This window comes from Poecilia mexicana, unplaced genomic scaffold (assembly GCF_051168715.1).
Source record: "Poecilia mexicana isolate PSO_F unplaced genomic scaffold, ASM5116871v1 scaffold_7, whole genome shotgun sequence".
Classification (NCBI taxonomy): domain Eukaryota; kingdom Metazoa; phylum Chordata; class Actinopteri; order Cyprinodontiformes; family Poeciliidae; genus Poecilia; species Poecilia mexicana.
In genome coordinates this window covers 100205-172293 of record NW_028263376.1, presented here as the reverse complement: position 1 = coordinate 172293, position 72089 = coordinate 100205, and the positions used below count along the sequence as shown (strand labels likewise).

General features: G+C 38.4%; 4 protein-coding genes and 1 long non-coding RNA gene across 5 annotated transcripts in view; all 5 read left to right on the top strand.

Annotated features, from left to right (window-relative positions):
* LOC148158197 (excitatory amino acid transporter 3-like) overlaps nt 1–1183 on the top strand; it is a 7752-nt gene extending 6569 nt beyond the window's left edge. The window contains exon 12 of the mRNA XM_088006836.1: nt 851–1183. Within this exon, the coding sequence (XP_087862962.1) occupies nt 851–968 (118 nt within the window). The 3' untranslated portion in view covers nt 969–1183. The remainder of the gene's footprint in view (nt 1–850) is intronic.
* A 1968-nt stretch (nt 1184–3151) lies between these two features.
* Nucleotides 3152–13508, top strand: LOC106908700 (excitatory amino acid transporter 3-like). Its single transcript, XM_014974859.2, has 13 exons — nt 3152–3297; nt 5670–5810; nt 6027–6119; nt 6191–6299; nt 6557–6599; nt 6687–6749; nt 8817–9004; nt 9243–9350; nt 10778–10900; nt 10987–11181; nt 11314–11448; nt 11788–11892; nt 12932–13508. Exons 1-13 carry the CDS (start codon nt 3243–3245, stop codon nt 13041–13043), a joined length of 1470 nt encoding a protein of 489 aa, XP_014830345.2. The 5' UTR covers nt 3152–3242; the 3' UTR covers nt 13044–13508.
* A 14281-nt stretch (nt 13509–27789) lies between these two features.
* On the top strand, nt 27790–32641 carry LOC148158196 (excitatory amino acid transporter 3-like). Its single transcript, XM_088007481.1, has 5 exons — nt 27790–27859; nt 27965–28085; nt 28279–28321; nt 30596–30777; nt 32443–32641. The coding sequence occupies exons 1-5, from the start codon at nt 27790–27792 to the stop codon at nt 32639–32641; spliced, it is 615 nt and encodes a 204-aa protein (XP_087863607.1).
* A 1778-nt stretch (nt 32642–34419) lies between these two features.
* On the top strand, nt 34420–36052 carry LOC148158195 (uncharacterized). The gene is made up of 2 exons (XR_015763681.1): nt 34420–34469; nt 35270–36052. It is a non-coding gene; the product is annotated as an uncharacterized LOC148158195 (long non-coding RNA).
* Nucleotides 36053–48938: 12886 nt separating this feature from the next.
* On the top strand, nt 48939–63517 carry LOC106910465 (excitatory amino acid transporter 3-like). Its single transcript, XM_088007480.1, has 13 exons — nt 48939–49384; nt 49530–49622; nt 49728–49757; nt 49829–49839; nt 51216–51400; nt 54912–54954; nt 55845–56089; nt 56222–56410; nt 58129–58168; nt 60818–60963; nt 61055–61249; nt 62376–62510; nt 62877–63517. The coding sequence occupies exons 1-13, from the start codon at nt 49078–49080 to the stop codon at nt 62983–62985; spliced, it is 1728 nt and encodes a 575-aa protein (XP_087863606.1). The 5' UTR covers nt 48939–49077; the 3' UTR covers nt 62986–63517.
* The last annotated feature ends 8572 nt before the right edge of the window (nt 63518–72089 follow it).

The window sequence follows — 72089 nt, the reverse complement described above, 5'->3', positions numbered from 1 at the left end:
TTCTGAGCTGTGTCAGTGGTACTATTCACTCATAGACCCACATCACAATAATCTGAATGCCTCAGGGTGTCTCCTGTTTGTCGTATCTTTCTTTGAAAGGTTTAATAAAATATTGGACCAAATTTTAGTGAAAATAAATCTTGAACAATGATTGTCATAAGTCGTTTTCACTGACATAGGGTACTTTAGTCACAGTTTTTACAAATCATTAGGGTTAGGGTTAGGGAAGTTGTCTGTGTTTTTTTTTTCAACTGAATTAAGAGTATTTTGCACCGCTGGACCCAAAAATTACATCCATTTTTCACAATGAGAATAATTAGGTTTTTATTCTAATTTGATTTAGAGAAATCTGATCCTCTGACTAATTTGATTACATTCTTGTGACATTGTCAGTTCATTTCCGTTAATATTTCTCATCCAAAAAAAAAAAAAAAAACTGTAGGAGAAAGAACAATTGTTTTCTAACAGAGTGTATAAATTAAATGTTACAAACTTGAATTTCTGTAAATTGAATAATAAACACTGATAAAGGTAAGTACATGTGAATTGAACATTAAGTCTTCATTGTGCAAAATTCTCCATCTTTTTTCTGTCCTGATGGAGTCTCTCTCCTCCTGCTCATCAATCATTGATCAGATTCTCAGGAAACCAATAAATATGTGAGAACAAGTCATGCATTTTGATACTCATTGTGCATCCATAGTTCAGAAGGTCGACCTGATTGAGAACAAACAATGTGATTTTTGGATTCAACACATCAAAATGACCCTAAAACGATTGAAAAACCCCAGACAAATTGTTTTGGCTGTTGACCAGTGTCATTGACCATGTTTTCCATTTTACATGTTAGCATTGATAGGGTTCGTCCCACCAGTGAGCTCGAGTTGGACTTAACCTGTTTGGAGCCTGAACAACAGCTGGGCTCCTCTCGCTCTGCCGCCTCCTCAGGACCCATGTCACCTAAGTGAGGGGATTGTCTCAGCACCGTATTAGCTGCCGCAGTTCCTCATCTTCTGTAATTGGTTTTCTCCCACTTCTGAATCCTCACCGTTTTATTACCAATAACTGGTTTTGACCTTTTACTTTATTTGGTTGTACAGATAATTTCATTGTGTGTCTGTTGTAGTTAAATGCTCATCTTTCTGTTTGGAACCTCTGTAACTTTGCATTTCACTTGAGTGTATGACCAGTGCTCAATATACAATATACTGATAACAATACTTTGTGAATATAATCCTTTATGTTGCATGGACATGTTCACTGCTTTCAGACTGAAAACAATTGAATTGAATATGCATTAAATTTTTTTGTATGAATGCATGAACATTGCATAAAATCATTTCTTGAGAAGAATTGATTTTAATAAATTGCGAGTCATTCTGCTGTTGTTGTAGGACAGTCTTTTTTTGTATTACTAATTTATAAAAGCGTCTAGAGTTGGCTGAGAAGCAGACTTTGAGTTTTATAAATGAGCAAAAGACTACGAGGACAGAAACTATCTCTTATTCCTTATTCTATTCTAATTAATTGAATATGAAAGTGTAATGAAAAAGACTGGAGATGAAACAGTCAAGCCATTTGTAAAAAGGGACAGAGCAGACTGGACTTCTTGAGGAAGCTAAGATCCTTCAAGGTTTGCAGCAAGATGCTGCAGATCTTCTATAAGTCTGTTGTTGAGAGCGTCGTCTCTTCTGCCATCATCTGTTGGGGCAGCAGCATCAGAGCCAGAGAACTGCAAAGGCTCAACAGCCTGATAAAAAAGGCTGGTTCTGTTCTGACGATGACTGTGGAACCTCTGGAGATGATGACGCAAAGAAGGACTCTTCATAGGATCAAGAAAATTGTGGACAACCCTGACCATCCTCTTCATCAGGCTGTCTTAGAATGGCAGAGGGTCTTCAGTCAGAGGCTTCTTCAGATTTGCTGTAATACAGACGGCTACAAGAGATATTTCCTGCCAACAGCCGTCACCATCTGCTATAACTCTTGAAGACTTTGAATTAATGACTTACAACAATATTTAATTTCCCTTTTGGGTCAACAACGTATTTTTTAATTGAATTTGAATTTTGAATGAAATAAATTCTCTCAAAACAAAAGAAATGCTATCCTGGTTCCTGCACCACAGTTAACAATCCTGACATTTCTCCAGGAATTTAGACATCGATATAGACAGACTTTATTTTCATTCATTGGCACATTTAAAATATACATATTAAGCAAAAATTCATTGCGAGGTTCCAATAATAAAATAAATACGTAATAGTAGAAAAGTATCAATATAAATATATACAATAAAAGATTAATAGTTTGGTTTCTCATCCGACATAAAAAGTGCAGACGTTGCAGGTCTCTCCTCTCCAGACCAGAGGTTTGGAGGGACCAGGTCAAACTGTCGGTGATCTGTATCTCCAGGAGTTTAATGCTGCTGACCTGTTCCACTGTGGCACCCTTGATGAGGAGGGGTGTGTGACTTGGCGGATTTTTCCTGAAATCAGCAACAATTTATTTTGTTTTGTTGACATTCAGGTTTAGATTGCTTGAATCGCACCAGTCCACCAGATGTTTCCATAGACTAATAAAAAGATCATAGCATCTCAAAACGAAACTGATTGCATTTTACAATTAATATTAATGACACTTCTGCAAAATTCAGTCCAATTTTAAGTATGTTAGAGCCTAAATACACAGTAAGCAATGCTGTTCAGACTGGTCAAATTTAATAAACCACCCCATAAACTAAACAATTCAGTGACTTAGACATATTATTAGAAACACACTGCCTTTTTATTATTGTTCTTAAAATAGTATTTTTTATTGTATTTGAACAAAAATCAAGGTATCCTAGGAGACCAGGCATGGTCTCCTTTTCTTTGCATTTTCCAAGAAATTGAATCTAGGAGCAAAATGAACAATAAGAACAATAAGATCATCTTAAGCCAGAAACTTCTTAAATAAGTTAATCATATTTAACAAATCAATCAAATTGACTCAGTCGAAACATGATTGATTTTTAAAGCACATCAAATCACTGAAAATTATATATTTTTAAATAGTTCTAAAGTATTCAAGTTATGTCATACATTTCACCCAGGTATCCATGGAGACCAAACATGTTTTTCAGGGCATTTTTTATAAAGGGGAACAAATGTCAGCATTGGACACAAAACGGCAACTGATCGTCTTTAACAGGTGTGAGAGACTGACCCATCTGTCTCGGCTCTCTGGACCTCTGTGAAACAATGAAAAGAACAGACGGCATATTTCAGGGGTCCATTCTGTCTATGATTGCCTTGGGTAAGTACAAACATGTTTTTTCTACTGCTGATTATCCTGTGATTTCTTATCGTTTTATTTTTCGGGCAGGTTTGCTGCTGCATGAGCTGGAGGTTAGCTGTTAAACTTACATATAAACAAGTCAGGTTACCATGGCATGTTTAACTCAGTTAAAGCATATTTTAAATGTGAAATCGTTACAGCTAACGAAATGTTTACAATGTTCTTGTATTTTCTTCTGACACTACTGAACTGTAGCTGAAGTTTGAATATGAACTGATTTGTTGGTCATGAAAGGACAGGGGAATGGCAGTGTGGAAATACTCAGTTTATATTGAGCACGTTTCTCTGTCCATAGATATGCAGCATATTGCTTTTTTTTTTTTTTTTTGCTTTATCAAAACTAGCTTATTGATGTTATAACATGGATATAGCAATTGGAAAGACATCAGTGAATCTGCCAGGTCAGTTGGACACATAAGGTACCCAGAAATTGTACACTAGTAAAAGTAACGCTACTTCAACATGTTTTTACTAAAGTAAAAGTAAAACGTATCCATCCAAGATACTCAAGATTAAAAAGTAAACATTAGAAAGAGACGGCTTAAGTACGATTTATCATTCGGGAATTATGTCATCAGACTAAAAGTAGACCGTCATGAAAATTCTGGTATTTTAAAAACTAAAGTTTGAAAAATAATGTAAAATAATATAATTTAAAATTAATTACGTGGCACAGGATTTTCCCAAAACTTCTCTTTGTTGCATTCCAGGACACAGGGATACAATGAATATTTTATTTTTAATTTTTTTTATGGACTTATTGTCCACAAATGTTCTTGTATTTACTTACCCTCCTCCCCGAGCCTTTAATTGTTTCTCCCTTTCTCAACCAGAGGTTCTGAAGCTGTGTCCGAATTGATGGGCTGCGTCCTTCGAAGGCCAGATTTGTAGGCCGATTACTTTATGGCACAGCAACAAGACCTCTATGAATTTAAAGACTCCTCTACATTGTTTTCAACCTCCTGCTAGCTGTCTCCAACAAGGGGAAGTTAAACACAGATGTTTTTTAGTCAGTTAATATCTAGCAGCATATTACTGTTTAATTTATAATTGATTAAAGTTCCAACCATCCATTATTCAACACGGTTATCCCTTATAGGGTCGCCAAGGGTGCAGGTGCCTATCTCTGGCAGTGAACAGGCAAGAGGCGGTCACCAGTCCATTGTAGGGATTAAACATAATAGTTTTACTTAGCTGTAATGTCTTATCTGAGAGCTGGAGAGCGTTTCCTGGCAGAAATGCATTATGCATTGTCAAGTTTCTGGCCTCTTCAAACACCTCGGCTTCTGCCCAAACTTGAAAGAGGCGTGCTCCCATCAAAGAGACGCAGGAACAACTCATCTCAGTGTCATCTTTTTATTTCTCTTTTCTTTTGTCTTTAAATCACTTCACTTTTCAATACAAGACCACCATGATTTGTTTGAGTGGTCAGAGTAGACGCACCAAGCAGGTTGAAAACCTACAAACAAATGAACCAAAATTACTTGCAGATTATAGTGGGCAAAATAAATTTCCAAACAATATTAATTTACCTTTAAGTTATCAGTGAATAAACAAACAAACTACATTCCAAATACATAAACACATTCATTAACAAGACTGATTAGGGTGCCTACCAGGCTAGGACTGGCTCTGAGCCCAAGAATATGATGAGTGCTGAATTGTTATTGTAAAAAATTAATAAGTTTTATATGAACCCACAAAGGAAATATGAGTTTGTATTTGTTTTATATTCAATATCAATATTCAACATATTTGGCAACATGCCGGTTTTCTGGTCTCTGGTGGATGTTGAATTTCACTTTTGCTTCTTCATTAACATGGTACAGTATTAAAGTTTAAACGTGGTGATTTTTGTTTTTGTTTTTATCAAATAAATTTTTTCAGCAGTCCGGCTACGCTAAGCACTCAGGCATCTTTTGCACTCACAATTTGTGGAACATGCTGCAGTCAAAATAATCTGTGGCACCTTGTTGGGCTTTGGACCCAAAGCATCCAGACATAACGCTGTTGGACCACATGTCTTGTTTTATATGGAGAGAGCCTCAAAAACTCAAGTGCTTGTTTTTTTAAAATGTCATATTAAGTTTGTTTTGTGAAGGCATTTTCACACGTTTTCAACCCCAAAGTATCGGCTAATATTGATCAGTACAACAAACTGAAAAAAAAAATAAAAAAACTTTTAAAAACATGTCTACAAAATATATAATTTATCATTTACATTAAAACACTCCCAATTGTTTCTTATGGCTGTTATAAAGTATACCATTGATAAGGTTGATGGGTGTTTTTTACATATCAATTATATTTGTCATGTTTTTCCCCCACAGGGTTAGGCACTGGGTCTTTGCTGAGATTTCGTTTTCATATATCTAAAGAAACAAAACTGTTGATTGAAATGGCAGGAGATGTGCTTCTAAACCTGCTTCAGATGTTCGCTGTGCCCCTCATTGTGACGAGCGTGATTGCAGGCAAGTTAAATATGAATCTAGATACTCACCTCTCCTGGATACTCTGTGTAAATGTTGCTCAAACTCTCACTGCTTATTTCTTGTGACTAAAACGTGTTCAAAGATGAAGATCACTTAGGACATTTGGACTTTCACTTGGACAGTCATAAACTGGTGTGTTGTCTTGCTCTTTGCTCAGGCACCAAGTGAACTTGTGATTCTCATCTCTTTTCTCAGGCGTAACTGCATTAAACACCAGATTGTCTGGGAAAACAGCCGTCTACATATTATTATACGTTTGTGGCACTACCACTCTGGCTGTAGTTCTTGGTAAAGTATCAGTTTTTAAAATAGGTACATTAAGACCGCCAGCGTGTATTGAGTAATTGCTTTTGTTGCAGGACTGTTTCTAGTGCTCACGTTTGAGCCTGGTGCGGAATCAGCAGCTCGATACGCTGAATCACATGTCCCAGAATACTCTATGCATCTGGTTTTCATGGATATTTTCAGGTGAGAGAATAAGTGTTTAGACAAAAGTCCTGCTTATATAGTTTTCAACATAGATAAGTAAGAATTGAGATTTTTATTGTCTCTAACAACTAACAAAACTAGCTTGGTTTATGTGAAATTATAGAAAATTCATAATTTCAAACTCCTAAGGTGAAACTCATAGTGGTGAAAATAATATGCTTGTGTTTTTTTTTTTTTTTTTGTCTTTAACGTTTACAAGTTCTTTCTTTTTTCTGACTCTCCTTTGACTCTCATAGGAACATGATTCCAGAGAGCTTCATTCAGGCTTTCTTCGAGCATGTATGTTTTTATTCCGCACCACAACTCACTGTGTAACGTTCCATGTTGAGTTTGGAAAGTTTCCAAACAGTTTCTATTTTCTCCCAGTACCAGACAGTGGTTACTGAGATCAATCCAAAAGACAATACCATCATCATTAACCCATTAAAAGTGAGTATTTTCTTCTGATCTTTGTTTTTATGCTGGAGCACTTCCCGAAGGTCTTCATAACCCCTGAGATTTTTCACACGTCACATTACAACCACAAACTTGAACATATTTTCTTTCACTTTAACCCCTTAGCTGGCGGTACCAAAATCACCAATTAAATCGACTGCTGTTCTTGAACAATTTTGAGAACATGCAAAAGCTTGGTCTCTTTGTGAAGAAGCTAAATTTTCCATTTTTGCAGTCAAAAATACTCTAACTGTAAGTAGTTTGTAGCTATTACGTTTGTAACACAAACATTTTTTACAATTTTGCTTCAATAAAATTTTTCATTTTTATTTCTTGTAAATACACTTTGACTGTTGAATGTACGGATTGGAAAAAACAATAAATCTGTTGAATAAAGTATTCTAGTCCATGGGCCAGAGGCCAAAATTTGACATTTTTTGTCCATTTCAGGGTGGCAAAGTCTATCAATATTTTTTGAAAATATACATATCTCTAGTTAGTATTTTGGTATGATAGCCCTTCCTAAATGGTAGCTGTGTCATAGTTATCAGCTCATGAAGTTAATAATCCCTTTGGAAAAAATTCTGTTTTTTGAGACTGGTGTATGTGTGGTTTAGGCTCATGGTATGAGCATTTGTCAAGGGTCTATAATATAATGTTTGGTATCATCTTAAAGGAGACACTCTTGGCTTTCATTTAAATCAGGTTTTGAGTCTATCTGAACAACACAGAGATCACTAGAGGTCATTAAACCAAAAATAATACACATTTTTCCACACCTTTTGACCAAACTAGATACATTTCTTTTATCCCAATGGTATCCAGGGACATCGGGGACACAAGAGTTAACAACTAAAATACTCAACAGACTCTAAGGAGTCAGAAAATGTATGATATGCCTACACTGTCTGTCTATGGGAGGCGATTATGAGCTGTAATTCGAAGTTACAGACTTGGGCTATAACCTTAACTGGTTCTTTGGTGTGTGTGTTAAAAGGGTTAGTGGGGGTTTAGTTTAGCGTGTCACTCGTGTCTAGTTTGTTAGTTATAAAATAGTTAATCAGTAATAGTAGAAATGTACACTTACATAGACTTTAGGATGCTGTATTGGCCTATTTATCAGAAAGTGTGAGACAGGCTTCTGTCTCACACTTTCTGTGGGCTCATTGTCTGTCATGTTCCTAAAGGTGCTTTTCCACCAGCCTGCCTCTAACTGCTTTGGCCTCAGTCTGTCTCAGCCAGATTCATTTTCCTTTAGCAGATCCAGCGCGGCTCTGGCTGGCTGTTCTCAGATTTCCATACCTACTTCAAGGGTAGTGCTAGCCGGACCGATCAGGGTAGGCACCAAAGCGATTTCATATAGAGCAAATTAATCAGTTGATCGGAGCCTCTATCATTATGTTTGGGCCAGCAATGAATTTCTATAAAATAAAATGAAATATCTTTGAGTCCATCTGAACCATAACCTTGAGGTTCTCCATTCAGTGTCACTGCAAACCTCAGCGGAGAATTGACCAGTTGCTGCGCTAAAGGCCCTCCCACATAGTGAGGAACAGAGTGGGTAATGGAAAAAACATGTATCATTTCAAAAATATTGACAGACTTTGCCACCTTGAAATTCACAAAAAAAAAATGGTCTGGCCCATGGACTATTCTGCTCGTGGATTTCAAGAATGATCAAAGTAGCACCATTTTTGTTAAATTTTTTATTTTAGACATATTTATTTATGAGGACGTACAGGTCTGATAGACTTTGTCCAATATATTTGTGTTGAAGCACTGGGGAGTCACAGTCCTAAGTGTGGACTGAGTACTCATTGATGTCTCATTTTATTCTTCTTATATGTAAAGTTTTTTTTAACCTTCGAATTTCTTTCTGTTCACTTCACAACTATGCAATATTTTGGATTGGTCATTCACAAAACAAATCCAAGTAAAATACATCAAAGTTTAAGCCTTTAGTGTGACTTATTGCAGAAAAGTGATATGGATTGTCCAACAAGGTGCAGTACTCCTATAAAACTGCTCCTAGCATTAAAGCCAGCCTATTTGTGTTTCTAGGGGTTCAATGACACGGCGAAGCAACTGATGGGCCGTTATGTTGCTGGAGCCAACATGCTAGGACTGATCACCTGGTCTTTCGTCATTGGCATCCTGTTAAACAGGGTGGGAGTCCGGGCAAAAATCACTGTGAAGGCCGCTAGAGAAATGAACGATGCAATAAAAATCATATTCAAGTATATCCTGTGGTAAGATCAAACAGTACATAAGTTCACTCTTTTATACAATTAGATTTTTTTTTTTTAATGTAAAGACATTTCCTTAATTAGTTCAGGCCAAGCACGAGAGTAAATCACCAGTACTGTATGATTGAGATGTGGTTTCAGTTTTTGTACATAGGACAGCAGTTTCCTTTCTTAACGAACAGTTAGTTAAAATATATTTGAAACATCTGTTTTATTTAATCTTGTTTATTTTTTGCTTCAGGTACATGCCAGTTGGAATTTTTTTCCTGATGACATGCCACGTGTTGGAGATTGAAGACTGGAACGCTGTCATTAAACTTGGAAAGCTCCTACTGGTGCTTTTTCTAGGGTATGTCCACTGTGTCTGTTTCAGCTTTGCTGCATTGAATGTATTTGCAGAACAGCATCATTAATTTCAGGGAGAAGATCAGTGCTTATGAATACAAACATTGACAATCTCTTTACTCAGATGCCCCCAACCAACAAGTCCAGTTAAAGCAGTTCCCTTCAGATGTTCTGTTAGGCCTAACAAACCAAACTCTGTTAGTCGGCCTTTTTTCTTTCTAGGCGTAGAATGGCACCGAGACGTGACTGATACAAAGTTATGTTCCCCGTCATAGTTAGGTTAGTGCTCTAAAAGCACTTTTCCGCTGGCAAGTCGTGCACCAATCAGTTCATGAGCGGTTCAGTTTTACCTTAGGTAGTGTGCTTCAAAGCTTAATACATGTGTTCCTGGCCCTGCTTGTGATTAAACTTATAATTGTTCCTCTGTACTTAGCTGTCTGATAGCAGACAGTATGTTAGTGGTCCATATAAACTGTAATAGTTATTTGGAGTTTGCCATGAGGTAAACATGAACCAATTAAAGAATGTAGTGTAGTCAGCTGTCAATCAAATCACTTTAGTGCCGTACCTGGCAAGTTATGGATGGTACTACCCTAAAGTAGGTACAATAATCTGAGAGCGGCCAGGCAGACCTGCACCAAATTTGCTAATGAAAATTAATCTGGGCAGGACAGACCGGGACCATACCGGTTAGACCCGGTTTAGTGGAAAAGGGGCTTAACTAACATTACAATGTTAGGTTTGTCAGAGAACATTATTGAACAAAAAGCATCACGAAGACCAAAAAAGTTTTTACAAAGCAGGGTTATTTTTTAAAACAATATCCCAAGCTTTCAGATCAGACTAAAGTAGATGTTGTTGCGACAGAAAATGTGATTGAAAACTAAAACTTCAAATTCCCGTAATATCACCATTACCCTTGGTCAGACAGCTGTGGCAGCATTATGCTATGACATGTTTCTTTGCATCAGGGACAGGAACGCTAGACAGAGTTCATGGAAAGAGGGCAATCAGCTCAATCCTGAAAGAAAATACGTTAGAGGCAGCAAAGACTTTAGACTGTGTCAAGATCCATATTCTATCAGTAGAACGACTCTAAACCTGCAGTGAAAGGATTGAAAGCTTTACATTGCAGCTTATTCATGTGCTAGAATTGCCTAATCAAAGAACAGACCTATATTCATTTGATAATTTGTGGCAAACTGTGAAGCTTATGCTATTTTGCAAAGAAGAATGTCACAAATACTGGTTCTATGAGCTAGTGTGTTTCCACTAGCAAAGCTAGTGGAAACACACTAGCTTTGCTCCAAACACACTGAACTGTCCGGTTTTACCATGACAAAATATATAGAAATGTCAAAGATGAAGGTTAGTGAATAGTTTTGCTTTGGATGTCTTTAACACTGAGCATGACTTTGTTGTCTCTTTCAGGTTTGGAATTCACTCCCTCATTGTTCTTCCCTTGGTTTACGTTGTGTTCACCAAACAGAACCCTTTTATGGTCTTCAGGCATAGTTACAGGGCTTTGCTAAATGCAGTTATCATGGCATCCAGGTGAGATGTTTAGGTTGTTTGTTGTCAAAGATTGACACTTTTCTCATGTACATATGAACCAATAAAGGATGTGCTTTTTGCCAAAGCTCTGCCACTCTGCCTATCACTCTTCAGTGCTGTGAAGAGAAGATGAAGGTTGATGTGAGATTCTGCCGTCTCACGTTGCCCATCGTCTCCACCATCAACATGAATGGGATGGCGATCTATGAAGTGATCGCTGCTGTCTTTATTGCCGAGCTATCTCACATCAACCTGGATATCGGCCATATATTCTCGATTGGGTAAGGTGCTTCCTACATGTGTCTGGAATTGAGAAAATGTGAATCTTGGGATTGTTAAAAGGAAAGGCTTTGATACAGTTGTGTGCTGTAGTTGAGATAGAAATGCTCATGGAAGCTGTCCTTGGTTTGCAGTTTGACTAGTGCTGTCGCCAGCTTTGGAGCTGCAGGTGTCCCAATGTTGGGACCTGCAAGCACCGTCCTGATTCTGACCGCTGTGGGACTGCCTGCAAGGGATGTCTCCATTCTGATGGCCTTTGAGTGGTTTATGTAAGTTCGACTTGATGTTTACTGTCCCCTACTCTTGTACCTTAATCAAACTGTTCAGTCATTCTTGATGGTTTGCTATGAGAAAGCTTACGGATATCTTTGACCAAGACAAGATTTTAACTCGCAAAACAAGAGTTTGAGGAGCCCTTACTTGTGTAAAGAGCATGTATAGCAACGATTGATAAAATTACCCTTTGAGATGGATGTGGTTAACAGGGATGGGATAAGCTGGAGAAGAGCTGGTACACCTGGCTGTTGTACAGTGAGGGAAATAAAACCTTCAAGAATAACATAGTTGAATCTGACAGCATGTTTCTTATGTTCTTCTGTGCTCTTCAGAGACCATTTCGCCACCATGGTGAATGTACTGGGTGACTGCTTTGGTATGGGTGTCATCAGTCATCTGTGCAGGAATGAGCTGAAAAACCTGGCCGATGGCATGGGGTACGTTAAATTATAAAACCATCTTTTCATTTTGAAAGACACAACTTTGGCAAAAGTATTAGCTTCCCAATCCAAATCATTGAATTCAGGGGTTCATACATGGCTACAGGGCTATGAAATCCAGCACTGAGGCTGAACAAATAGGTCACTCTCAGAAGAAACTGTGAATGTGAGCATGGTACCATGATAGGATACCATCTGTACACTACTTCCAATCAGTATATTTCATCTACTGGACTCTAGACCAGTGTGGACGTGTTGTTTGGAGTTTCAAATCCTGCCTCAAAAGTAACAAAAAAGGTGCAGCAAAGACTTTCCCCCTGTCTTTATGTATGCTAGCTGCCAGGAAGAAGATCCTCCGGTTAATATCACTGCCATTAAATTATTAGCTGGTCCCTCGCCACCCTCGATCAACTCTAACGTTCCGGTTGTCTCAGGAAAGAAAAGAAAAAAAAAATACAAAAACACCTCTGGCACATGATCTATTTCAGCTTTGGACTATTTCAGACGATAGCTGAAATAGTCTATCATGAAATAAACTATGATAGTAGTCTCATTGGCGCAACTACACATTGTTCAGGTGGATGCGAAAACATAAATCGCCCCCCCCCTCCCCCCCGCCCCCCCAGGGAAGGAAGGAACGTCAGGGTGAAGGAGCGACGCTGATGAGTAAGTTTTGGGGTAGAAGAATTTTACCGGTTTGCTCACATCATATGATTGAGATTAGGATGTTGCTCAGGTATGTGTGTGTGACAAGTGAACACTTTGTCAACAATGTGTACGTCTCTTTCTGAGCTGTGTTAGTGGACTGTGCGCTATTCACTCTCTTGACCCGCATAACAATGATCTAAAAAGCACTCGGGATATATCCAGTTTGTAGTACTTTCCTTTGAAATATTTAATAAAATATTGGGACAAATTCTGGTGAAAATAAATTGTTATAAGTAATTTCCACCAAGTGGTAAGATATGGGGTACTTTAGCCACAGTTTGTCCATATTGATACAGACCATGTTTTTGTTTTCCATTTTGCCTGTTAGCAATCATCCCATTCATCAGGTCAAGTTGGACTTATGTTTGGATCTTAATGACCAGTTCATCTCCTCCACCGCGTCCTCCTCCTCCCCTCCAAGATCCATTTCACCTAAGTGAGTGAGGGGATCGTCTCAGCACCATATTAACACCAACAAGCTGAACCCTCAGGATTGGGACGTCAACATCCTGGGGTGTCTGAGCTGATCACTTTCTTGTTTGCATACATTTCCAGTAGGATGATGCCAGTTTATTCATTTGTATTTATTTAGCTTCTCTAGTATTTCAGTTTTTTGTAACTTTTAAATGATCTATATTCTTAATTTATTCATCTTTAAGTTGTTAATAATTATAAGTATTGTTATGTTTTTGAAGATAATTCATCTTTACTAGATGTTATTGTTGTTATTTTTCCTTTTGCATGTTTACTACGTTTTGTATTTACTGAAATATTTCTCCAGAGTATCCTCAATAAACAACACCTGCTTCTTCATTTCCTCATCTTCTAAAACTCTTTTTCTTAATCCTTATAGTTTTAATGTAAATAATTACTTGTTTTATTTGTTTTTCTTGATTTGATTATATAGCTCATTTCATTGTGTGTCTAATGGTTAAATGCCTGTCCTTCTGTTTGTAACCTCTGTAATTTTGAGTTAAACTTCAGTGTATGACAGTTGCTTTATATACAAAGTTTCACTGACTGATACAATAACATTTTGTAAATAAAGCTCTTTGTGTTTTAGGAACAAATTTACTGCTTTCATTTCGAAAATAATTTAATTGAATATAATTTTCATTTTTATGAATGAACATATGAACATTGCATGAAATCATTTCTTGAGATTAACTTATCTTCATAAATTGTCAGTCATTCTGCTGCTGTTCAAGAACAATCTTAATTTCTGAAAGCATTCATACTTGTAAAAACAGTCTTTGACCAGCAGAGGGAGCTGTTTACAATAAAGTACCTCATAAAAAGGCAGAAGATTACAGGATGACATCAACTAACTAACTATGTCCTCTATGGCAACGGACTATTATATTATTTCATAAGAATTGTTCAAATGTAAGCATAACGTTTGGTATATGTACCTTTCAAAATCCCCTCTTTTCATAAATACCACTGGCCACACAAAAATCCAGATGGCATTCATCTTTTCAAGATGAATGCCACGCCTGACTACTTATTGTTTAGTTATTATTTTTATTGTCTGTTGAACATGTTTTAAGAAAAAACAGGTTCTTACTAATGAGATTAATGAGAAGCTAATTCTTTGAATCAACTCCTGTCAGATTTCTATAATTGGAATTTCAAGATGGTTCCCGTTTTCCAAGCAACTACCAAACAAATGTAAGAATATTCATTTTTTGGTGTGCACATGTCCTCTTTGGATCAGAGAAACCAATTGAGACATTTTCAAACATGTTGCATGTAAATTCAATAGAGTTCTGCACTCACACAACCAGGTGACACTGGTGGCATCTATGCTGGGCAACTCAGCATGGGGTTTAGTGTCGACTAATTTTGCTACCTATAGGTTGTAATATTAGACATTTAGTTGTGGAAACCAAGTCCACCGAATGTACCTGTAGATTAGACTGTCCAGGTTTTAGATTTCTGCCATTTTCATTAATGTATAAATGGTGTGAATAGGACTGAAAACCACATTATGATTTCATATCAGTCGACATTGATGGTTATTGTTTAGTCTCTTTTTTTAAATATCTGAGATATTGCCAAAATGGTGGCGTGACTTATTCTCTTTGATCTATAGTTTTCACTCTGTTGTTGCTTATTTTTAAGCAGTTATGAGGGACAGCGGTGAAACGTTAAACTACTGCTGCACAAGTTGATCAGCAGCTTGTTGCTTCTCATGCATCAGCTGGATCTGATAGCTCTGCAGACTCCCTGCAAACTCCTACAATAGATGCAACACAGTGGTAATCTCAATCAGGAGGTTTTAGTTAACCATGAGCGGAATCAGAGAGACCCATATTTCAGCAACACTGAAATATTCTTGCAACATTTTAAGGACATATAACCATTAAACTAGCAGACACTGCAGGATCTCTGGACAGGCATACTGAAATAGTTGGGGCAAATAGCTCTCGTCACGTCAATGTTTCTGTTACAGATGATGTAATTCTTCTTGCGTTTGAGGAATTTCAAGATGATTGAGTTCAAATTACCACTGTCCTGGCTTCAGATAGTAGCCTGGAATTAATTCTTCAGCTGGTAAACAATCCTACGGGTTGCTCAAAGTGCAAAGCTGTAAAAACATTAGAATGTGAACTCATTAAGAAGAAACATCACTTATGCACTGAAGACAATGCAGTGCTTCAGTGCACAGGTGAATTGGCTTCACTTAAGCACAATAGTAATTTATTTTTTCTTTGCCATCAGTTTTGCTCATGATCAGTGAATATGTTGTAAATATGTCACAGGCTAAAAGTGCTGCAAAGTATGTCAGCAATGTTTTTCAGACTAATCAATGTTCAGTTTTATTAATAAAAAGCCCATTATGAGTTTTATGAGTTAACACTATTAGAAACACATTGTTTTTTATTATTTTTTTAAAAGATAAATATAAACACTGTTTATAGTATTTGAACCAAAATGAACGTATCTAAGGAAACCAGACATGGCTTTCTGGGCATTTACTACTATAATACTTCTATGAACTAAAAAATGAATCATGCGAAACATGATTTGTTTTTAAGCACAAGACATTACTGAAAACATCTGACTTTAACAATAGTGTAGAAGTGCAGCTTAATACACTGTAATACACCAAACAACTACAGGTTCAAACTTTCTGATGATACAGTTCAACTTTCATGTTCAGGTTTATTTCTATAACACATTTCAGCAACAAGGCAGTTCATGGTGCTTTACGTCATAAAAACACAAAAGTACAAACTCATGAAAGTTGAACTGTATCATCAGAAAATTTTAACCTGTAATTGTTTGGTGTATTTTGAAAGACACAACTTTGGCAAAAGTATTAGCTTCCCATCCAAATAATTGAATTCAGGGGTTACAGTGGCCTTCATACATGGCTACAGAGCTATGAAATCCAGCACTGAGGTTGAACAAATAGTCAAGAAAATAACTCATTGAATGAGTAGGTGTTACATCCACCAAGGGCACAACATATTTGAGGACACGAGACAAAAGATGAGGGTTCAACAAAATATTTTATTCATAAATGCTTCTCACTTTGATTTTCTTAGTTCAGCTTCTTCTGATTTTCTGTGAAGAAAATAGAGTTCAGGCCCTCAGATCCCGTGTCCCAAAAAATAAAGAAAAACAAAACCCCAAAAGTAATAACGGAAAGTTGGACCTGGTGAGCCGATCAAACATAACAAAACGGTACAGCAGGGGGCCAACTCTATACAGGGCCATCGAAGCCCCTACTAGTACTAGACTAAAGCAAAAAGAACCTAATGCAAAAGAAAGATTGAAAACAGGACAACTGGTCCCACCAGGCCAAAAGCACAACAAAAAAACAAACAAACAAAGGCTAACAGATGGCAGGCTGGAAACCTCAGCTGCGGCCCACAGCGGCTGGACTAGCGCACACCGCGCCTGGTGGTGGTGGAGCGAGCGGAAGCGAGTGGAAAGGCGGAGCCCAGGCGGGGATGGAGGGGAGGCTCTCTACATGCCGAAAGCCAGACTATTTATAGGCGGACCAACAGCGCCACAAATTTACGTAATTAAATGACCAAAAAGAAATTATCCAAACTCCAAAATATATTAACAAAAGGTCATTCAACTAAAGTCTATAAGAAAACAAAGAAAAGAAATAGACAAAAATCATAATGTGCCTGAAGCACATAACAGTAGGTGTGTCCAAACTTTTGGTCTCTACTGCACATGTCCACATATCTATATCTATATATCAATATCTATCTTTATTTAAATAGAGAGAGAGATTGATATCGATATGTAGATATATATAGATATCTACATATAGATTTATATATGTATAGATAGAGGTTGATATATATATATATATATATATATATATATATGAATGAGTGAAATGTTCCATTTATTTTTTTGAGCAGTATATATATATCTGCATATAGATTTATATATGGATAGATAGACAGACAGACAGACAGACAGACAGACAGACAGACAGACAGACAGATAGATAGATAGATAGATAGATAGATAGATAGATAGATAGATAGATAGATAGATAGATAGATAGATAGATAGATAGATAGATAGATAGATAGATATCGATATGTAGATATAGAGATATCTACATATAGATTTATATATGTATAGATAGATAGATAGATAGATAGATAGATAGATAGATAGATAGATAGATAGATAGATAGATAGATAGATAGATAGATAGATAGATAGATAGATAGATATCGATATGTAGATATAGAGATATCTACATATAGATTTATATATGTATAGATAGATAGATAGATAGATAGATATCAATATGTAGATATATATATATATATAGATATCTACATATAGATTTATATATGTACAGAAAGATAGATAGAAGTAAAGATAGATATATATATCTATGTATCTATATCTATATAAATTGTATATATAGATAAATTTATATATCGATATGTAGATATAAATAGATATCGATATATCTTGCCCAATTTGTATAGGTTTAGACTTCTAAAATGCTCTTTTTGTTCCATGTTGGTAAAATTTTATTTTTCTAAATCTCCCTTTATTTGATAAATGTGGTTGCCTTTTTTCTGTTTAGAATTAGAAATACGAATTGTATAATGGATGAACATGAGTTCTGATGTCCTGGCTTTTTAATATAATTTAAAATGTCCAATCAACAACTACAGTGGCTCGCTTTCTAATTCCTGCCAATCACTCCTCCCACTCATGGCCCCACCCCGTTGACTTCCTGTTTGGTCTTTGCCCTGAGAGGACTTTCCTCAACAAATCTTGCTGGTATTTGAGTTTAGCATTGAGTTTGCGATTTATGTCGAACATCTCATCAAGCTGTCTCATTAGGTATTTCTGTAGTTCGATACTTCCCAATTCAGGTTCTTTCGATTTGGCCTGACACGTACACTTTGGTTGACTTGTGGTGGAAATCACAGTGTCCTTGGAATAACACTGCTTTTCCAAGGATGCTACCTTCTCACCATCTTTTGCCAGACCTGAAACATTGTGTTCTTCGATATGTTCAGCGAAAAAATTTAGGTCAATGCGAGGTTCTGGTTCAGGTAACACCTTCCAAAATGTCTTCTTCACTCTCGTGGGCAAAGCTGACTGATAACTTGTTTTTTCCGGCAGAGGACTGTTATTGATGTCACTATTTTCTGTCAGAAATGTTAGATCTAAGCGAGCGTCTGGTTCAGGGAAAGACTTCCATAACAGAGGCGTCTTCTTGATACGCTTCGTCATTGATGTCTGTTTTTCCCCTTTCTGATTCACTTTCTTCTGTGATTTCTTTTTGGTGACCAGCTCTGTCTTAAAAATCACAGGTTCTTCTGTACAAGAGTCCTTTTCCAAGGAATCTCCCTGATGAGCTTTTTCTTCTGGCAGAGAAGTGTCCTGCTTATTAAGATTTTCAGTGCAAGACTTAAATGACTCTTCCTTCTCTGCCAGATCAATTGTCTCCTGCAGTGAGGAGACCGATTCTTGTGTGGCTACTGGTGAAACATCTTCCGTTTCAGTGGTTTCAGCTGAAGTTCTTACATCAGCGGGGGCGTGTTTCGCCAACCAGATGTGAAACGGTATTTTTTTCTTCTTGATGCGCCTGGTGGTTGGTGGCTGCACCTTCTCTCGCTGATCCAGTGTCTCCTGTGTTTTGGAGACGCTGAAATCCTGTTCGGTGACCAGTGGTGTTTCCTTTCCGCAAATTTCCTTTTTCAAGGAATCTGCCTGATCAACTTCGTCTTCAGGCAGAGAAGTGTCCTGCTTAAGATTTTCAGTGCAAGACTTAAAGGACTCTTCCTTCCCTGCCTGATCGACTGTCTCCTGCAGTGAGGAGACCGATTCCTGTGTGGCTACTGGTGAAACGTCTTCCGTTTCAGTGGTTTCAGCTGAAGTTCTTAAATCAGCGGGGGCGTGTTTCGCCAACCAGATGTGAAACGGTATTTTTTTCTTCTTGATGCGCCTGGTGGTTGGTGGCTGCACCTTCTCTTGCTGATCCAGTGTCTCCTGTGTTTTGGAGACACTGAAATCCTGTTCGGTGATCAGTGGTGTTTCTTCAACGCAAATCTCCTTTTTCAAGGAAAGTGCCTGATCACCTTCGTCTTCAGGCAGAGAAGTGTCGTGCGATTCCTTCGATTTGACCTGACACGTACACTTTGGTTGACTTGTGGTGGAAATCACAGTGTCCTTGGAATAACACTGCTTTTCCAAGGATGCTACCTTCTCACTGTCTTTTGCCAGACCTGAAACATTGTGTTCTTCGATATGTTCAGCGAAGAAATTTAGGTCAATGCGAGGTTCTGGTTCAGGTAACACCTTCCAAAATGTCTTCTTCACTCCAGTGGGCAAAGCTGACTGATAACTTGTTTTTTCCGGCAGAGGACTGTTATTGATGTCACTATTTTCTGTCAAAAATGTTAGATCTAAGCGAGCGTCTGGTTCAGGGAAAGACTTCCATAACAGAGGCGTCTTCTTGATACGCTTCGTCATTGATGTCTGTTTTTCCCCTTTCTGATTCACTTTCTTCTGTGATTTCTTTTTGGTGACCAGCGCTGTCTTAAAAATCACAGGTTCTTCTATACAAGAGTCCTTTTTCAAGGAATCTGCCTGATCAACTTCGCCTTCTGGCAGAGAAGTGTCCTGCTTATTAAGATTTTCAGCACAAGACTTAAAGGACTCTTCCTTCTCTGCCAGATCGATTGTCTCCTGCAGTGAGGAGACCGATTCCTGTGTGGCTACTGGTGAAACGTCTTCCGTTTCAGTGGTTTCAGCTGAAGTTCTTACATCAGCGGGGGCGTGTTTCGCCAACCAGATGTGAAACGGTATTTTTTTCTTCTTGATGCGCCTGGTGGTTGGTGGCTGCTCCTCAGACTTAGAGGGTTGTTCCTTCTGAATTGTCTCCTGCACTCCAACGATGGACTTTTCTTCTTTGACCAGTGATTCGTTCTGCTTTTCAAAAGTTACCGCAGAAACCTCTTGGTCAACAGGGACATGTTCCTCGGACCAGGTATTAAACGGTACCTGGTTCTTCTCGTTGGATTTATTTTCAGGTGGCTGTTTGTCCCCTTTGTGATCCACCGTCTCGGGTGCTGTGGCGATCAATTCATTATCAGTCACCAGTGGAGATTGCTGCTGTTCGATATTCTCAGCAGATTTCTTCAGCTCCTCAGATGCATGGAGCTCCCACCAGACGGAAAACGACATCTTCTTCTTCTTGCGTTTGGGTGGTTTGGGTGGCTGTACCTCCCTTTCGACAACTTTGTCGAATGCGACTTCTTCAGCGCTAGGTATATTGGACTGCATAGTAACCTTTGTTTGTTTCAGGTTCAAAGATAAATAACTTGTCCAGAAACTCAGGAAAGATTTTACTTTAAGTTTGACGAAAATCTCCTACAGAAACTTGCACCAAACGAAGTCGAAAATCTTACTATGAACTGCTAAGTAAATTCTCACGAGAAACGAATCAACAACGGCTGCTAAGAGGTTGTGATGAAGGTAGCTGGATGTGACAAGATTATATAATCGCTGGTGATGTCAGAATTCTGCCTTTGAAGTTATATTGTGATGTCACATTGTGATGTCACAGTTTCGTTTGATATTCAGATCGGGCTTGTCTGATGGATTCTTTATTAACTCGGCGGAACCTGACAACAGAAAGAGTCAGCGGGCTTTTAAACACTCACTGGTTGCCATAGTTACCCACCATTAACTTGTTGTTTTGATGTTGGTTAGCATGTTGTCAGCATAGCTAGCCTAGACTATTATAACTGTTCAAAACTGAGTGATAAAATAAGTTATGCTACACTACATGTTCTACAACCCCAGTAGCCGTCGTCGCATAGACAGCAGTCCACAGTAAAGCACGGTGGTGGCACCATCATGTTATTGCAATGTCTGTCTTCAGCCAAGCCCTTGGCATTCTTTAGAGTGAAAATAAGTTTTAATTACTATTTAAAACTTAAAGATTTGTGGCTGACTTCAGTTTTTGATCTGATTTAAATTTTGCTTACCACTTTATATGAAATGATTAGGGATATTATAGCAGATAATCCAGAATGTAAGGTTTGGTTTGGGCCAATGCTGGACAGCAAGGACAAAATTGTTACTTGTTTTTCTTTACGGTTTATTTTAATATCTTATTTCTTCGGTACAGAATCAGAAAACCGGACATTTGGTAATCGATAAAAACAAGAACTGAAGCGGCTTAAGACCTGAAAATACAGAACTAATCTCAAGCTAAGGTTGATGGCATGCCTTCAACATACAGCCCAGTTATTGTGTTGCAGATTAATGGGTGTTTGCCTGATTATTAATTCTCATTCTGTGATTAGTACAAAACCACTGTGCAAACAGTTTTATCCCCTCACGCTACACGGTTTTGGCAGCCCGAACCCAGCAGCACCTCCTTGTTATAAAGTTACACTCCTCATGGCATCAATTCTTCATCAATAACATGCAGTGCATAAAATCCAAAGCCAAGAATTGATGGTTCACTCAGCGTGACTCTGGCTTCTGGGGGCTTTCAAATGCCACAGGAAAGGGACTCGCTGGCTGGAGCCCAACAGAATCTGCTGACAGATCTGGGTAGCTGAAGTCTTATAACGAAAAGGTGTGAATTAGACTAAATAAATCAGGATGAGACGATTAAATTAAAAATTAAAAAGTGTGTCCTGATGAGAGATTTTTTTTTATTTAGATCTCCAAACATTTTTCTTACTTCAAACCTCCTGTTCTCTCTTATCTGCTCCCATTGACGCCAGTTTCAATCTGAACACATCACTTTTTGATATCCGTATCTCTTCCCTCTTTGCTAATCTGTTGCCAAGGAAACGTCATATAAGAGCGGATCATCTGAGGGTATTGGATAAATATAATCTATATGATGTATTCTTTCCATCTGAGATGGTCAGTGTGAATTGTCTGTGACCTTTTTTATCATCACTGACTATTCATTCCTCCTTAAAGAGGGCAGAGTTTCCCACACGGGTTATGCAGTTTAATAGAGATTTCCGGTGGCAAAAGGAAAACCCAGCAGCAACATGTGACATCAGATCAGCAATAATCAGGAAAAGCATCCAATTACTTTGAAAACGTGGAAGAAGCCACAAAATTACACATAATTCCAGCTAAGGACATCAAAGTACTTTGTACTTACATGTACATTTCCTATTCCTCTTTTTTGCTTCCACTGCCAAAACATTTGGGTTCAAAACAAGAGATCACAGCTCAAATTATTTCTAGTATTTAAAAACAACAACAAAACAAAACAAAAAAACTAGAAAAGATGCGTTAGTCAGAAACTTTGTGGGCAATGTCTAATGTCCTGTTTTATCAACAGTCTGAGATCTGTACCTAAAGCTTTTATCATTTTTTTTACATTTTTCAGTTGAAACATTAACTTGAATCTCAGAGTTTGACTAAAGTCTAAAATCGTGGATAGTGATTAGAATCAAATGCATAAAAGAAAAACTTTCACTGCAATTTTTCTGAATCCAGAACAAGATAAATATACTGTAGTTGTTAGTGGAGGGAAAAAAAACATGCTTAAACACATGGAAGCTGGGAAGAATAGAGTAAAAACACTGACTGATATAAAATATATGACAATTGTTGGGTATTTTTATGAAGTCCTTGTGGTGCAATGTGTACAGTTTTGCTGCAAAAGCCTCAGTAGGAGGCTGTTAAATATGACAGAAGTATATGTGTTAGATATTGAGAATAATATGACAAAAGAAAAGAAAAACACGTGGAAACGTGAATTATGCTCAATTTTGCATAACATCCTTTCAACAGCTGCAGTCTGCCAATCAATTCCAAATAGAGATAAAGTTTAAAAGGTGCATTACTTATCATCTAGCTTTATTTTCATCTCTTTTGTAAAAACCCCCCAAAATACTTCAACATTATTTGAGAGCCGTCGTGTCCAACGTGTCGACGAGACAAAGAAGGGTCAAAGCAAGGATTGCATAAAACCGCCAAGACCTTCGTGAAAAAACTGAGCAGCATCTATAATAATGAGGGTCATTAATCCTAATAAACCTTTTCACCAAGACAAACAGAAATCCTGACAGCTTCTGTGGAAAATTGCAAAGAGAACATGAGCGGCACGGAGATGGACAGCAAAAAGTAGAGCATTTAGAAGAAAACCCGGAGAGCACAGGTGCGATTCTTTGACCGGGTCATTTGGCTATTGTGTGGCAGCGACAGCTCGAAATAGGTCACTCTCAGCTACCGGCTAAATGGTGTGAGTATGGCTGAAAAACATGTCATGATAAAAGCATTTTATATCAGTCGCTGTCAATGACACTGGTCAGCAGCCGTATAATTGTCTGCGGTTTTTCATTTGTTTTAGGGTCATTTTGATGTGTTGACTCAAAAAATCACATTGTTTGTTCTCAATCAGGTCGACCTTCTGAACTATGGATGCAACATGAGCATCAAAATGATTGATTTGTTCTCACATATTTATCGGTTTCCTGAGAATCTGATCAATGATTGATGAGCAGGCGGAGAGAGACTCCATCAGGACAGAAAAAAAATGGAGAATTTTGCACAATGAAGACATAATGTTCAATTCAAATGTACTTACCTTTATCAGTATTTATTATTCAATTTACAAAGACCCAAGTTTGTAACATTTAATATACTTTGTTAGGAAAACAATTGTTTTGTCCTAAAATCATTTTTGGATGAAAAATATTAACAGAAATGAACTGATGTCACAAAATATAATCAATTTAGTCAGATCGGATTTCTCTGAATCAAATTAGAATAAAAACCTTACCTGAGAAGAATGGATGTCATTTAGGATTCAGCGGTGCAAAATAATCCTAATTCAGTTGAAACAAACATAGACAACTTCTGAAAAAGTTTTTTTTTTGTCACCCAGTGTAATTTTTGATTAGCCTTTTGTTTTATCTGAAATGCTGCCAAACTTGTGGTGTGACTTGTGCACAGTTTTCACTCCACGCTGTTGTTTATTTTTAAGCAGTTATAAGGCACAGTGGCCACAAGGCCACTTCCTGCCAACAGCCATCACCACCTACAATAACTCTTTGAAGAATTTGAATTAATAAGTAACATTTAATTTTCCTTTTTCAATTAATAAGGTATTTTTGAATTTGAATTTGAAGTAGTGTTATTTATTTTACCAAGGTATCCATAGAGACTCAATATGCTTTCCAGTGCATTTTTTAAAAAGTGTGACAAATGTCTTGAACAGCTGGGAGTAACTGGTCCATCTGACTGGACCACAGAAACACAAGAACAATGACAGAAAGCCTACTGCAGGCCTTTTGCATGTTGGGAGTCGCCTTGGGTAAGAGCTTACTTTTTTCTACTCATGTGATTTCCTCTTCATTGATTTGTTTTTGTGGTGGAATTGCTGCTTGAAAACTAAAATGAGTAAAAGCGCCCATTAAATATGAAATTTAATACACCAATGGAATGTTTAATATATTTTAAAGTACTTTCTCTTGATGCTAGAGAAGTGCAGCTTAATACACTGTAATGCACAAAACAACTACATGTTCAAATTTTCTGATGACACAGCTATTCTCTGACTCATTTCAGACACATCGCATTTAACCACCGACAGCAGATTAAAAACTGTCTTCAGTGTTGTGAGGAACATTTTCTGATCCTTAACGTCCAAATATCACTGGAACTTATTTATAGTCTGAAGGCCACAGGAGATCACTCATCCACTGCATGTAATTGCCCAGGTGGATTCTTACCTGGAGTACAAATTGACAACAAACTCTCATGGACTGCTCAGGTTGACTAGGTCAGTAACAGGGTCCAACAGCGACTACACTTTCTGTGCAGGTTGAGGGCCTCTTGTGTTAGAAAGTGATGTTGCTCTTTCAACATACCGTAATATAGAAGGCATTGTTGGATGCATCATTAGGTTCAACGTTTCTGCCTGGTTTCGCCACCTGTCTGTCCAAAATGAAGGCTAAACTCATTTGTCTCACATAAAGAGCTATGAAGCTGCTGTTGCTGGGTGTCAGGCAGTACGCCTCAAGTCAGACAATTTTGAGTGAAACAACAATCAGAGAGTCATCTCAAACCTCCATCGTGTTCTTCAGAATCAGTTTCTTAACTGCGTTTAAAAGATCCTGCAAGGACTCATTCGATTCACTTTTCACTACAGAAAACGGTGTATAAAACTTTATCGTGCTTATTTTATGTAGTTATTTCTGGTATAATGATAGCAGGTTTAATTATTTTATTGTTTTTGGAAATGTTGAAAAGTAGCAATAACCTAACATAATTTCCTCATTTTTGGTCAAGTATTGATCACATTTAAACTTTTCCAGATACCATCCAAACATCTTTCTTTTATATCATTAGGATTATTGTTAAGTGATTTTTTAAAATATTTATTTTAGTCCTCTTTGTTCTTTGATGAGTTTGATTAATTGACGTTAGAAGTTTTTCTTCTTGCCAGCAAATCGGGGCGCACCACTGGCAATTTTCTTGCCGATCACTGATTACCAATCTTTAAGAAGCCTGACCTGCCAATTCCAATTTTAGCCATCAAAAAATATTTTTTTCTCTGAAACGTTGCTAAATATAGCATGAAAGCCACTGCATTTGCAACAGTGGGGTACCTATTGTTAATTGCAAATGTGCAAACATGAAACTTGGCAGCAGCCGAGTGAATTCTTTCGCCTCAGTGACTTCGCCACGACAAGGTTTGTTTACGTCGCCAAGTGCTGAGACTCGAGCTGTGGAGGGGTCTGGCAATGACCCACTGCAAGAACCGGAAGGTCTCACTGTTACATATGCCTGCCTTCCTCTCCTTTGGGCTGTCTACCTCTTTTAAGAAAGACTTTGCTGCTCTGATTGTCCGTCTCTAAGCCCTCTCACCGAATGTCATACGGATTTTATCGTTCACGTTGATGATGCAGATCTCTCCTTCTCCAAATACTTCTTTCTGATCCACATCCAAGAACACACACTGGACCTTTTAAGCTGCTCTGTCTGGATTTACTCCTCTGAACTTCTCCTGATGAGCTTCCTTTTACTGATTATTTGCTGCTCTCTTTTAATGTTAAACTCCATTGCTCTTCCTCCAAACTTTTATGGTCCCTCTCCTTCTGTTACATTAAAAATGATGTTTTATCACACATTGCTGACCATTTCACCATTGTTCACACTTCTGACCCAGATGACCTTCTTTGCATCCGTAATAAAGCCTCACCAATATCCTTGATTTTCTTGATTTCAAGCATAATAAAACTAGAGTAACTAATAAAGGACTAGAGACAAGAAGCAGGGGCGCAACTACATATTATTCAGGTGGATGTGAAAACATAAATCGCCCCCCCCCCCCGCCCCTCCCCCTCAAGGAAGGTATGTAAGGGTGAAGGAGCGTAAAAAATATACGGTTGCTCTATCCGACCGTATGTTTGCCCCCCACCTCCCAAACCCCCCCTCCCCGAGACGAAGACACGTGAAAGGTAAAACTCGCTACATTTACTACATTTACTACATTTACATGTGCGCGAGGTGAAGGAGCGGTGAAGTGTATGCGAAGACATCATCGGGTGTCGCCCCCTCCAGACGGGGTTTTGACGCCCCCTCTGGTGCAGCGCCCCTATGCGTTGAATGCGCTGTATACTCACTTTTTGTGCCACTGACGAGAAGTAAACATAACCAGAATCACTAAGTGGGCACTAAAATAAAAATAAAAACAAGACAGAACTGAAATAAATAAGAAACTAACACAAAGTGATAATGAAACTAGAATCACTAAGAAAGGACTGAACCAAAGTCAAACAGAGCACAGCTGATCTAATAAAAGAAAAGGAATTGAGGACAAATAACAAAACCCAATTAAAACACCTGAGATCCTAATATTTTCAGGTTACAGAAACTTATTAACACAGTTTCTTTTTTTTCACCCAGTACAAGACTGAGATTGTTGTTTTTTACTGCAGAATAACAATGAATATGCTTTTAAATATAATGTATTATCATTGTTGTAGGAGTTTGTTTTCTTGCCAACAATCATTTCAACAATTTACTTTGTTTGACATTTTATATCATGACTGTGAAATTCATGTATATTGTCCACAGTGTTACAATGTATAAAATAGCAGAAATGTATTGTGTAAAAGACATGCTTTGTGACTGTTTTACACACATTTGTTTTACTTATTCAGCATTAGGGCAAAATGTTTTTATTTTATTTTTTATTTTTGGCCCAACAGGGATAGGCGCTGGGTTTCTGCTGAGGGCTCTAGTTCCTCTAACTCAACTCTTAAAAGAATGGATCGAAGTACCAGGGAAAATGCTTCTACAGATGCTTCAGATGTTTGGTCTCCCCCTCATCGTGACAAGCGTGCTTGCAGGCAAGCTAAATATGAATTCTGATACTTGATGTATTAACTTATTATTGTTATAGAGATAGATTGAAAAGATGCTCACTCATGTTTTTGAGGATATCCTGTATAAATGTTGCTGAAAATAGTTGACTACATACGTATCTAGATGTTAGACTCATCTTATGTTCATACCATATATCTGTTGTGACTAAAAAGTATAAAAACATGAAGATCACTTCTGAAATTTAGACTATTGTTAGGACACACATGAACTGGCATGTTGTCCTGCTCACGACTTAGCCTTCAGATGAAATTCTGGTTCTGATCTCTTTTCTTAGGAGTAACTGGATTAAACACCAGAATGTCCAGGAAAACAGCTATCATCACAGGGTCCTTCATCTGTGGCTCTACCTTAATGGTCATAATTCTCGGTAAATTTATCATGGGCAGCAGATTTTAAAATAGATTTATGAAGACCGCTATAGTTTGTTCTGTGTTATTGCTTTTGACATCCTGCCTGATACTTTGTGTTGCAGGAATGTTTCTGGCTCTCACAATCAAGCCTGGTGTGACAAAAAATGAAGAGGATCTCAGGAACACTGACAGTAAGGAAGAGTCAACCTTCATCTTGCACGTGATCATGCAGGATCTTATAAGGTGAGACAAAATTTCTGCTGTTCTGCATTTTCTGGTTGTATGTTAAAATTGAGATTTTATCTTCTTTGACTACTATTAGTTCAACTATCTAGCTTTTTGTGAGATGAGACACTGAGTAAAATGATGTCCTCAGGTTTTTTGTCTTTAACATTTACAAGCTTAGTTTTTTCTGACTCTCCTGTTACTTGCATAGGAATATGGTTCCAGAGAACTTCTTTCAGGCTTTCTATGAGCAGGTATGCTTTTATTCTGACCCACAGTTTACTATGTAATTTCCCATTTGGGGTTTGAAAATATAACAGTTTATTTTCTTCTCCCAGTACAAGACTGAGATTGTTCATGATGATTCAAAACTGGTGAGTTTTTTCTTCTGATTTTTGTTTTCATTCTAGAATCGTCATTTTAAAGCCACAAACTTCAAATTGAAGATTTAGAAAATGAATGGCCTTGAGTTTCTTCTTATTTAAAGCCTGAATGGGGTGGTGGTGTTTGCCATTGTGACAGTAAGGTGTGCCATAGTTAAGACATAGGACAAGCAACCATGCAAACACTCATACTGTCAGGATCTTGGGTTGTATGAGCTTGTTTTTTGTTTTGTCATTATTTGTATTCCTTACTTACTTCGTTCTGCCTTGTTTCTATTTCTTTCTTAGTGATTCTAGTTATATTTATTTTTTCTGTATAGTCCTCTCCTTATCAATCAATCAAATTTTATTTGTATAGCACATTTCAGCAGCAAGGCATTTAATTACTCTAGTTTTCAGTATGTTTCTTATGTCTAATTATTTTTGTTAGATTCATTTTCTAGTCCCAAGTCTGCTCTCCCTCGCCCCTCGTGCCTCTTTCTGTCTCTCCTCAGCCCGCCTTCTGCTTTCTCTCCTCACACCTGCCACCAGGGGTGAAAGTAGGGGGGTATGGCAGGGTACTGCGTACCCCTAAAAGATTTAGCGGGGGTACGCAGTACCTGCAAGAGAGGGGAGCGGCTGTCAGCTGTAGAAAATCAACGGGTTCACTGTGCAGCTGTGTTGCACCCACTAATCAGCCGTGACTGATTAGTTTTTCAAAAACAATCTAAAACACGACTTAATCGGTTAATAAATAACTTTTTCCCATTTCATATTGTTTCTGAACTGTTCGTGCCTTGCTAGAGCAGGGGCGCAATATGTCGATAGCGGAGGGTTTTGAGTCGATCTCGGCATTAGGTGACAAACTGAACGCCGCCAGGAGGCTGAGACCAGCACATCCTCCTCTGACTCCTTATCAAAACGTTCGTAACTTTATTAAAAAAAAAAAAATCAACAAAACGTGTTCAAATTAATGACCCAACAACAATAATAATCTCAGTGATTATTGTTTCAACAAGATGTCAACATTGCAGTCAGTGGGCTGAGGGAAATACAGCTCTATTCTGTAACAATGCAAGAGCTACCCAGCTTTTATCGCTTCGCAACAAAATTTATCAGCACAGAAACTCTCAACTCCAAAGCACACAAATATATATATATATATATATATATATATATATATATATATATATATATATATATATATATATATATATATATATATATATATATATATAAAAAAATTCCCCTCTCACCCTCCGTGGGTGGTCTCTTTCATCCTCTGAGCTCGGGTCCTCTACCAGAGGCCTGGGAGCTTGAGGGTTCTGCGCAGTATCTTGGCTGTGCCTAGAACTGCACATTTCTGGACTGAGATGTCTGATGTTGTTCCTGGGATCTGTTTGAGCCACTGCTCCAGTTTGGGGGTGACTGCCCCGAGGGCCCCGATGACCACAGGCACCACTGTGGTCTTTACCTTCCAGGCCTTCTCCAGTTCCTCTCTGAGGCCCTGGTATTTCTCCAGTTTCTCATGCTCCTTTTTCCTGATGTTGTGGTCACTTGGTATTGCTACATCCACCACAACGGCTTTCCTCTGTTCTTTATCCACCACTCGCCCATATCTCTCGAAATGGGCGAGATATATATATATATATATATATATATATATATATATATATATATATATATATATATATATATATATATATATATATATTTATTTATTTATTTATTTATTTATTTATTTATTTTATTTTATTTTTTTTTTGTCATAGTACCCCCAAGAATTTAAAACTACTTTCACCCCTGCCTGCCACCCATTAGCTCATCAGCCCAGATCTTTGTTCAGCATTCAACCTAACAGTAGTGATACACCTCTTTTTCAGTCACTCCTTGCTGGTTTCTCCGCTACATTCCATTTGGCTCCATTTCCTTTGTGCTTATTAGTTGTTTTTATCATTTAAAGGGTTGAAAGGGTTGCTTTTCCATTTCACAAATTTTTACTAAATAAATGTATATTAAATACATCAAAGTCAATGGTTTTATTGTGGCTTATGAAAAAGTGACATGCATTGCCCAACAACTTGATGTACTCCTGCAATATTGTTGTCAGAGGATTGGCTCCACCATATTTGTGTTTTGTTTTTTTGTTGTTCTTTTTTTGTACAGAATGGCACTCAGACGAAACTAGTAGGCAAGTATGTTGATGGACCCAACATGTTAGGACTGGTCATCTGGTCATTTGTCATCGGCATCAAGTTAAACGTAATTGGTCAGCAGGCAAGAATCACTGTGGAGGCCATTCAATGCCTCAACGATGCCGTAAAAGTCATAGTCAACTGGATCCTGTGGTAAGATCAGACAGTATCTAAGCAGATTTTAGTTCTTATTTTTACATAGAACTGCTGCTTCCATCCTTAATAGAAATTATGTTGTGTTGTCAGGTTGCAGAAGAATAATTAGCTCACTAGTAACAAACATAACTGTAGTAATGTTTGGTACTGTAGTACCAAACATTACTACATGCTCGTGCTAAACGAGCATGATGGCTCACCAGCGATCATGCTGGTGAGCCAACACAAAAATGTTTTAAATAAATTTGGAACACCCATTTGTTTTAGCCTTTTTTTTTTTTTTTTTTTTTTTACTGTTTTTTGTTTCAGGTACTTGCCAGTTGGAGTTTTGTTTCTCATCATACACCATGTGTTGGATGTGCGTGACTGGGGTGCTGTCATTAAGCTCACAAAGTTTGTAGGAGTGGTTTGTGCAGGGTATGTCCACCTTCTCTACGTCATCCTTATTACCAAATTGATATCACTGCTCCTGAAGTAGCAGCACTGAACTCTACCAGAGTAACATGAGAAGAAAACTGTACTATGAATATATTTACAGAACAGTTTTACAGATTTTACTGAGATTTTACTCATTGATGTTTAGAGATCAGTTTTCATCAATGCAATTATTGTCAGCCTCTTTACTCTGATTCCTCCAAAAATCTGGTCCAGTTCAAGCATTTCGATTCAGAAGTTCTCTTTGGCTTCAGATGTTTGTTAGAGAACATGAGTGAACAAACAGCATCATGAAGACCAAGAAACTCAGCAGACACATCAGAGAGGAAGTTCTGGAGAAGTTTAAATCAGGGTTAATTTTTAAAGCAATATACCAAGCTTTCAGATAAGAAACTACACTACAGTCTTATTAGCAGATTTCTGCAGATCTTGACTGAATGCTAGAGATGAAGTTTAGCCATTTCATAGAAGTTTGTAGGTTCAGAGAAACATCTAAAGGTTCCAGTACACTGGCGCTCAAGGACTGGAGTTTGAGACCACTGATTAAGGTCAAAGCTTATTCATGTGTTAGAATGGGATAGACAAAGTCCAGATCTATATTCATTTGATAATATGTGGCATGAAGCTGTGTGTTTGCACTCTCCATTAAATCTTAGTTTGTGCTATTTTGTAGAGAAGAATGTGACAAATGTTTGTATGAATGAGCAAAGCTGGTTGAAACATGACCCAACAGCCTGCAGGAGGAGCTGTAGCAAAATGTTTATCTACAAAGTATGGATTCATTGAGAGTGAATAGAAATGCACAAACATCTTCATGGATGTCACTGTGCAAGCATGTATTATTTTCAATCCACTTTACAGTGATGCACTACTGTGTGTTAGCACATCATATAAAATCCCCCCAACCACATTGATCTGTCAGGATTTATAATGACAAAATGTCTAAAGACGTATGAATATATGAATAAATCTTTAACAACTAGTGAATACATAATGCATCTTTAACACAAAGTGTGACTTTGTTGTGTTGTTCAGGGAAGCAGTCCAAGCCTTCGTTCTTTTCCCCGTGCTTTACCTCATTCTCACCAGACGGAACCCTTTTCTTATCTTCAAGCACATCTCTCGGGCTTTGACGACAGCATTTATCATTGCATCCAGGTTAAATGACATTTCTCTAGTTTGTTCATATAAACGGTGCACCAATAAAGGATGTGCTTTCTACCAAAGTGCCGCCACTCTGCCTCTCACCTTACAATGCTGTGAAGAGAACGTGAAGGTCGATAAGAAACTCTGCCGCCTTATGTTGCCCATCGTCACCAGCATCAATAGGACTGGAACGGCGCTCTATGAAGTGGTCGCTATTGTCTTTATTGCCCAGCTTAATGACATCACGCTGGAAGTCGGCCAGATCATCGCCATTGGGTAAGCTGCTTCATACAAGTGCATGGAATTGAGAAAAGATGCATGCTGGGATTTTTAAAAGCAGTGATTTATCAAGTGTGTAGCATTTCCCCTTTGCAGCGGCCCAGAGCAATACATGTCATGTGACATCACACCTCTGTTAACTTTGTAACTGACAGCCATCTTGGCAGGCAGCTGCTATAAGAAAACTCCTCGTTTACAGAGTTTTGATGACTTTTGATCACTGAAGAAATATTTCCTGATTTCAAAACGTTTTCATTCACTGCAGACAATATGGTACATAAAAAGCAGTGGTTCTTAACATGGGCTCGCCGCTCGATCGAACCCCAGGGGTTCGATGAGTCGGTCTCAGGGGTTCACCGGAGCCTCTGCCGCGGAGGTAAAGACACACTGTGTAAAGTCGTGATGACGCCCCGCTTTGCCATCACTTGCTGTAGAGGATCACATTACATTGCTTAGCCAATCAGTGCTGAGGGAAGGAGTTGGATTTTAAGCTCACAGTTTTTACCAAATTCTATAGACTAAATCTGCTCCTTTGTCACATCTTTTCGGGGTTGGTACTTCCTCTAGTGGCGTGGGGGAGGTAATGCAACTAATATAATTACATTAATATATCAGAATACCGCAAATTATTTTTGTGTCGGGGGGGGGGGGGTGTCTGTGAATGCGCATATGACAACTGGGGGGTTCGGTACCTCAAAAAAGGTTTAGAACAACTGATATAGAGGGATGTGCTGCCAGTAGCTAATCTACCACAGTGATCACTTAATGGGTGCAAAATAAGCTTCAAGTCTAAAAACATAAAACTGTACAGCAATTTTGATATTCAATCCTGACATTTCTGATTGACCTCATTTGCTGATTTCAAAACTATATCACTGTGGAGATTATGTTAGATATGATACACACACACACACACACCCACACACACACCCCCACACACACACCCCCCCACACACACACACATATATATATGCTTCTTATGTTTTATGTTCAGCTTGTTTAATATTACTTGGCCTGAATGCTTAGCAGTGGGCAAAGGTTCAGGCAGCACGTCAAAGACTAGGCACTCTATTGATTCTAAAACATTAATCTGGAGGTGTTTCAGGATATTTATAGATATTTTCACTGTACATTTTGAACAGGACAGGATTGATACAATTGCAGATTGTAGCATTTCTGTTGCTGGGACAGAGATGCTAATTGAGAATGTGCTTGGTTTGCAGCTTGTCTAGTGCCATTATCACCTTTGGAAGTGTAGGGATCCCACAAACAGGAGCTGTGACCACGATCCTGATTCTGACAGCTGTGGGACTGCCTGCAGAGGATGCTGCCATTCTGGTTGGGGTGGAGTGGATTCTGTAGGTTCAACTTGATTCTCAAAGCCTGCTACTTGTGTTTAAAGAGTACTTTCACCATCAAACTGTGGAGTCACTTTGGATGGAGTTATGCTGCTCTGCTATCAGACAGCTTGAAATTATTCTTAACAAGGGCATGATTTTTAACTTGCATAATAAACTAATGTCTAGGATCACCTACCAGTGGAGAAAGCCTGAGGAGAGCTTGTGTAGTAATGATTGATAAAACTACACTTGGAGAATGATGTCAACATCAGTCTGAACTGTAGAAGACCTGATGCACCTGGTTGTTCTAGACTGAGGCAGAGAAAACCTTCAAGAAAAACAGTTGAGTCTGACAGCATGTTTGTTCTCTTCTGTGCCCTTCAGAGACCATTTTCTCACCGTGGTGAATGTGCTGGTAAATGTCTTTGGTGTTGCTATCACCAACCATTTGTGGCATGATGACCTAATAAGCTTGGACAAAATACCAAGGTAAATGAAATCATTAAAATGATGTGTTCATGTGCAAAGACACAATGTTGCCAAAAGTAACCTAGTTTCACCCGGGATGATACGATGTTAGTAAGCAACAGCACTTTTTCTGCTGTGACAGGACTCCAGATTCAGGAAAAAGCAGAGGTGTTGGTTGATCTCTATAAATATGTGCATGAAAAATGCTGTAACAACGGAACAATTACAATCAAACACTGTTCCTCAGATGCTGGGTGCATATCTGTTTTATGCCGGTTGCTTTTTCTGCTGAGAGAGCTAACGGTTGTGGCTGTATAGGCTGTGTACCTGTCACCTGACGGCAATGTCAGGCTGACATTCTCAGCACATCTCTCTCTCATGGTCCTGAGTGCACCAATGGTAGAGGAGCTGAACTGCTTCTTTGCTCCCTGTGAAACCTGTCAGCAGTTCTCTTCTGCTCCAGCCCTGCACAGCCCCAGCTGGTTTCTGTACCACTTCACTCTCTGAACATGAGCATGATGTCAGACTGGTGGTCCTGGACACCACATAATTTTTTTTACCATTTCAAGATCCCAACCCTGTGGGAACAGTTGGAAAATGGCTTCTTCCTGTTAGCACATGATTGAGCACCAGTACACAAACCAGTGTCCAGAACATGTATTATTGCATTTTGCACGGAAGAACTTAGGACAAATTCTGGTGAAAAGAAATCTTGAATGTAGATTGTTACAAGTCATTTACACTAAGTGGTAAAACAAGGGGTGCTTTAGTCACTTCTTGTTTTGAACTTTATTGACCATGTTTTCCATTTTACCTGTTAGCGATGATAGGATTCGTTCCATCAAGGAGATCGAGCTGGACTTATCCTTTTTGGACTCTGATGAAGAGTTCATCCCCTCCGTTTCCTCCTCCGCCTCAGAATCCAATTCACCCCGAAGAGGGGATCTTCTCAGCATAGTAACACCAACAAGCTGAAACCTCTGGATAGGGATGACACCATCCTGGGGTGTCGGAGCTGATCTTTTCCTTGTTTGCCGATGTTTATTATCAGTAGAATGGGGCCATATCAGTTTATTTATCTGTATTTAGTTTCTTATTTATTTTAGTTTTTGCAACTTTTAAATTATTGATTTGTGTAATAATATTTTATTGGTGTGTAAGTTGTTAATATCTACATAATAAAAGTATTGTTATGTGAATATAATTCATCTATTCTATTATACATTTTATTTCTGTTATTTTTCCTTTTGCATGTTATGTATTATTGTTTTTTTTTTTATAAATTTGATCTTTCTCCTTCGACAATAGAAATATTTGTCCAGTGTTTCCTCACTAATCAACATGAACTGCCACAGTTTCTCATCTTGTATAATTGATTTTCTCCCACTTCCAGACCAACCTTGTTTTTTGGGTTTTTTTTTGTCTGTTTACTTGATTTGATCACATGGATCATTTCACTGTGTGTCTCCAAGTGATTAAATGTAATTACAACTGTAATTTTGTATTGCACTTGAGTGTATGACACGTACTCTGTATACAAAGTTTGACTGATTGATTGGTACAACAATACTTTGTAAATCAATAAAGTTCTGTATGTTGCATAACCAGGTTAACTGCTTCAGACTGAAAAAAAATAACTGTAAAAAAGTTATTTCTATGAATGACCTTATGAACATTGCATGAAATAATTTCGTGATAAAAGCATTTTATATCAGTCGATGTCCATAATTATTGTTAATCTTTTGTTTTATTTATCTGAAATACTGCCAAACTGGTGGCGTGACTTATGCAGAGTTTTCACTCCACACTGTTTATTTTTAAGCAGTTAAAAAGCAAAGTGGTGAATCCTTAAACTACTGCAAATTACTAAACAGGTTGTTGCTAGGTAACCAAAGAGGGAGTAAATTAGTTGATGCAACAACATTTCTTAGCTGGCCGTGAGAAGTTGAGTAGGGAGTCTTTCTTGTGTCTACATCCCACAGAAATAAAAAGCTCATAAACTAAAGAGTTTTTTGAGTTGGTAATATTATTAGAAATGCTTTTGCTTTTTAATTTAAAAAATAAATAACATTGTTTTCATTATTTGAACCAAAATCCATGTCTCTAGGAAACCAGGCATAAAAATATTTCTGTGAACTAAGAAATTAACAAATCAACTCAACTGAAACATGATTGTTAGCACATCAAATTACTGTAAAACACATTATATTATTTTTAAAATATTTCACGTTCACATTATTACAAGATCTATGATACAGAAAGCTACAAATATCTTCCCAGATCGCTACAAGAGGTCTGTCCTGCCAACAGCCATCACCATCTACAATAACTCTTTGAAGAACTTGAATTAATATGAGTAACAACAACATATTAATGAAGTATTTTTGAATTTGAAGTAGTTATTTATTTTACCAAGGTATCCGTAGAGACTGAAAATGCTTTGCAGGGCATTTTTTGAAAAGTGGGTCAAATGTCTTTAACAGCTGGGAGTAACTGGTCCATCTGACTGGACCACAGAAACATAAAAACAATGAGAGAAAACCTACTTCAGGTATTTTGCTTACTTGGAGTTGCCGTGGGTAAGTATTTACTTGTTTTCTACTGGTGATTTTTTATTTTTTTATTTTATTGATTTATGTTTGTAGTGTAATTCTGCTTGATGAGGTAGTGGTTAGCGGTTAAACAGATGTGCTTAAGCTGAGTTTTTTCTAAATGTGAGATTTAATACACAGATGAAATGTTTAATTTTTTTAAAGTATTTTCTCTTAATGCTACTGAAATGCAACTTAATACACTACACCAAACAACTACATGTCAAATTTTTCTGATGACACAGCTATTCTCTGCCTCATTTCAGACACTCACATTTAACCACCGACAGCAGATTAAAAACTGTCTTCAGTGTTGTGAGGAACATTTTCTGATTCTTAACATCCAAATATTACAGGAGCCTTGTGGAGATTTGGATTTTGTGTTACTTTTAGCTCTCTTGTGTGTTGTGTTTTCCCATTTACTGCTTAATTGATTCCACCGTCTTCCTGAGTTGTGGCTTTCTTGTAGATGCTTACGGTTATTTGGGTTACTAGAGCTACCTGTTCTAGTAACAGGTGTCTGTTTGAAATCCCACTTGAAGTACTAAAAACGTTGCGTTTCCTCACCTCTACCAGGTAAACACATTATACCTGAGTGGTGGCATTCTTCTCAACTAGAGAAATCATGACAAACCTTTTTTTGATCTATTCTTTGGAATACAAATTGACAACAAACTCTCCTGGACTGCTCAGGTTGACTCGGTCAGTAACAGGGTCCTGTAGCAACTACACTTTCTGTGCAGGTTGAGGGCCTCTTGTGTCAGTCAAAAAATGATGTTGCTCTTTCAACATACTGAAATAGAGAAAGCACCGTTAGCTCAGTGATTCTCGAGAATAGGGACAAAATGGGTTTAAATTTTCCCTTTTTTTTAAAAAATTATTTCTCAACCTTATGGATGCAAATATGACAATGTTTTTGAAATGTAAAGACGCTAAAGTGCGGGCTCCCATTTGCAACATTTTTTAAAAAATTTAATTTTTAATCGACCTGACCCAGATCTTTGTCATCACCATCTGACAAAAAATAAATATAAAATAATTTTTAAAATACCCTATGAGTGATATTTTTACTCAGTCTTAGACAAATGCTTCTCAAGAAACAAAAGAAATATTATTTAAAACAACAAAAAGTAAATCTGACGGAGTTGACACAGAACTGAAGGTGGTGACAAACTAGTGAGTAAAAAGAAATACTTGATACATATGAAGTAATGCAATTTATGTAAAATACATTAAAATGAATTAATTGCATATTTAAGTGAGATTTGACAACAATTTCACTGAAAGAGTCTTAAAAACTCTGATGGAGTTGACAAAAAGCCAAACTACCTCAATTTATATTATGTTATTCTGAAGGAGGTAATATTGTAGCTCATCAGGTCCATGAAATCTTTACAGTTTACCAAAATTAAGCTTTTAAATTTCATCAACCTTTTGTAAATTATCTGTTGGAGTTGGTACATCATGGTTGTAACGAGCAACTTAGGAATAAAACAGAAGAAAATCTAAAGAATAACTTAAGCTAACCAGAGCTAACTACTGACCTCTCAGCAAAGGAAGAGAAAGAAAGAGGTCATGGGGTCCTCAGAAGTCCTGGTGCCCCCCAATAATGCCTGATTTTTTAAATATTCTTTTTAAGTCTGACAGTGTTGACAAAAACTTGGAACAAATTTCAATGGAGTTGGAAAATATATAAAAATGATTTTTTATTCAATTTATTGTTACTTTTATAATTATTTATATGACTACTTATACTTAATTGTCATAATACTTACTACCTTAGTATTCCTTAATTTGTTTTAAACTATTATAATGTGTTGAGTTCTGCTTCAGGACAAGGGATTTTAAAGACACCATCCACCTACTACAATGTTTAAAATACAAAAAAATATTCAGCAAACACCAGGAAAACATACATTGTTGTGCTCACATGACTCAGGTTATTTCAGTCAGATATTTGAAAAAATATATATTTTGTGTATATTTTATTCAGGCTGCACAGTGGTGCAGTTGGTAGAGCTGTTGCCTTGCAGCAAGAAGGTTCTGGGTTTGATTCCCAGCCCCGGTCTTTCTGCATGTTCTCCCTGTGCATGCGTGGGTTTTTTCTGTGTACTCTGGTTTCCTCCCACAGTCCAAAAACATTGGCCTCTCCAAATTGTCCCTAGGTATGAATGTGTGTGTGCATGGTTGTGTGTCTCTGTGTTGGCCAGCGACAGACTGGAGACCTGTCCAGGGTGCACCCCGCCTCTCGCCCGGAATGTTAGCTGGAGATAGGCACCAGCACCCCTCCTGACCCCACTGAGGGACAAGGGTGTAAAGAAAATGGATGGATGGATGTTTTATTCAAATTTTGTGCTTTATCCATAAGACTTGTTTTGTCCCTATACTCAAGAATCACTGAGCTGCATCATTAGGTTCAGCATTTCTGCCTGGATTTGGAACCTCTCTGTCTAACCCCACTTGTCTCTCATAAAGCAATTTCTCGTTGGGGATCAATAAAATATATTCTATTCTGTTTTGTAAACCGCTATGAGCTGCTGCTACTGTGGGTCAAGCAGTATGCTTCACTTCAGACCATTTTCAATGAAACTATAATCACACGGGCTCAGAAAATAATTTCAAACCTCCCTCATATTCTCCATTCAGAGTATCAGTTTCTTAACTCTGTCTAAAACAGTGTTTCTCAACCCTGATCCTCACAGCCCCCTTGCTCTGCATGTTTTAGATGTGCCTCTATTTCAGAACAGCTGATTCAAATGATTGCATGACCATCAAGTGCTGCAGAAGCCTGTTAATCACCCAAAGATACAATTCATGTGTGTGGCAGAAGGGAAATACCTAAAACATGCAGGACAGGGGGCGGTGAGGACCAGGGTTGAGAAACACTGGTCTAAAAGATCCTGCATGTCAACTGAACAGCTGCAAGGACTTAATCGATTAACTTTAAATCAAAGCCGTGAACATTAACAGTTCAAAATCAAATTCAAAAATACTTTATTAATCCCAAAGGGAAATTAAATGTCATAACTCATTAGTTAAGATTCTTCAAAGACTTATTGTAGATCTTAACTACTGAAGACACCCTCTCTTCCCAAGTCAGTCTCATGAAGAGGATGGTCATTGTTGTCCATAATTTTCTTTATCCTCTGAAGAATCCTTCCTTGCATCATCATCTCCAGAGGTTGCACAGTTGTCCGAAGAACAGACCCAGAACAGAACCAGCCTTTTTTTTATCAGACTGTTGAGCCTTTTCAGTTCTCTGGCTCTGATGCTGCTGCCCCAACAGATGATGGCAAAAGAGATGACGCTCTCAACAACAGACTTATAGAAGATCTGCAGCATCTTGCTGCAAACCTTGAAGGATCTTAGCTTCCTCAAGAAGTCCAGTCTGCTCTGTCCCTTTTCATAGATAGCTTGACTGAGGTATCTCCAGTCCAGTCTGTTGTCAAGGTGAACACCGACGTACTTATATTCCTCAACCACTTTCACATTTTCTCCGGTGATGGAAATAGGGTTTGATCTAACCCGGTTTCACCTGAAATCAACAATCAACCAGTGTAAACCGTCTTCCAACCAGTCCAAACTTTTTCCTACAGTTCTCGTCAAGCCCTGTCTCAATTCTCTGCTTCCTATCATTACTAACATCATCCATTCCTCTCTGTCCTCTGGTATCATCCCCGCGGAAGCTAGCGCAGAAACACAAACCAAACATCCAATGGAAGGAATCCAGCAAGGAGACACGAAGAGAACACACATGGAACGAGAAAGTAACAGAGAAGTGACAAGAGGACCAGGGGTCGGGTCACAGGGGTAGCAGCTTAAGATGGGAGGACGAGACTTCCCTCTCCCCTGCTACTTGTTCCAGCCACAGGATCCCAAGGCGTTCCCAGGCCAGCCGAGAAACATAGTCCCTCCAGCGTGTCCTGGGTCTTCCCCAGGGCCTCCTTCCGGTGGGACGTGCCCGGAAAACCTCAGCAGAGAGGCGTCCAGGAGGGATCTTAGCCATATGCCCAAGCCCCCTCAACTGACTCCTCTCGACGTGAAGGAGCAGCGACTCTACTCTGAGTCCCTGCCGGATGACCGAGCTCCTCACCCTACCTCTAAGGAGAACAACCACGCTGCAGCAAACAGAAAGGGGCGGGGACGGACCACTGTCAGTCTCATACCTTATTTGGAAATGGAACCATTGCAATCTGGAAGTGAAGGGCGCGCTATTTCCTATACTTCCGTTTTTATTTTCTTTTGAAATCTGTGATATATTTTCACCTTAGGAAGGAGTTTCAATCTCAGAGTGTATTTGAGCTTCTTTCTTTTATTCTTTTATTTACTTCAGCGCAGCTCACAGTTTTTAGCAAATGGGCTCTTTGCACCTAAGGCGTTGACGTCACATCTCCAGGAGCTAATGCGGCTCACTTTTTTCCGCTTTGAGTTACCATGACTGGTAGAAAAGACTAAGTCGTATTTCAGATGCAAAAAAACAATACTATTAACATTGTTGTCTTCCTAATATAATGGGCTTTTAAGTTTTCGTTAATTTCCAAGCTATCCTGAATTAAGAAGATGGCTTGTAAATATCTGTCGCTACCAGCTAACGCCGCACAGCAAAGTTTGCAGCCTTCACTTCACTCCAGATCAGCCTAAAACTACCGGGGATACGGATGGTAAATAAAGGAGCCTCCCTGAGTTATTTCCATGGAATCACTTCTATATTCAGCCTGAAAGAGTTTATGGGAACGAGAGAGCAGACCAGAGCCAGAAGCCGAGCAACTGATCCGCCTGTACATCCTGCTGTAAACACCGTCCTATCTGAGCTCTGAACAAGAAACATGCAAAGGTAATAAAACGAAATAACACGGAGACATGAAGCAACACGGTCATATTTTTCTAAAACCAGCAACTTTGAACCTGAACAGCTGAACCAGATCTCTGACACCAGAGCTGCGCTACTGTCAAGCTATGAGGCTTGTTGAGCTCCGTCAGGCTTCGGAAGTAAAAAGCCCGAACCGGAACCTTCCCGTTAGTCTGTGACACTAACGACAATAAACACACATAATATACTTGAAAATAAGATAAATACATTGTCCGTTAGAATGTTTAGATACTTAAATAGCACATTTTACAAGAACAATGTCCGAGAATATTGCCTACTAGCATAAGCTAAGGTTAATGTTAGCCACAAAGTTTAAGTAAAACTCACCTTCGTGTCAGTGAATGTATAACGAGGCGAACATCTAAAACCTTTCTCCAGCTGACTTGTTGGGGCTTCGGATCGATGTACAAACCTTGGCCAAGCCCTGCAAGCACCTAGTGTAAATGATATTTGTATTGGATCGGAAACAATCGAGCCGCATTACACCGAACGCGGAAGCTGAGGTGCAAAGAGCCCATTCTGTAGCTTTCGGTTTACTTCTAAATCTGCTCCTTAGTCGCATCTTTTCGGGCTTGCTACTGCCTCTAGTGGCGTGGGGGTGGTAACACAACTAATCTAATTACATTACTAAATCAGAATACCACAAAGTCTTTATTATTAATAATTCTGGCATTACTGGAACAGTAAAAGATAAATTCCCTCACAAAAGAACATACCTTTTCATTTTCTTAAGGCAGTAGAGCAAATTAAATGAGATAAACAAAACCTGACAGTGATTCCAGTTTCACTTGATGGCCAACCTGTTGACATTGTGGCAAATTTTAAAAGCCTCAAGTCATTCCTGGAGAGTCAGCTCAACTTTGCTGAAAACACTGACTATATCTTTAAGAACTATTCTCAGACACTCTACTTTTTATGAAGACCTAACTTTTTTTTCATCTCTGCTTATTGCTTGGAATGTAAGGTTGGGCAATTGGACGGATTCATCAATCCTCGACAATAGTAGGGCTGCAGTGATACAATAATCTCACGATACGATACACATATTCTGCTCACGATATGATATATATTGTGATAATCAGCAAACGATACAATTCAATACACTTTTGCAATTTTCTGAAAGATTTTAGAGTGAGAGTAATTTTGGTGACATTTTGTGAGCATTATAGAGTTGAATTGAATTAATTTAACTGAAAAATTATTAAAAGCACCAACTACACAATACCTGGGTCTGGTTGGACCTGGGCACAAACTTAAAGTCAACAGCTGGACAAAATTAATCAAAGAAGTGGTGAGAAAACATGTTTCTTTTAATTGAAACAGTACAAATTGTAGCTTGCATTTGTAAAGTAAATAAAGTGCACCAAGTACCTGCTCTGCATAGTTTGATACCTTTTTAACTTTGACACTTAACATCTGAAGGAATCACTCTAAGCCTGATGACCTCATCACTCACCTGGTGAAGCAAGCAGTGAGTGAGCAAGGTGACAGTTGGATGTTACGATACTTGCGTTACTATATCGATTTTTTTTCTAGGAAAGAAAATATTGATATATATTGCAAAATCAATATTATTACACAGCCCTAGACAATAGGTTATGTCCTTCACTGGTTGGTTGGTTGGTTTATTTATTTATTTATTTATTTATTTATTTATTTATTTATTTATTTATTTATTTATTTATTTATTATCTAAGGGTGATTTATTTACTGAGGTGGCTCGGGCATCCTTACCAGATGCCCGAGCCACCTCAACTGGCTCCTCTCGATGTGGAGGAGCAGCGGCTCTACTCTGAGTCCCTCCCGGATGACAGAGCTTCTCACCCTATCTCTATGAGAGAACCCAGAGAAAAAATATTTTAGCCTCTTGTATCTGTGATCTTGTTCTTTCGGTGATGACCCAGATCTCATGACCATAAATGAGGGAAGTAAATTGAGAGCTTTGTCTCTTGACTCAGCTCTCTCTTCACCAGGGCAGACCGGTACAACTGGGAAAATGTTGCATATTGCTCAACCATAATGGAAAGCCATTACTGCTTACAATGAAAAGCAGTATATGCTTCACTGTGGACGCTGCACCAATCCACCTGTCAATTTCTCACTCCATTTTTCCATCCATAACCACAGATATACTTGGAACTAAACCTGTAGATCATGACCTGATGAAGCCAATAGGACCACATCATCTGCAAAAAGCAGAGATGCGATCCGAAGATCAACAAAACGGATCCCCTCCACATCTTGGCTACGTTTAGAAATTCTGTCTATGAAAGTAATGAACAGAATCGATGACAAAGGGCAGTCTTGGTGGAATCCAACTCTCACCGGAAACGAGCCTGACTTACTGTCAGCCCCTACAGGGATCCCTGAAGGAGACGGTCGAACACTTTTTCCAAGTTCACAATACACATGTTAATAATATTGATTGGGTGAACTTCCACGCACCCTCCAGGACCCTACTGAGGGTGTAGAGCTGGTCTTGTGCTCCACGAACAAGAGAAAAACCACACTGCTCTTCCTGAAACTTAGATTCGACTAAACTAGAACCACTGAATAGACATTACCAAGGAGGCCTAAGAACCCTCTGTAGTTGGAGCATACTCTGTATCCTCCCTTTTTAAATAGGTGGACCATCACCCCAGGCTGCCTATCCAGGAGAACTGCCCCCAATATACATCTTCTTTCACTCATTCACCTTCCAAGTAAAATTTTGATAGCGCAATATCCTTAACTGAATCGAAAAACCATCAAATTGGATCATGAGTTGAAATGGGTCCCTCTGTATCGAAGCATTTTTGGACATTTTAATTGATAGCCAGCACTACTTCCTTTTGACCTTCACATTAGGTAATTAATATTTGTTAATATAAGTAGTATAACCATTTTTCATAAGTAGGAAGTAAATCAAAAACTGCTGTAATTGTGTAAAAAAAAAAAAACAATAACAAGCAGTATTAAACTTTATGTATTTATCTATTTTTTCATTTCAAAAAGACTGTTCATCACCGTAATCTTGTTTTTCATTACCGCAACAGGTCTCAAATTACGTGGTAATGAACGTTGTGCATTACGGTAATGAGTGACATTCGCATAAGATAGCTTAAAATGGTAGCATGTCATGGTGACTCAGCAAAAATTTTTCACCTAGAATACAAATTCCCTAATATCTTCTTTACAGGAAAATATCTAATTATTTACTTTTTAAGCACATGATGTAATGCACATTACGGTAATGATCGCCTGTGGTGTGGAAATAGGCATATGCGAGGAGAAACGTAACAATTATCATAATCAAAAGATATCAAACAGTCTTATTTTTTAGCCATCTTTTGTCTTCTCTTCTTTGTTGTGCATTATGGGTCAAAATAACTAAATTTCTTTTTTTTTAATAAATATTACAGGACTTTGAACAAGGTGCTACGGTAATGAGTTTTGCACCTCCGGATACTGACTTTTATTAATATATTTTTATTATTTAATAGGAAAACATTAAATATTACAATATTGAGTTAGTTAACATAGTTTTAAATAAGTTGGTAGTATTTTTTTATAAACCAGCCTGAATAATTACAATGATAAATTGAGGTGAAAGCATTTTTTTTACTTCGGACGCATTACGGTAATGAATTTCTGACTCCAAAATTAATTAAAAAACATTTAAAAAACTATTTTGGTAACTAACAATTAAGTGTGCCAAATGTTAGAAATTATGATTGTTCAAATAAAAGTGAATTATTTTTAATTTTCATGAGTATGACTTTAAAATCTTCTAAGACATTCAAAAGACTAGGTTCGTGAGAATCACCCTTAGGGTTACCCTGCTTGAGGTTGTGTACAACCTCTAGTTAGGCAGAGGTTGTTGAGTTAAATGTTAAAACTAAACATTCTAACTTGAGTTTTAACTCAATTCAAGTTAAAACAACATTTTAAGTCAAGTTTTAACTTTTTATCTCCTTGGCTGGTTTGGTCACATGAGCTGCAGACTAACAGAATCTTTTAAGAATACTTTCAATGGCAGGAATAACAGCAGGTAAATAGTGGTGAAACCTAAAACAACTCTGTCTGAACTGTTTGCTGAAAGAACATGAAAGATGGCAAGAAATATTTTAGCAGAGAGCGTCCATTCTCATTATTCATCAGTTTGAACCTTTGAGCTCATGAAGGTGTTACTGTGTCCCTCTGGTAACTAGGAACATCTATTAGACGTCATTTATTGACATTGCAATAATTATTCTTTACAAAACTAAATAACATTTACCTATAGCATGCCAAGTGTTTTGCTCTGTTCACAAATTGTTGATAATCAATCAATCAATCAATCAATCAATCAATCAATCAATCAATCAATCAATCAATCAAATCTTTATTCCAGACACAAAAAAGGTAAAAAGGTAAAAACAAGCAAAATAAGAGAAAATTAAAAATAAACATGACGTATTATTCACCGAGTCACAAATAAATGATGACGCCAGTGATTCCATAATCTTGACGAGAGTCTCACTGTACTAAAAGCAGGATTTACTAAAATTGCAATTATATTATTGCATGACACATATAATCTACACATGCATTTATACATAAGATTCCTGAGCACAGCTGCACATGTGGAAACAGCATTATGTACAAACATATGGCTAGCACTACTCCATCTAGGCACTTTGAGTAGAAGCCTCATGCCATCATTGTATGCCACATAAAGTTTCTGCAGACTACTTTTTTTTTGTGTCGTCGCCACAGATGGGCCGTGTAATAATGTGATTCATGAATATGATTTATTGATTTAGAGTCAAAGGAAAATTTCCTCGCTGATTGATTAAATAGTTTAATCTTATTTTTTTCTATATATAAGACTCTACCAACAAAAAGTCTCTCAATAATATACATGGCACTGTAAAAACAAAAAAAATAACTTTTGCTTATATCTGTTTAACAGCCCTGGTTGTAACAACCTGTGTTATTATTCTTCTGTACCTAATTCATTTGTTTGTTATTGACTTTTGCTCAATTAAATTTCTTATGTATAAATTGCGAATGGTATTTTTATTATAGATAATCATGTTGTTTTTCATGTCTCCTTTTGTCTTTTGTTCCTTCTATAATTGATGGAGATATATAGATATGCATAAAAATATTGTCATTTAATTAGCTCTACATCCTTAGAAAAATGAGAAAAAAAATTTTTTTTATAAGATAATTTATCTTTTACTGTTCCAGTAATGCCAGAATTAATAGAAAATAATAAATGCGTTGCGGTATTCTGGTTTAGTAATGCAAGTATATAAGTTGTGTTACCACCCTCACGCCACTAGAGGCAGTAGCAAGCCCGAAAAGATGCGACTAAGGAGCAGATTTAGAAGTAAACCGAAAGCTACAGAATTTGCTAAAAACTGTGAGCTGCGCTAAAGTAAATAAAAGGATAAAAGAATGAAGTTCAAATACACTCTGAGATTGAAACTCCTTCCTAAAGGTGAAAATATGTCACAGATTCCAAAGAAAATAAAAACGGAAGTATAGGAAATAGCGCCCCCTTCACTTCCAGATTGCAATGGTCCCGTTTCCAAATAAGGTATGAGACTGACAGTGGCCCGCACTAGCGGAACAAGTCAGCGTCGGGCCGGGTGGCGGGGCCAATGACCGGGCCCCTCACGTGTATCACCTGTGTTGCTGGAAACTGTTGAGCGGGGTGGGATGGGGAGGGCGCGCTTTGGGCAGCATTTGTCGTTTGATTTTTACCCAGGAAGCACATTGGCTAAACCGTGAATGAAACGGTCACTGGGACTGACTACTATATATTCCATTGAGGGAAGGCAACTTGCGGTATTCTCGTTCACTGGGGTAAACCTGGCGCCTCTCGCTTTGGGCAACTCCAGAGTGGAATGAATGTCCAGGGCTTCTCAAGGAGACTGGTTCCAGAACCAGAGCCATGCTTTGAGGTGAGACCAACTATTTCTAGCCAGAACCTCTCCGCCTCACACACTAGTTCCCACCAGAGAGGTGACATTCCACGACTCAAGAGCCAGCTTCTGCAACCGAGGATTGGACCACCAGGGTCCCCTCCCTCGGCCACCACCCATCCCACATTGCACCCAACCCCCTTGGGCCCTCTCACAGGTGGTGGGCCCATGCAGAGGCGCAAAAAGTGGGTATGCAGCGTATGCAACGCATAGGGGCGCAGCACCAGAGGGGGCGCCAAAACCCCGTCTGGAGGGGGCGACGCGCCGATTATGTTTTCCCCATACACTTCAGCGCGCCTCACGCTCCTTCACCTCCCGCACATAACGAGCGTCGCTCCTTCACCCTGACGTTCCTTCCCTGGGAGGGGGGGGCGCCGATTTATGTTTTCGCATCCACCTGAATAATGTGTAGTTGCACCACTAGGCCCATGGGAGGGGGTCCCATGTCTCCTCTTCGGGCTGAGCCACCTAGAAGCCCGGTCACCAGTCGCTCGCCATCGTGCCCCATCTCCAGGCCTGGCTCCAGAGTGGCTCCCCAGAGAGAGAACACCAAATCCAAAGTTCTTGTCCATCAAAGGGGTCTTCAGGCTGCGCTTTGTCTGGTCCCTCACCTAGGACCTGTCTGCCTTGGGTGACACAACCATGGGCAGAAAGCCCAAGACAGCATAGCTCCTAGGATCATTGGACACTCAAACCCCTCCACCACGATAAGATGGCAGCCCAAGGAGAGGGAACCAGGGAGGTGTGAAGTTTTTAAAAATATATACTTATTGTTATGGGAGTTTGTTGATCTTTTCATCTTTTAATCTGTTTTATATCATGATTGTGGAAGTTGTTTATATTGTCCCCAGCATTTCCATTTATGAAATAGCAGTATTAAACAAAAGATTGTAGGGGGAGTTGTTCTGCAGTCATTTCATCGTGAACCATTGTATCACCATGGCAACATGGCATTTTGTTACTGTGTGGTTAGTTTTATTGTGTGGTTCGTTAACATAGATGTAAAATGTTAAAATTTGAAATTTACATGTGATCTTGGATGCATTAAAATGAAGCTCAATAAATAAGGAGATTACTGAAAATTTCTTTTTTTTTTCAGTAGCTCAGTTCACAAACTGATGGATGGTTTTTAGATGTTTGTTTTTACAGTGAAAACACAATATTTAACAAATTATTACAACACATATAACTTGAATATTCAGCATTAGGGTACAATGTTGCCTATAGACAAACTGAAAAAATATGGAAAATATATCTGCAAAATGTATCATTTGCTATTTTTATTAAGCACTCCCATTTACTTCTTAAGGCTTTTACATGATGAAGTTTTTTTCATATCTATATGTATAAATATTTTTTGTTGTTTTTTTTGCCCTACAGGGTTAGGCACTGGGTTTCTGCTGAGGGCTACACCTGTTCTAAATGAAGAACTGAGAGACTGGATCAAAGTACCAGGGGAAATGCTTATCAACATGCTTAAGATGTTTGCTGTACCCCTCATTGTGACAAGCGTGGTTGCAGGCAAACTAAATATGAATTCAGATACTTGATATATTAACTTATAATTGTTATAGAGATAGACTGAAAAGATGCTCACTCATCTTTTTGAGGATATTTTTGTATAAATGTTGATTAAAACATGTGATTATATGCTCTCTTTTCTCAGGAGTAACTGGATTAAACACCAGAATGTCCAGGAAAACAGCTATCATCACAGGGACCTTCGTCTGTGGCTCTACCTCAATAGTCGTAATTCTCGGTAAATTTATCATGGGCAGCAGATTTTAAGATAGATTTATGAAGACCGCTATTGTTTGTTCTGTGTTATTGCTTTTGACATCCTGCCTGATACTTTGTGTTGCAGGAATGTTTCTGGCTCTCACAATCAAGCCTGGTGTGTTAGAACATGACTTACACAGTGACAAAAAGGGTGTGTCAACCTTTGTCTTGCATGTGATCTTGCAGGATCTTATAAGGTGAGACAAAATTCATGATTTCCTGTAATGTGTTCCAGTACAGAAAAGATAAAATAGATATTTTATCATCTTTGATTACCATCAGTTAAACTATCTGTCAGGACTCTGGGTTTTTGGGTTTGGTTTTGATCTTATTTATCATTATGTTTTAGTCCATTTTAGGTTAGCCCTTCAGGGTCATTTCACATTTATTATTTGAGGTTATTTAGTCTGATTACAATTGCCTTGTTATTTTCCTTATCAGCCCTTCATAGTGTTTCTAGTTAGGTTTATTCTTTACTTAGGTTCTGTTTTTCTTGTATCTCTGAGTCTACGTCAAGCTTCTTTAGTGATTATACAGTGGTGTGAAAAAGTGTTTGCCCCCTTCCTCATTTCCTGTTTTTTTGCATGTTTGTCACACTTAAGTGTTTCGGAACATCAAACCAATTTAAACAATAGTCAAGGACAACACAAGTAAACACAAAATGCAATTTGTAAATGAAAGTGTTTATTATTAAAGGAGAAAATAAATCCAAACCATCATGGCCCTGTGTGAAAAAGTGATTGCCCCCCTCGTTAAAATATACTATAACTGTGGTTTTTAACACCTGAGTTCAATTTCTCTAGCCACACCCAGGCCTGATTATTGCCACACCTATTTTCAATCAAGACATCACTTAAATAAGAGCTGCCTGACACAGTAAAGTCCACCAAAAGATCCTTAAAAGCTACACATCATGCCGAGATCCAAAGAAATTCAGGAACAATTGAGAAAGACAGTAATTAAGATCTATCAGTCTGGAAAGGGTTATAAAGCCATTTCCAAAGCTTTGGGAATCCAGCGAACCACAGTGAGAGCCATTATCCACAAATGGCGAAGACATGGAACAGTGGTGAGCCTTCCCAGGAGTGGCCGGCCACCCAAAATTACCCCAAGAGCACAGCGACGACTCATCCAAGAGGTCACAAAAGACCCCACAACAACGTCCAAAGAACTGCAGGCCTCACTTGCCTCAGTTAAGGTCAGCGTTCATGCCTCCACCATCAGAAAAAGACTGGGCAAAAATGGCCTGCATGGCAGAGTTCCAAGAAGAAAACCACTGCTGAGCAAAAAGAACATTAAAGCTCGTCTCAATTTTTCCAAAACGCATCTTGATGATCCCCAAGACTTTTGGGAAAACATTTTGTGGACCGATGAGACAAAAGTGGAACTCTTTGGAAGGTGTGTGTCCCATTACATCTGGCGTAAAAGGAATACTGCATTTCAGAAAAAGAACATTATACCAACAGTAAAATATGGTGGTGGTAGTGTGATGGGCTGGGGCTGTTTTTCTGCGTCAGGACCTGGAAGACTTGCTGTGATAGATGGAACTATGAATTCTGCTGTCTATCAAAAGATCCTGAAGGAGAATGTCCGACCATCTGTTCGTGAACTCAAGCTGAAACGAACTTGGGTTCTGCAGCAGGACAATGATCCTAAACACACCAGCAAGACCACCACTGAATGGCTGAAGAAAAACAAAATGAAGACTTTGGAGTGGCCTAGCCACAGTCCTGACCTGAATCCTATTGAGATGTTGTGGTATGACCTTAAAAAGGCCGTTCATGCTCGAAAACCCTCTAATGTAACTGAATTAGAACAATTCTGCAAAGATGAGTGGGCCAACATTCCTCCAGAACGCTGTAAAAGACTCATTGCAAGTTATCGCAAACGCTTGGTTGCAGTTGTTGCTGCTAAGGGTGGCCCAACCAGTTATTAGGTTTAGGGGGCAATCACTTTTTCACACGGGGCCATGATGGCTTGGATTTATTTTCTCCTTTAATAATAAACACCTTCATTTACAAATTGCATTTTGAGTTTACTTGTGTTGTCCTTGACTATTGTTTAAATTGGTTTGATGTTCCGAAACACTCAAGTGTGACAAACATGCAAAAATACAGGAAATGAGGAAGGGGGCAAACACATTTTCACACCACTGTAGTTTATTTGTATTTAATCCTTATAGTTCCCTCTGTAGTGTTTCTAGATCTTATTTTGTCACTTTAGCTTTTTTTAGTCTTTCTTTAGTAATTCTAGTTAGGCTATCTCTTTGCTCAGATCTTCTAGTTTCTATAGCTCTCTGTCCCCTAGTTCTTATTGTTAGATCAGCCTTCTTTCTGTTTATGTTTGTCCCTCATGTCTTTTTGTCTTCTAGTTTATCAGGTTTTCTTTGGTATTAGTGTTTTCTTTCGTTTTAGAGATATTTTCAGGTCCCTGGTGTTTCCTCTGTTTTTTTCCCCCAGTTTAACTCCTTAGCTTCCTCGTGTCATCTTCTCCCCTCCCCTCAGCTAGCTCCTGTGAAAACTATTCACACCTGCAACCAGTTATCTCATCTTGTTAGGTCCATTGTTCCACTTACTACCTCCCAGTTTTTAAACTCCTCTATCCCAGTCACAACTTGCTAGTCTGTCTTGTCACCCTGATCGTCACTACCCATGTTTCCCTCCCTGGATTACCTGTTGTTCCCTTGTGTTTCCAGTTTGTTTTGTTTTTGGATTTTCTTCTATCCTTGGATTTTGGATTTTTTGTTGGTTGATTTTCTTCACTAAAACATCCACTTAGTGATGGGTAGATGAGGCGTCATGTATCGTTTCAACACATAGCAAAACTGTGTCGATTCTGTGTCGATACTCTGTCACTCAATACTGACACCTGCTGGACATTAAAAATTCCTACAGGGAACGTAGTGATTTGATGACCTAGTCTATACAATAAGATTTAAGTCTTTGTATTTTATTGAATATTATATATTGTATTATGTCATATCTTCAGTTAAATATAAAATATATTTGATATACAGTCAATAAATAATGGGAACATGTACCATAAAGTGAAAATTTATGTGAATGTGTTTGGAATGAGGATGCATGGACTTTTTTTTCCCACAAATTTTCAAAAAAAGGTTTTACAACATTTTAAAATTTAGTCTGTTACGCTTTTTTGACAAAACTTCTCCTGCTGTAGAAAAATGAAGTAAACACTACATTTACAGCGAACCCTTGTTTTTCTTAGAGGTTGCGTTCCGAAAATAACCCGTGATAGGCGAAATCCGTAAAGTAGTTACCTTTAGGTTTTACAATTATTATACAGCACAATTAAATACTCTACATCAGCGGATGTGCGTGTGCATCAATCGGGCATTAATGTGATCCGGAGTCATGTCATTAAAGCGTCTCCTCCAACCTGTCCCGCGAGATTCACAGCTGTATCTACGGCAGAGCGATGGATCTCATCAAGCGAAACTCCGGTCAGGTTTTGCGCTGCCTCTGGCAACAGTTTTTTTTTCCAGCTGGCATTCAAAGTTTCAGTTTCCATCTCCTGAATGGCCAATCTGTATTAAATACCGTAACTTTATTGGCACTCAGGTAGAGAAGAAGCGCGGAGACTGTTTTTAACAATCATATGGTCAATCAGGACGCAGAACACTTTGGGAAATTTTTTTTATAAAAAAATCTGCGAAGCAGCGATACCGTGAAAGGTGAACCGCGTTATAGCGAGGGTTAACTGTATGTGAAATAATTTATAAAATGCAACTGAGAAATTTGTAGAATGGCTGTATATCTGAGTTTATCTAGGTGTATCTGGGACTTCATTCTCATGCCTCATAATACCTCAACATTGAAAAGGTGGATTTATTTAAATAAGACAGTTTAGTCAAACATATGCGACACTTAACCTGCAGAACATAATATGAAAGTAAACTACAAGTCAATTTCAGCTGGATTTGGATTCAGATAGATCAAGTAGAAACTGGCAAGAACCGGTGTTGCATCAATCCATGAAAACGCGGATTGACGTAACACCGGCAACACCGATGCTTCGGCGCATGTGTCAAGCCCACAGACCAAAACCCGTGTCGGTGCGCGTATTGGTTTCAGCAAGTCACGTGACCGATACAGGAACTGTTTCGAAATTACATTAACGCGCCAAACTGTGTCTATAGGGAAGCGAATCTGTCAATCTGTCAAATGCATTTGCAAAACGAATTCTTGATCTTTTACGGAACAGCGTCAACTATGGAGCAGCCTCAAACGAAAGGTTTCTGCAGTGTGGGACCATTTTGATCTTATATTGGAAAATAAATTTGTTTTCATTTTTGTTGTTTCATCCGGTGTGTGCAGCAGGTGTTACGTCAATCCGCGTTTCCTTATCAGATACGGTTCCCCCTGCGTCTTTTTGCCGCTCCGCCCCGCCCACGCGGCAAAATACGCGCATGCTCGTGATGAGAAAGCACGCGCGTAGCAAGCACGCCCTTGTTCGGCGCGTTTATCTGGGGAATTACGGACACCGTGAAAGCTCAATCAACATGCTTCGGCAAAGTTGTCACACTTACTTCACGTTTTTGTGTGAAATTAATACTACTACTACTACTACTACTACTACTAATAATAATAATAATAATAATAATAAATATGGTATGTATATATATATATATATATATGTGTGTGTGTGTGTGTGTGTGTGTGTGTGATAGATAGATAGATAGATAGATAGATAGATAGATAGATAGATAGATAGATAGATAGATAGATAGATAGATAGATAGATAGATAGATAGATAGATAGATAGTGCTATATGGATTAAAAACAGGGCAATGCATTTTAATGCTCGATACCGTTTCCCCTATGTTAAAATCACCCATCAGATACCTAATTTTATATATATAGTTTCAGCAAAAACTTGAAGAAAGTGTGAACTTTGCCGAAGCATGTTGTTTGAGCTTTCACGGTATCCGTAGTTCCCCAGATGAGCGCGCGGGCTTTCTCAGTGCTCATCACGAGCACGCGCGTATTTTGCCGCCTGGGCGGGGTGGCAAAAAGACGCAGGGGGAACCGTATTTGATGGGGAAACCCGGATTGATGCAACACCGGACCCATCACTACATCCATTTATTTCTACGTCTACTGTCTGCTGCGTTGGAGTCCACCGCCACACCACACCATGACACTATCTAAGTTTTTGTGAAATATCTGGGTAAAATAACATCTGCATGTTTTTTGTCTCTAACATTTACAAGCTTAGTTTTTTCTGACTCTCCTGTTACTTGCATAGGAATATGGTTCCAGAGAACTTCTTTCAGGCTTTCTACGAGCAGGTATGCTTTTATTCTAGCCCACAGCTTACTATGTAATTTCCTATTTGGGGTTTGGAAATGTAACACCAATTATTTTTTTCTCTCAGTACAAGACTGAGATTATTCAGGTTGAAACAAAACCTGGCCTCTCCCTTGATCCAAAACTGGTGAGTTTTTTCTTCTGATCTTTTTTTTCATTCTAGAATCGTCATTTTACAGCCACTAACTTCAAATTGAAGAGGAAGAAAAATAATGGCCTTGAGTTTCTTCCAGTTTAAAGCCTGAATGGGGAGGTGGTGTTTGCCAATGTGACAGTAAGGTGTGCCATAGTTAAGACATAGGACAAGCAACAATGCAAACACTAATAGCTCTATACTATTAGAGCTTAGATCTTGGGGTATTTTTTAGTTTGTTTTTAGTTTTGTCATTATTTGTATTCCTTACTTACTTCGTTCTGCCCTGTTTCTATAATTTTCTTAGTGATTCTAGTTTTTTTCTGTCTAGTCTTTTCCTTAGTTACTCTGGTTCTCATTATGTTTCTTATGTCTCATTATTTTTGTTAGATTCATTTCCTAGTCCAAAGTCTTCTCTCCCTCGCCCCTTGTGCCACTTCTTCTTTCTCTCTCTTTCTCCTCAGCCCTGCCGCCCATTAGCTCATTAGCCCAGATCTTTGTTCAGCATTCAACCTAACAGTAGCGATACACCTCTTTCTCAGTCACTCTTTGCTGGTTCCTTCCTTTACTCTCCATTTGGCTCCATTTCGCTTATGTTTATTATTTTTGTGTGTGAAGAGTTTGACACTTGAATTTGTGCCTTAGAGTGGTCATTTACAAGATAAATGCATATTAAATGCATTAAAATCAATGGTTGTATGTTGACTCATGAAAAAGTGAAATGCATTGTCCAACAAGGTGATGTACTCCTACAATATTGTTGTCAGAGCTGGAGCCGCCATACTTGTGTTTTTTGTGCAGAATGGTACTGAGACGAAACTAGTAGGCAGGTATGTTGATGGACCCAACATGTTAGGACTGGTCATCTGGTCATTCGCCATCGGTATCATGTTAAACAGGGTGGGACATGAGGCAAGAATCACTGTGGAGGCCATTCAATGCCTCAACGATGCCATAAAAATCATAGTCAACTGGATTTTGTGGTAAGATCAGACAGTATCTGAGCAGATGTCATTTCTTTTGCATATTCAGTTCTATTTACATAGGACAGGTGCTTCCACTCTTAACAGTTAACTTCAAATATATTTCGAACACTCTTTTTATTAAACTTTTTTTTTTACTGTTTTTTGTTTGAGGTACTTGCCAATCGGAGTTATGTTCCTGATCACAGAACATGTGTTGGGGATTAAGGACTGGCGGGCTGTCCTTAAGCTCACAAAGCTTGTAGGAGTGGTTTTTGCAGGGTATGTCCAAATATCTTTTCTTTTTCATCTTTGTTACCAAATTGATATCACTGCTCTGAGGTAGCAGCACTGAACTCTACCTGAGTGACATGAGAAGAAAACTGTGCTATGAATATATTTACAGAACAGTTTTACAGATTTTACTGATATTTTCCTCTTTGATGTTTAGACATCAGTTTTCATCAATGCAATTATTGTCAGCCTCTTTACTCTGATTCAGGGGCGCTGCCAGAAATCGTGGGCCCCCTGACAAAAAATTTGATTGGTGCCCTCTGTACTGCTGCTGTTACAATTTTCTGACTCTATAAAAAGCGTGACAATTTTAAAGGCTTGCATCTGCATTGCTTTCTTTAGTTCAATACTGATAACTAGCACAATGTTTACTGCTCATGAATTTAACATCCAACAGTCCACATCCAGTATGCAAGTAGGTTGCTTACATTTTTTGTATTAGTTTTAGATACTGAAATGTCTCCCCATGAGCAACAGTCAAAATCAATCTGGAACTACACATAAAGCAATCCAGACTTCTCAAAAATGCTATGTAGTTGCATTTTTTCCAAGCTTCAATACATAACTTTAATAAAAAGTACGTTTTCTCCATATTTGTGAAAACAATCAATCTCCTCCATCTCCTCCCTGAATTACTATTGCTGGTCAAAGTAATGCACCGTTCTGACCAAAACAACCAATCAGAGCAAGAAGGACGCTCTTAGCACTGTCAATTAGCCTCATTCACTCACTGCTAAATGTGCTAATGGGGGAGAAACAACTTATCATTACAAGAAACTGTTTGTCTGCCGTCATTGGTAGCTGTGCTAACTAAACTGAGCATTCACAGTTTGAATCTGCACAGCTATGTGCTATGCTAGCTGCAGCATGGCACAAATTGAGGGGGAGGAAGAATGAGCAGCACCATATGAAATTATGATTGACAGCACTAAAGCTCTCTTGCCACTGACTGGTTGTTTCTAACACTTGGAGAAGGCAGAGGAAATAGGTTTTTCACAGATTACCTCTCATACCATACTGTCACAACATAATGACAGTTTTAAAAAATATGTGAAAAAATATTTATATAAAAATGATATACTGCAGCTTTAACTTCACTCGGGAGAGAACAGGCCAGGAGGGACATTAGAGCTGCTGCTGACTCACTCATCTCTTAAGTGGTAAAAGGCACAGGGAACAAGTTAAATATATGAATATGTTAGTAAAAAAAATTTTCTTAATTCATTAAATGCTAGTGAAATGGAGGCAAACAGTAGTCTGTAGCTAAGCTAATTATGCTAAATGGTTCATAATCTCACACAGTATACTCACCTCTCATGGAGGAAAACTGGGTTATAAATTAACACTCTTGCCTTTTTTTCTCTCTCTCCCTCTCTCTATTTTGTTTTTGAAAACCTGATTTTATAACTTTTCTTAGCAGCACAGTAAATGCCACAGTTGCCGCAGCATTCAGCTGCAGCCTCTACTGACCACAGCTGCATAGTCACTGTTAAGCTCTAAGCAGGAACGAACCATTTCATGCAGATTGAGCGGGGAGTTCAGGGCAAAAACGGATGTGTATGTTTTTACTGCTAAAAACAATCTTTGAAAATTCAATATGATTAATTTTGTATTTGACAGGACCCCGATTTTTTTATTTTATTTTATGTCTATGAACAAAATATAAATAATTAAATTGTGGAGGGCCCCCTGCTGGTCAGGGGCCCTAGAATCGTCATCACTTTTCACTGTGCCCCTGCTCTGATTCCTCCAAAAATTTGGTCCAGTTCAAGCATTTCCCTTCAGAAGTTCTCTTTAGCCTCACAGGTTTGTTAGAGAACATTAGTGAACAAACAGCATCATGAAGGCCAAGAAACTCAGCAGACACATCAGAGAGGAAGTTCTGGAGAAGTTTAAATCAGGGTTAATTTCTAAAACAATATACCAAGCTTTCAGATAAGAAAGAGGAAGAAGGTTAGAGTTTGAGCTCCATACAGATCAATCCTGGGAGAAAATACAGTATGTTAGAGGCAGCAAAATACTTTAGACTGCAGCGAGGTCCGTCTTCCTTCAGCATAGTGAATCTAAACCTTCAACTAAAGAGAGCATGGAATGGTTTAGATTAGTTGTCTCAAGCTACACTCCTCAAGAGTCGGTGTCCTGAAACTTATAGATGTTTCTCTGCTTTAGCACACCCTGGCTCCACTACAGTCTCATTAGCAGATTTCTGCAGATCTTGACTGAATGCTGGAAATGAAGTTTAACCATTTCATAGAAGTTTGTAGGTTCAGAGAAACATCTAAAGGTTCGAGTACACTGGCGCTCAAGGACTGGAGTTTGAGACCACTGATTAAGGTCAAAGCTTATTTATGTGTTAGAATGGGATAGACAAAGTCCAGATCTATATTCATTTGATAATATGTGGCAAGAATCTGTGTGTTTGCACTCTCCATTAAATCTTAGCTTGTGCTATTTTGTAGAGAAGAATGTAACAAATGTTTGTATGAATGAGCAAAGCTGGTTGAAACACGACCCAACAGCCTGCAGGTGGAGCTGTAGCAAAATGTTTATCTACAAAGTATGGATTCATTGAGACTGAATAGAAATGCACAAACATCTTCATGGATGTTACTGTGCAAGCATGTATTTTAATTATTTTCAAGAAATCATGATCTGACATTTGTTATAAAAACATTTCTGATTAAACTTTAAAAATTATGTAGCTTTATGTGGTAATATTATATTGCTCTGTCATTTTGTTTAGTCTTAAATTTATTAATTTAATTATTCCTAAAGCTTTACAGCAAGATGTCTACAAAGCACTTATGAGCTTTGCATTTGAAACATTACTTAAGGCTGTTTATAGTAGTGCAATACACCATCTCCACCAGTGAGAGGCAGCAGTGCACGAACAGGCGTGCAGTGTGTTGGTGAAGAAGAAATTTTCCATCTTGTGGGGCCAACCTAACACAAGTTAAAACGGCCAGACCTCCTGTTATGAGGTATGTGTCTTATTAACTTTACATTTTCTTTGAGAAAATAACATTGACTGTGTTCTCTTTCTTTGTAATGTTAGCTATGAGCAGTTTAAACCTGCTGCAAGTTAAAGTTAGCTAAAGTTATTAAACTCCATAACTGTAAGGTTAGCCCTTAATATTAAACGTATTTTAAAGGCAGACAAATAGATTTTTTACCTCCAAATTTAATCTAGCAAATTAAAAGCTAATATGTTAGTCAAAGTTATCCTTTATGTGCATTATTTAGCAACTTGGCTGATGTGACACAGTGCTTGTGTTCTTTGCTTTGCCATCTTTTTAGGTGACCACATTGAATTGAGTCATCACCTGCTATGAGAATGTCCAGAAGAGATTCACCAAGTTAGAATTCATGAAAAGGCTTTCACCATGATCAACACTGACCACAACTATTGCAAGAACAACTATAATTTCTTAGCATTTCTGGACACCTTCAAAGAGCTGCTTCCAGGAAATGGAGACAAGAAGATCTCCCTATTTTCCAAGTGTTACAGGAACGCTATAACGAAGGAAATGGCTGACTGTTGAAATAACCTATTTTCTTAAGTTAAATAATAAGTAATTATATTTTAGATTTTCAATCAGTATTTCAGAGTTACAATATACTCGCCAGAATTAAAACCCTCTGTTTGAGGAACAAGTAATCTTTTGTTTTATTCCACTGTTCAAAGGTTTTGTTCTACAGCTATGACAGAAGTTATAAGTAGTTCAGTGTTTTCCACTTCACTTGATGTAAAAGTTAATATTAATGACTCTGTTAGCATAGCATATGACACTGTTTTAATACTCAATGACATTTTCATAACTGTTGTTACGTGTTTCACTTTACTTGAGATAAGATTGACACTGCAATAACAATTAATGACATCTTCATAACTGGGGCTACTTGTTCCACTTGATGTAAAAGGAATTATTAATGACTAAATCATTTGACAGTGTAATAAAGCTTAATGATGTCTTTATTGTTGGTCCTACTTGTTTTGCCTTATTTCAGGTAGAGGAAATATTAATAAGTGTTTTGTTAGATTTTGACAGTGTAATAACAATGACATTATTATAACTACTATTATGACATATGATGATTCTTGGTTAATGTCAAGTTGTCATAAAGACACTTTTAATAATGTCAACTTTGTATTAAAAGTATCATGATTTACCGAATGACACTTTGAAAACTGTCATAAATATTCATGAAGACTTACTCATGTTCATGATAGGTGTTATGTCATGTTTATGACAGTCTTATTCACACCCCGTCAAATAAAGTGTTACCATAATTTTCATTTCACTTTACGGTGATGCACTACTTTGTTAGAATATCATATAAAATCCCCCAACCACACTGATCTGTCAGGTTATATGACAAAATGTCTAAAGAGGTATGAATATATGAATAAATCTTTAACAACCAGTGAATACGTAATGCATCTTTAACACAAAGTGTGACTTTGTTGTGTTGTTCAGGTTAGCAGTCCAAGCCTTCGTTATTTTCCCCGTGCTTTACTTCATTCTCACCAGACGGAACCCTTTTCTTATCTTCAAGCACATCTCTAGGGCTTTGACGACAGCATTTATCATTGCATCCAGGTTAAATGTTCTCTTTGTTGAAAAAGCATGACACTTTTCCAGTTTCCTCGTATGAACGGTGCACCAATAAAGGATGTGCTTTCTACCAAAGTGCTGCCACTCTGCCTGTCACCTTGCAATGCTGTGAAGAGAACGTGAAGATCGATAAGAAACTCTGCCGCCTTATGTTGCCCATCGTCACCAGCATCAATAGGACTGGAATGGCATTCTATGAAGTGGTCGCTACTGTCTTTATTGCCCAGCTTCATGACATCACGCTGGAAGTTGGCCAGATCATCGCCATTGGGTAAGCTGCTTCATACAAGTGCATGGAATTGAGAAAAGATGCATGCTGGGATTGTTACAAGCAGTGATTTATCAAATGGGTAGCACTTCCCCTTAACAAGGTCCCAGAGCAATACATGTCATGTGACATCACACCTCTGTTAACTTTGTATCTGACAGCCATCTTGGCAGGCAGCTGCTATAAGAAAACTCCTCGTTCACAGAGTTTTGATGACTTTTGATCACTGAAGAAATATTTCCTGATTTCACAACGTTTTCATTCACTGCAGAAATATGGTACATATAGAGGGATGTGCTGCCAGTAGCTAATCTACCACAGTGATCACTTAATATGTGCAAAATAAGCTTCACATCCAAAAACATAGAACTGTAAAGCAATTTTGATATTCAATCCTGACACTTCTGATTGACCTCATTTGCTGATTTCAAAACTATATCACTGTGGAGATTATGTTAGATATGATATATATATATATATATATATATATATATATATATATATATATATATATATATATATATATATATATATATATATATATATATATATATATATATATATATATATATATATATATATATATATATATATATATATATATATATATATGCTTCTTATGTTCTTATGTTTTATGTTCAGCTTGTTTAATATTACTTAACCTCAATGAGACCATCAGTAGAGATGACAATGAACAAGTGTAGCATAACCTCTGATTTATACTCATCAGTATCTGATGCTGCAGCAGCTTATTGATCTGCTATGTATCGCTGTATCTGGTTCAGAAAATCAAATTAACAAAGAACCAACCTGTAAAACCAGAGTCCAGGTTAGCAGCTGATACAGTAGAATCATACATTAAACTGAATTGAGCAGAGTGGTGGCTCCATTGAGGGTTAGAGCCAGAGGAAGAAGCAGTGGGCAAAGGTTCAGGCAGCACGTCAAAGACTAGGCACTCTATTGATTCTAAAACATTAATCTGGAGGTGTTTCAGGATATTTATAGATATTTTCACTGTAAATTTTGAACTGAACTAACTGAGAAATAGGACAGGATTGATACAATTGCAGATTGTAGCATTTCTGTTGCTGGGACAGAGATGCTAATTGAGAATGTGCTTGGTTTGCAGCTTGTCTTGTGCCATTGTCACCTTTGGAACTGCAGGGATCCCAGCAACAGGAGCTGTGACCACGATCCTGATTCTGACAGCTGTGGGACTGCCTGCAGAGGATGCTGCCATTCTGGTTGGGGTGGAGTGGATTCTGTAGGTTCAACTTGATTCTCAAAGCCTGCTACTTGTGTTTAAAGAGTACTTTCACCATCAAACTGTGGAGTCACTTTGGATGGAGTTATGCTGCTCTGCTATCAGACAGCTTGAAATTATTCTTAACAAGGGCATGATTTTTAACTTGCATAATAAACTAATGTCTAGGATCACCTACCAGTGGAGAAAGCCTGAGGAGAGCTTGTGTAGTAATGATTGATAAAACTACACTTGGAGAATGATGTCAACATCAGTCTGAGCTGTAGAAGACCTGGTGCACCTGGTTGTTGTAGACTGAGGCAGAGGAAACCTTCAAGAAAAACAGTTGAGTCTGACAGCATGTTCGTTCTCTTCTGTGCCCTTCAGAGACCATTTCATCACCGTGGTGAATGTGCTGGTAAATGTCTTTGGTGTTGCTATCACCAACCATTTGTGGCATGACGACCTAATAACCCTGGACAAAATACCAAGGTAAATGAAATCATTAAAATGATGTGTTCATTTGCAAAGACACAATGTTGCCAAATGTATTCGCTCCCTGATCCAAATAATTGAATTCAGGTGTTCCAGTGGCTTCCACAGCTTCCAGGTGTATGAAATCCATCACTAAGACTGAACAAATAGGTTACTCTCAAAAGCAACAATGAATTTGAGACTAACACCGTGATGGGATGCCACCTGTGCACGACTTGAAGTCATTACATCTCCTCTACTGGATTCTAGACCAGTGTGGACATTTTGTCTGGAGTTCAAAATCCTGCCTCAAATGTAACAAAAAAACAAAAAAATGTTTAAAACTTTCGTCCCCAGACAAAGTTGCTGTCCCACTAGTTTCTCCCGACCCTTTACTGTTGCTGTATGAAGAGCATCTTCATATATGCTAGCTGCTGGGATGCAAAGAAAACTGTTCTCCCAGGGGTTATAACCACTCACATTGAATAATGGCCACTCCCTCCCCAAGCCCAATGAAGTCTACCAAACAAAAAATATATCAAAACTTTTGAAAGCACATAATCTTTCAGCTTGCACCTTCAGGTAGAAGATGAAAACAATAAGAAGTTGAATCTTGAAAATAGTTTTTAACGCCACCGGTTATTTTTGAACTGTTTCAAACAATTATCTGATTGTAGCAGGAGTTAATCTACTCGTAAAACGCTCAGATTGTGTAAATTTAATTTAATTTTTTACTGCATTGTTAAATAAATATCCTCACAGTCCTTCCCGTCCCTGTGAATCTCACCTTCACACAAGTCACTTCTTTCAAGCCTGTAGTTCTCCAAAGCCAGATCTCTGGTGCATAAAATGGATCATTTGAAAATGAAACTCATTGCTGTGTTTGGGAGTGTTTCATTCTGATCATTTCTGAAACCTAGTTTCACCCGGGATGATACGTTGTTGGTATGCAACGGGGAGGTCGCACTTTGCTCTGCTGTGACGAGACTCTTGGTAACAGTGGGGGGTCCTGAGTGCACCAATGGTAGAGGAACTGAACTGCTTCTTTGCTCCCTGTGAAACCTGTCAGCAGTTCTCTTCTGCTCCAGCCCTGCACAGCCCCAGCTGGTTTCTGTACCACTTCACTCTCTGAACATGAGCATGATGTCAGACTGGTGGTCCTGGCAGCGGACCACATCTTTTTTTTACCATTTCAAGATCCCAACCCTGTGGGAACAGTTGGAAAATGGCTTCTTCCTGTTAGCACATGATTGAGCACCAGTACACAAACCAGTGTCCAGAACATGTATTATTGCATTTTGCACAGAAGAACTTAACTGGTTTGCTCATATCATATCTAACCTCGTGGGTTGAGAATAGACACCCCTCTAGTTCTCATGTGTATGTGAAGGCAGATGACAGAATACTGTTGTCAACATTGTGTAAAATCCCTTTCTGAGCTATATCAGCCGTCTCTGTATTATTCACTCATAAACCCACATAACAATGGTCTAAATGTATCAGAATGTCTTCAGTTTGGAGTTTTTTCCTTTGAAAGGTTTAATAAAATATTAGGACAAATTCTGGTGAAAAGAAATCTTGAATGTAGATTGTTACAAGTCATTTACACTAAGTGGTAAAACAAGGGGTATTTTAGTCACATTTTGTCTTGAACTTTATTGACCATGTTTTCCATTTTACCTGTTAGCGATGATAGGATTCGTTCCATCAAGGACATCGAGCTGGCCTTATCCTTTTTGGACTCTGATGAAGAGTTCATTCCCTCCGTTTCCTCCTCCTCCTCCGCCTCAGAATCCAATTCACCCCGAAGAGGGGATCTTCTCAGCATAGTAACACCAACAAGCTGAAACCTCTGGACAGGGATGTCACCATCCTGGGGTGTCGGAGCTGATCTTTTCCTTGTTTGCCGATGTTTATTATCGGTAGAATGGGGCCATATCAGTTTATTTATCTGTATTTAATTTATTTGTTTTAGTTTTTGCAACTTTTAAATTATCTATTTGTGTCATATTTTATTGGTGTGTAAGTTGTTAACTATTATAACGATTATAATAAAAGTATTGTTATGTGAATACAAGTCATCTGATCGGTTATAAATTTTATTTGTTATTTTTCCTTTTGCATGTTATGTATTATTGTTTTTTTATAAATTTGATCTTTCTCCTTCGACAATAGAAATATTTGTCCAGTGTTTCCTCACTAATCAACATGAACTGCCACAGTTTCTCGTCTTCTATAATTGATTTTCTCCCACTTCCAGACCAACCTTGAATTTTTGTTTTTTGTTTTTTTGTCTGTTTACTTGATTTGATCACATGGATCATTTCACTGTGTGTCTCCAAGTGATTAAATGTAATTACAACTGTAATTTTGTATTGCACTTGAGTGTATGACACGTACTCTGTATACAAAGTTTGACTGATTGATTGGTACAACAATACTTTGTAAATCAATAAAGTTCTGTATGTTGCATAACCAGGTTAACTGCTTCAGACTGAAAAAAAATAACTGTAAAAAAGTTATTTCTATGAATGACCTTATGAACATTGCATGAAATCATTTCGTGATAAAAGCATTTCATATCAGTCGATGTCCATAATTATTATCTTTTGTTTTATTTATCTGAAATACTGCCAAACTGGTGGCGTGACTTATGCAGAGTTTTCACTTCACACTGTTTATTTTTAAGCAGTTAAAAGGCAAAGTGGTGAATCCTTAAACTACTGCTGGGCAAATTACTAAACAGGTTGTTGCTAGGTAACCAAAGAGGGAGTAAGTTAGTTGATGTAACAACATTTCTTAGCTGGCCGTGAGAAGTTAAGTAGGGAGTCTTTCTTGTGTCTACATCCCACAGAAATAAAAAGCTCATAAACTAAAGAGTTTTTTGAGTTGGTAATATTATTAGAAATGCTTTTGCTTTTTAATTTAAAAAATAAATAACATTGTTTTCATTATTTGAACCAAAATCCATGTGTCTAGGGAAACCAGGCATCATTTTCTGGGCATTTTTCAAAAAATGTAATCCAATATCTGGATGCCAAGTTCCTCTTCAACCAGAAACTTTTTAAATCACTAAAATGCTGTTTTTAAATAAAAATATTTCTGTGAACTAAGAAATTAACAAATCAACTCAACTGAAACATGATTGTTAGCACATCAAATTACTGTAAAACATATTATATTATTTTTAAAATATTTCACGTTCACATTATTACAAGATCTATAATACAGAAAGCTACAAATATCTTCCCAGATCGCTACAAGAGGTCTGTCCTGCCAACAGCCATCACCATCTACAATAACTCTTTGAAGAACTTGAATTAATATGAGTAACAACAACATATTAATAAAGAATTTTTGAATTTGAAGTAGTTATTTATTTTACCAAGGTATCCATAGAGACTGAAAATGCTTTGCAGGGCATTTTTTGAAAAGTGGGTCAAATGTCTTGAACAGCTGGGAGTAACTGGTCCATCTGACTGGACCACAGAAACACAAAAACAATGAGAGAAAACCTACTTCAGGTATTTTGCTTACTTGGAGTTGCCGTGGGTAAGTATTTACTTCTTTTCTACTGGTGATTTTTTATTTTTTTATTTTATTGATTTATGTTTGTAGTGTAATTCTGCTTGATGAGATAGTGGTTAGCGGTTAAACAGATGTGCTTAACCGGAGTTTTTTCTAAAGCGTACATTAAATGTGAGTTTTAATACACAGATGAAATGTTTAATTTTTTAAAAGTATTTTCCCTTAATGCTACTGAAATGCAGCTTAATACACTACACCAAACAACTACATGTCAAATTTTTCTGATGACACAGCTATTCTCTGTCTCATTTCAGACACATCACATTTAACCACTGACAGCAGATTAAAAACTGTCTTCAGTGTTGTGAGGAACATTTTCTGATCCTTAACATCCAAATATCACCGGAGCCTTGTGGAGATTTGGATTTTGTGTTACTTATATGTTACTTTTAGCTCTCTTGTGTGTTGTGTTTTCCCATTTACTGCTTAATTGATTCCACCTGTCTTCTTGATGGTAACAGCTGTGCCTCGTTTTCTGATTATGCTGCGTAGGTATTTAGTCTTTCGTTTCTTTATCCTGAGTTGCGGGTTTCTTGTCGATGCTTACGGTTATTTGGGTTACCATAGCGACCTGTCCTAGTAACAGGTGTCTGTTCGAAATCCCACTTGTTTCCTCACCTCTACCAACTGTCTGAGTGGTGGCATTCTTCTCAACTAGAGAAATCATGACAAACTGTCATGATCCGTGTTTCTGCGTATTTATTTTAAGGGTTTTCTGTGTTCAGTTTCTGTCCTGAGTCTCTGTTGTTTCTGCGTCTTCCCCGTTGATTGCTGCTCAGGTGTGTCTACTTACCTGATTACCCCCGTGTGTATTTAAGCCCACCTGTTGTCTCTGTCTCTTGTCGGGTCCTCGTCTACTTTCGTCTTTGTCAGCGTCAGTCTGTCCGTCGTCACAGGAGAACTGGTTAAGTCCTGTGTCGGCATCAGCTCTCGTTTTTCAGTCCACTATCAGTTGCTACCTGTAAATAGCTGTGTGCTATTCTCTCTGCCGTGCCACCTACATTGGACTGTTTTGAGCTTCTCCTTATTAAATCTTCATCATCATCATCATCTGGGTCTCAGCGTTCATCCTCACCACCACAACCATACAAATCATGACACAAACCTATTTTTGACCTATTCTTTGAAATACAAAATGACAACAAACTCTCATGGACTGCTCAGGTTAACTAGGTCAGTAACAGGGTCCAGTAGCAATTACACTTTCTGTGCAGGTTGAGAGCTTCTTGTGTCAGTCGTTAGTTCAGATTCTTCAAAGACTTATTGTAGATCATAACAGCTGACAACACTCTGCCTTCCCAAGATAGTCTCATGAAGAGGACGGTCATTGTTGTCCACAATTTTCTTGATCCTCTGAAGAATCCTTCCTTGCATCATCATCTCCAGAGGTTCCACAGTCGTCCCCAGAACAGACCCAGAACAGAACCAGCCTTTTTTATCAAGCTGTTGAGCCTCTTCAGGTCTCTGGCTCTGATGATGCTGCCCCAACAGATGATGGCAGAAGAGATGACGCTCTCAACAACAGACTTATAGAAGATCTGCAGTATCTTGCTGCAAACCTTGAAGGATCTTAGCTTCCTCAAGAATTCCAGGTGGGATGTCTTCTGCAACAGTGGAATCTTCTCTTGGGTCAAGCTAAGGTTGAAGAGGTGCTGCAGAATCACACAAAGCTGCTCTGCACAGGCCTTCAGGACTCTGGGGCTGACACCATCTGGATCTGCAGCCTTGTTCTGGTTCAGTCTCTCCAGTTGACTCTCGACCTGACTTCTAGAAACAGAAGAGTGGGAGGGGGAGGCAAAAGACGCAGCACTATCTCCTGTTGTTGCTATGGTGACTTCTTGAGCCAATAGTTGATTACCAAACTTTAAGAAGCCTGACCGGCCAATTCCAATTTTGAGCAACACCAATTTTTTGTTTTTCTCTGAAACGTTGCTAAATATTGCAACAGTGAGATACTTATTATTAATAGCAGATGTGCAAACATGACCTTGTGCATAAGTCTGTCAGTCAGATCTCTATTACAGCTGAGCAAACAAGGACAGAGGTCAGTTTTTATATCTTTGTCATGGTGGATTAGCTCAGAGGATAAAATCAGCTTTACTGTCATACAGGCCCATCATTAATCTCCCAATATTGAGGAAATCAGGACCGATTTATTGGTGCATCAACACCAGCAATCCTTTCATCATTTGATCTATTGGACATTTTTCATCGTGACTGTGAGACAGAAACTTGGCAGCAGCCGAGTGAATTCTTTCGCCTCAGTGACTTCACCACGACAAGGTTTGTTTACGTCACCAAGTGCTGAGACTCGAGCTGTGGAGGGGTCTGGCAATGACCCAATGCGAGAACCGAAAGATCTCACTGTTACATATGCCTGCCTTCCTCTCCTTTGGGCTGTCTACCTCTTTTAAGAAAGACTTTGCTGCTCTGATTGTCCGTCTCTAAGCCCTCTCACCGAATGTCATACGGATTTTATCGTTCACGTTGATGATGCTGATCTCTCCTCCTCCAGTGTGTGTCCTTGGATCCACATCCAAGGACACACACTGGACCTTTTAAGCTGCTCTGTCTGGATTTACTCCTCTGAACTTCTCCTGATGAGCTTCCTTTTACTGATTATTTGCTGCTCTCTTTTAATGTTAAACTCCATTGCTCTTCCTCCAAACTTTTATGGTCCCTCTCTTTCTGTTATATTAAAAATTTTGTTTTATCACACATTGCTGACCATTTCACCATTGTTCATACTTCTGACCCAGATGGCCTTCTTTGCATCCGTAATAATGGCCTCACCAATATCCTTGATTTCCTCAATCCCTTGAAAACCCAGCCAGTGCACCTTGGTAAACTCCTGAACTGTGTTCCAGGTTCCTTCTATACCAGTGGTTCTTAACCTTTTTTGAGGTACCGAACCCCCCAGTTTCATATGCGCCTTCACCAAACCCTTCTTATCCCCCCACACCACCCCCCGCCGACACACAAAATACTTTGCGGCGTTCTGATTTAGTAATGTAATTATATTAGCTGCGTTACCACCCCTACGCCACTAGAGGCAGTAGCAACCCCAAAAAGATGCGACTAAGGAGCAGATTTAGACTATAGAATTTGATAAAAACGGTGAGTCTTGCTGAAGTAATTAAAGACACAAGTTCAAATCCATGCTGAGAGTGGAACTCCTTCAATCAGTGCTCCTCCGCAGCTCTGATTGGCTAAGCAATGTAATGTGATCCTCTGCCTCAAGTGATGGCAAAGCGGGGCGTCATCACGACTTTACACAAGTGTGTCTATCTCTGTGGCAGAGGCTCTGCCGAACCCCTGAGACCGACTCATCGAACCCCTGGGGTTCAACCGAACCCAGGTTAAGAACCACTGTTCTATGCACAATAACCTTGGCCCCAACTCTTCATGCATGACTGTTGAACTTATGTCCCCTCTGCTGCTGACATTGCTGACGCTATTTGCCAGTGTAAACCGTCTTCCAGGCAGCCCACTCTTTTTCCTACAGTTCTCGTCAAACCCTGTCTCACTTCTCTGCTCCCTGTCATTACTAACATCATCCACTCCTTTCTGTCCTCTGGTATCATCCCCGTGGCATTTAAATCCACAGTCACTACTCCTATCAACAACAATCTGGTCTCCATCCTTCGAACTTCAACAATCTCCATCCTATTTAACCTACCATTCATTTCTAAAGTTGTGGAAAAAGTATTCGCCAAACAATTGCATTTTCTGTCACTTTGAGTAGTAGTTGTACCCAATTACAGATATACAGAGACAGCCAATCAGTTTAATAAATCAAGGTTTAATAAAATAATGATAAATTAAACAAACTTACAAAAATCACAGGGAGCTAGGGCAGAACACAAACCAAACATCCAATGGAAGGAAACCAGCAAGGACACACAAAGAGAACACACATGGAACAAGAAATTAATGGAGAAGTGACAGGAGGAACCAGCAGGGTCCATCCATCCATCCATTTTCTTCCGCTTATCCGGAGTCGGGTCACAGGGATAGCAGCTTAAGAAGGGAGGCCGAGACTTTCCTCTCCCCTGCTACTTGTTCCAGCCACTGGATCCCAAGGCGTTCCCAGGCCAGCCAAGAAAGGTAGTCCCTCCAGCGTGTCCTGGGTCTTCCTCGGGGCCTCCTCCCGGTGGGACGTGCCCGGAACACCTCACCAGGGAGGCGTCCCTGATTTTATTATAATATGATTTTATTATAATAATAATAAAATCATTTATAAAGATATTTTCACCCTGTGGTTTGTACAAACCGGATTCCAAAAAAGTTGGGACACTAAACAAATTGTGAATAAAAACTGAATGCAAAGATGTGGAGATGGCAAATGTCAATATTTTATTCGTAATAGAACATAGATCACAGATCACTGCACCTCAAACAGGAATGCCACTGTCAAGGAAATAACAGCAAGGGCTCAGGAATACTTCCAGAAAGCATCGTCAGTGAACACAATCCACTGTGCCATCCGCCGCTGCCAGCTGAAACTCTACAGTGCAAAGAGGAAGCTATTTCTAAGCAAGCTTCACAAGCTCAGTCGTTTGCACTGGGCCAGGAGTCATTTAAAATGGAGTGAGGCAAAATGGAAGACTGTTCTGTGATCAGATGAGTCACGATTTGAAGTTCTTTATGGAACTCTGGGACGCCATGTCATCCGGACCAGAGAGGACAAGGATAACCCAAGTTGTTATCAACGCTCCGTTCAGAAGCCTGCATCACTGATTGTATGGGGTTGCATGAGTGCTTGTGGGCTGGACAGCTTGCATGTCTGGAAAGGCACCATTAACGCAGAGAACTATGTTCAGGTTCTAGAACAACATATGCTCCCATCTAGATGTTATCTCTTTCAGGGAAGACCCTGCATTTTTTAACAAGATAATGCCAGACCACATTCTGCAGCAATCACAACATCATGGCTACGTAGGAGAAGGATCCGGGTACTGAAATGGCCAGCCTGCAGTCCAGATCTTTCACCTATAGAGAACATTTGGCGGCACATCATAAAGAGGAAGGTGTGACAAAAAAGGCCCAAGACGATTGAAGAGTTAGAGGCCTGTATTAGACATGAATGGGAGATCATTCCTATTTCTAAAGTCAAAAAATTTGAAGGCACGGTTTATAGTATAGTGCGCTCATAGTCCGGAAAATATGGTAATTGGTCTTAAAAGATTTTTTGAAAACGAATTAATTATCTGCAAATGATGCCATCTTTGAGTGTCTTTGCTGTAGTAGTGACTAGCCGCATAATCATGTAATTTTATTATCACTAGATGGCAGTAGGTACAGAGCATTTTACATTAAAACAAAAGAATTAGTGATGCAGAATATTCATGAATCACACATGACAGTGTTGTGGCACTGTTCAGGTGTATTTTTGAAGTGGACATGTTAAGTGCAATTTGAAATAAGAAATGTAAAATATGATAAAAAATAAATTTTTGTGTTTGATTCCTATTCAAGACACTTTGATAAGAATGACTATATATGTAATATAGGTGGCTACAGAGTATCTTTGTTTAC

What these genes read in the sequence shown, in the direction of transcription:
- LOC148158196 (XM_088007481.1), top strand. Translation starts at nt 27,790, where the DNA reads ATGTCCAGGAAAACAGCTATCATCACAGGGTCCTTCATCTGTGGCTCT. An exon ending in TTCAGGCTTTCTATGAGCAG is followed by an intron (nt 28,322 to 30,595) that starts GTATGCTTTTAT and finishes TTTTTTGTACAG; the next exon opens with AATGGCACTCAGACGAAACT. An exon ending in ATAGTCAACTGGATCCTGTG is followed by an intron (nt 30,778 to 32,442) that starts GTAAGATCAGAC and finishes TTTCTACCAAAG; the next exon opens with TGCCGCCACTCTGCCTCTCA.
- LOC106908700 (XM_014974859.2), top strand. Translation starts at nt 3,243, where the DNA reads ATGAAAAGAACAGACGGCATATTTCAGGGGTCCATTCTGTCTATGATT. An exon ending in GCAGTTATCATGGCATCCAG is followed by an intron (nt 10,901 to 10,986) that starts GTGAGATGTTTA and finishes TTTTTGCCAAAG; the next exon opens with CTCTGCCACTCTGCCTATCA. An exon ending in ATGGCCTTTGAGTGGTTTAT is followed by an intron (nt 11,449 to 11,787) that starts GTAAGTTCGACT and finishes TGTGCTCTTCAG; the next exon opens with AGACCATTTCGCCACCATGG.
- LOC106910465 (XM_088007480.1), top strand. Translation starts at nt 49,078, where the DNA reads ATGTTGCCTATAGACAAACTGAAAAAATATGGAAAATATATCTGCAAA. An exon ending in CTCAATAGTCGTAATTCTCG is followed by an intron (nt 49,623 to 49,727) that starts GTAAATTTATCA and finishes TTTGTGTTGCAG; the next exon opens with GAATGTTTCTGGCTCTCACA. An exon ending in GGCCAGATCATCGCCATTGG is followed by an intron (nt 61,250 to 62,375) that starts GTAAGCTGCTTC and finishes CTTGGTTTGCAG; the next exon opens with CTTGTCTTGTGCCATTGTCA.